Below are 72089 nucleotides of genomic sequence, written 5' to 3'. Positions count from 1 at the left end.
CATTGCTTGCGAAAGCCAGTAGGTGCGTCCTCTCTTTGAGATTCACCACATATGAAATCATCCAATCGATCCCATGGAATGTAGGCAATGTTTTGGACAACAAACTTTGATGATGGTTTGGTACGTGCCTCCCATTGAAGATTCGAGGCATCAAATGGACCAGATGAGGGTTTTTCAACATTAATTTTTTGATTTGCGATAGTAGGGGTGGCATGTTTGACAATGATAGGAATCATGAAGAATTGTGTAAACACATGCAAAAATAACTTTAGGTGTGAAGGCAAACTTTGCTAAGACTTTCAAAAAAGGTAACTTGAAGAAAAGACTGCTTAATTAATGGTAGAAGCGATAGCTTTGCAATGTTAAATGGGGAGGGGAAGAGCTTGTTGTTGAATGGAGAAGGGGAGGAGCTTGGAAAAGGAAACTTGAAAAAATGATTGCATAAAGAATGGAGAGGAATGGAGAAGGAAGGAGTGTTGTTGAATGGAGGAGGGGAAGAGCTTGAAGAATGAATCTTCTTCATTAGAACCATGAGGAATTTAAGCATTTCAGTTTTGGGTTGGTAGACTTTGAAAACACTTGGTTTTAATTATTTAATATTTAGGCTCATTAAAAGGCATAACATCTTGGATTTCAGCCGGAACTCTATCAACATAGACCCCACCAGGCTGAAGCTTGCGATTGTGATTGCAGATCTATGATCCACATCATCCCATCATGAATGGTGAGTGCTCCCTTCGTTTTACCCTGTGGGTCTTGCCTCTGCTACCTTCTCTCACTGAGCTATATGTGGGACAAAAAACCCCACTTAAAATCTATCATGAGCCTTGTCTCATATGTGTGCTACATATGCATGTGCCAGCTTCTGAACCTTCTCAGGTAGCCCTTAATCCTTCACATAAATATATATTAGAGATTAGAGATTAAAGATACTAAGCAATATTTGGCCTCTAGTATATATGTACATGCCTTGCAAATCTCAAAACCTCTTTCAGAAAGTGTGAGATCTCGATATTTCAAGTTACTATTATCAAGTACTATTTTTTCGTGCCTATAGTTTAGTATCACAATTTAAAACCCTCAATGGCTCAAATTTTCTATGTAAAAATCCAAAGGTAGTCAACTTTCAATTAAAAAGCATGAGAATTTCTCCTCGAGATAAGCTTTAGTTGTCCCACTAAAAAGGATAATAAATAGGTATTATTCATGTTAGAGTTGTCGCATTCTTAGTTTCCCTATTATTATACAAGAAATATGTATATTGTGGGGTCCTTAAGAAAAATTATTATTATGATGAAGGATATTATACTTGGGTTCAAAAGCCTTCGATGAGTTATATGGGTTAAAGCCTACTGTATTGCATGTGGTTAAAAAAGTGTGCAATAAATTTAATATTTACCTTCTTTTCTATAAAATTTAAGACTTTGACATTGATAGCAAGTTCTGTGGGGGCTTTTTTCTATCCACCCCTCCAAGACATGTTTGAGCTATGTATTTTTTGGGGGTGATTAATAGGTGAGCTCGATGGTTTGAAGAATTGTCTCTTTGTGTGAAGAAAAGATGACTAAAGCACATCTTCAAGTTCAACTCTATTCAAGATCCTTGTCATTTCCTTGTGCCTTACTAGTTTGGTCAATTTTCATCAATAGTTTTCTTAGATAGTTGTATTTGTCTTGTCAAACAATCAAAGTATTTTGGGTAGTCCTATATCGTCTAATCAATTATACACTTTGAAAATTTTGTTGAGGAGTTGGGTGTTAGAAATGTAATATACAATACCTAAGAGTAATGGGTTGCAACCCCCTAAAGTGACAAGGATACAATGGCGTAAAGGTACCCTTAAGCTCAAGGTCTACCTTCTCTCTCTCCTCCTACTAACCCAATCCATGAACTTCGAAAAATGGTAGCCTATTGAATATAACACTTATAGGACTTCAAAAGAATGAAGGAAGTTGCCAAGGGCATAAGGAGTTTAAGTGATGACCAACAATTGGTAATAGGAAGAAGGGATCAAGGTGGGACCTTAAAAAATGGAGAAGTATTATTAAAAGAATTTAAGGTCATGATGGCTCTTATAATTAACTCTTTAGTCATTTTTTCCCATTTGAGACAAGTCCACAATATTTAGAATGAATACTTGATACACTTGTAGCATAGTAATTGTAAAATTCGAGCATTGGGCTCACTTCCATGTAAATTGTAAAGAAACTACAAGTAAAAGTTCAATGTCCATATGCATCCGTGCAAAATATTCCATATGCTAAATGAAGGGGATGCAATGGTAGTGGAGAAGAAGAAGAGGAAGATGCGGGAGAGAAGAGCACACACAATGTAGGTGCTGTCCAACTGAACTGAAAGCCTTATTGCACTATCATATTATATATGAATAAAGAATGGGTGGTCATAGTATACACGGGTAGGCCTAGAGGCCTTTTATCCCAACAACCTCCTGTTGAGATATCGAGCTCCACTCGTGATACGCCAGGGTGACCGTTGTGTATTTATGTCACCGACTTGTCAGTTGCAGACGCGGTTGGTACACTGCCCATGAATAATAGCTACATGATAGCTATCCTTATCTACTCTAGTTCGTGGTTCAGTTAGTATGCCACCTTAGTTAGTTGAGTTTGGTTTTGAGACCCATATAGAGGGTTCTTCTATTTCTTTGTACTTGAGTTCTTTTGGCTTCCACAACTAAGAAAAGGAAAACTGTTTTCAGCCTCCACCCTTGTGTGTCTTCCCCCATTGTGCAAGCAAGAAAGCTTCAAGCGAGACTCATTCCTTCTCTCCCACAATCTTGACATGGTATCAGAGCCTTGTTCGTGGTAAGGAGCTCAAGAAAGCAAGCCAAGCTCGCGGTGTTCTGGTAAGAGGAGCAGTGTTGCTTTCATTTTCTGTTTTGGGAGCAGATCTCTGCAGGTAGCACAACCGAAAATTGCAAGAGTGCATTGTCTCAGGTTGAGACGCCCTTTGCGGTGAAGCAAGAGGGCAGTATATGCTGCGGGCGATAGCTTTAGCTCTCGGCGACCCTGTTTTTTTGATTTGAGGCCATTTTGGGGCCTGTTTTGGAGGCGGAAGTTTTCTGCACGCACTCAGGAAAAAGCCCTGTTTTATGCTGTGCAACCACTGTTCTACAGGTCAGTGAAAAGTTACTGTAGAAATCGCATCGTATGCTTGTGCGCAGAGACATTGGGAGTTACAGAATCATCCCTGTTGCCTGTTGATGCAAAATCGTCACTAGGAAGTGACTGTGTGGTCAAATACCACTTTCGCCAGTTTTGCAGATTTGCCCTTGTGAGGGTGAAGCTGAGTTTTTGCAGTGACAGAATTTTTCGCAGTGTTCTGTAATGGCGTCTGATTCTCTCTCACAGATTGTCACTGAAAAGCTTGACAAGAATAACTTCCAAGCATGGAAGTTTAGAATGACGAATTTCCTTATGGGAAAAGGATATTGGAAATTTGTTGCAGGAAATGAAGAAGAACCAGTTCTTCTTGATGTTCCCAATCAACAGCAAATGTAGGCATTCAAAGCATGGCATGAGAGAGCCAGGAAAGTTATGTACTGGCTGTCTATCAGCATTTCAGACTCTATGATTGTGCATATTCAGGATGCAAGTACGCCAAAGGAGGCATGGGATACTCTGTCAAAGATGTATAGCACAAATACGCAAGCCAGGAAAATGCAGCTCAAGCAAGAGTTGCACAATGTGCAAAGAGAAAATATGAGCATCAATGACTACCACATGAAGGTGAAGAAGATTGCAGATGCACTTGCTTCCATTGGGTCGCCGGTGGAAGATGATGATTTAGTTTCTGTGACCTTGAATGGTCTAGGAAAGGATTATGCACAGTTTCGGACATCCATTTCAGTTCATGAAAGATTTCTTGATTTTGAGGAGTTGATTGCTCTTCTAATTTCTGAGGAGCAAAGAAATGGTGGTGCATCTTCTTCAGGAGGAACTTCAAAAGAAGCTGTCTTCTACTCAAATGCTAGAAGAGGTAGAGGCAGAGGTAGAGGAGGCCGATTTGGAGGCCGTGGTAGAAATCAGAATATGTAGCAAACTCAAGAAAACCAGTCCTATGGAGGAGGACGTAGTAACTCTAGAGGCAGGGGGAGCCAAAGAGGTCGTGGTGGATGGCAAAGAGGCCAAAATGCAAACAGTAATGTTGAATGCTATTACTGTGGTAAAATGGGTCATATGGCTAAAGACTGCTATAAAAAGCAGAATGACATCATGAATGGAAAACTGCAACAAGGAAATTATGCATCTTCTAGCAGACAGGGTGATGACAGAAGTGAGCATTTGTTCATGGTGCAGCACATGAACAATTCTGTGACAAGTGCAGAAGAAAGCAATGATGTATGGTATGTTGACTCAGGTGCATCAAACCACATGATAGGTCATGCAGAATGGATGGAGGATGCAAGAAAAATGGAAAAACCAGGATTTGTGGAGACTGGTGATGATACTGCACATCCTATTGTGCAGATTGGAAAAATTTCCTTGTCTATGCAGGATGGGAAAAAGAAATACCTGTCCGATGTATTTCATGTCCCGAATATCACCAATAATCTGGTTTCTGTCGGTAAAATGGTTGAGCAGGGCTTGCAGGTGAGATTTAATCCTCATGGATGCTTTGTTGAGGATATGAAAAATAAAGGTCGCTTGATAGCAAAAGGAAAGAAGAAGGGAAGAATGTTTACGTTGGATGCAGACATGTCTGAATTGAGTGCAGCAATGTTTGCACATGGGACCGGTGTAGTTGCAGATATTGATATTTGGCATAAACGCATTGGTCATGTTAATGTACAGCGACTTAAATCAATGCAGGCCCAAAATATTGTTGCAGGATTGCCAAAATTCAAGCTTGCAGAAATGCATAAGGTATGTGAAGCCTGTCAGTTTGGAAAACAGGCAAGAAAACCATTTCCTAGACATGTTCAAGAGAGTGAGAAGCCATTGGAATTAATCCACTCTGATGTGTGGACTACTAAAGCTGCATCTCTTGGAGGCTGTCATTATTTTGTCACTTTTATTGATGACTATAGCAGAAAAGTTTGGGTGTATTTTATGAAAAAGAAAAGTGAAGTTTTTGGGCATTTCAAAACCCTTAAAGCTATGGCTGAAAAAGAAACAGGTCTGTAAATAAAATGCCTAAGGTCAGATGGAGGGGGAGAGTACCTCTCAAATGAGTTTGCAAAGTTCTTGTAGGAGCATGGCATAAAGCAGCAATATTCATGCAGTTATACCCCACAACAAAATGGAATTGCAGAAAGGAAAAACAGGCATATTGGAGAGGTATCTCGTGCCATGCTGAATGAAAAAGACTTACCTGATTTTTATTGGGCTGAAGCAGTTGCTACAGCAGTCTACATAATGAACAGGACTCCCACTGCAGCAATACATGGGATGACTCCAGAGGAGAGGTATACTAGTAGGAAACCAGATATTTCTCATTTGAAAATTTTTGGTTGCATTGCCTATGTACATGTGCCAGATGAGTTGAGATCCAAGTTGGATCCAAAAGCTGAGAAGTGCATCTTTATTGGTTACTCTCTGCAGCAAAAAGGGTATAGATGCTATAACCCTTCTACTCGTAAGTTTACAGTGAGCAGAGATGTTGTTTTTGATGAGATGAGTAGCTGGTATAAACCAGTAAATGTGATTGATGATGTAGATGCACAAAATGGTAATGCTGTACAAAATTCACAGTAGCAGTCACAAAATATTAGTGGACCTGGAGCGTCCTCTAGTAGTGGTTCACATTCTTCGCTATGGACAGGCAGATTGAGATCAGGAGAATCTTCTCAAAGTAATGCAGATAGTGGTATGCAGGTATCACGAAAAGGAAAAGAGAAGGTTGATCAGCCCATGTTTGATGTGAATGCAGGTTACTCTTATGTGGATGGTGAATCTAGTGGCTCAGAACAGAGCATTAATGATGAGTTGGGTATTCCTTCTATTGTTACACCTGGAGTAAGGAAGACCAGGGATGTTTTGAGAGCACCTGGGAGTGAACCTGCTTTGCGCAGGTCTACGAGAGCTAGGTATCTTGTGGATAGGCTGAAATATGATGGATTTACAGCCATTCACTATGCATATATGGTTAAAGTGATATAGGAACCAGAACCCACTTCTTTTGAGGAAGCCATGGGAAAAGAAAAATGGGAGAAAGCCATGGATGAAGAAATGGATGCCTTGGAAGCAAATGCTACATGGGAATTGGTACCTTTGCCTAAAAGTAAAAATGCAATTGGTTGTAAGTGGGTTTATAAGGTGAAGCACAATGCAGATGGTTCTGTGAATAGATATAAGGCAAGATTAGTAGTCAAGGGGTATGCACAAACATATGGCATTGACTATGAAGAAACATTCAGTCCGGTTGCAAGGATGGCAACCGTAAGAGCAGTCATTGCTATGGCTGCATCAAAGGGATGGTCTTTACATCAGATGGATGTAAAGAATGCCTTCTTGCATGGTGATTTGCAAGAAGAGGTCTATATGGAGCATCCACCAGGTTATGTGCATGCTGTTCATCCTGAGTTTGTTTGTAGGTTGAAGAAAGCCTTGTATGGCTTGAAGCAAGCACCTAGAGCATGGTCTGACAAGATAGGACAGTATCTTGTCACTATTGGCTTTCAGATTTCCAAGGCAGATTTCTCACTTTATGTGAGAAAAACAGAGAAAGGTATTATGCTACTTGTCATTTATGTTGATGATTTGATTATGACAGGTGACAGTGATGAAGATATCCTTCATGTGAAAATGCTATTGAAGCAGAAGTTTGAGATGAAGGATTTGGGAGAGCTGCGTTATTTCTTGGGCATTGAGGTGATTAGATCACCAAGTGGGATACAGCTCTTGCAGAGGCAGTATGGATTGGACATGCTGTCCAAATATGGGATGACAGGCTGTAAGCCTATTTCAGTTCCTTTGGAGCAAAATGTGAAGCTGAGCACAGATGCAGGTGAGCTTCTAGAAGACCCTACTATGTACAGACGCATAGTAGGAAGTTTCATTTATATGACTATTACTAGGCCAGATTTGAGCTATGCTGTTGGATTGGTAAGTCAGTTTATGCAGGCTCCAAGGAAACCACATTTGGATGCGGCTAGACGCATACTCAGGTATGTGAAGTCCACATTGCAGTATGGACTATTTTATGAGACTGGGGTTCAGATACAGTTGCATGGATACACTGATGCTGATTGGGCTGGTAGTATTTCTGATAGACGATCTACTAGTGGATATGTGTTCTCTTTTGGGAGTGCTGCAGTCACTTGGAGCAGCAAGAAACAGCCTACAGTTGCCTTGTCGAGCACAAAGGCTGAGTACAGGGGTGCATCAATGGCTGCATGTGAAGTAGCTTGGTTGCATAAGCTACTTTATGATATGCATCAGTCTACAAATGGACCAGTTGTCATTTATTGTGACAACATGAGTAGTATACACTTGGCAAATAACCCAGTCTATCATGCTAGAACAAAGCACATTGAGGTGCATTATCACTATGTGCGAGAGAGGGTTTTACTAGGTCTTATTGATCTAGTTTATGTTAGCACAGAGGATCAGGTAGCTGACATATTCACGAAGGCATTGGGCGCAGAGAAGCTGCGCAAGTTCAGAGACCTGCTTGGTGTGCAGGAATTGGGATTGAGCTCAAGGGGGAGTGTTGAGATATTGAGCTCCACTCGTGATACGCCAGGGTGACCGTTGTGTATTTATGTCACCGACTTGTCAGTTGCAGACGCGGTTGGTACACCACCCATGAATAATAGCTACATGATAGCTATCCTTATCTACTCTAGTTCGTGGCTCAGTTAGTATGCCACCTTAGTTAGTTGAGTTTGGTTTTGAGACCCATATAGAGGGTTCTTCTATTTCTTTGTACTTGAGTTCTTTTGGCTTCCACAACTAAGAAGAGGAAAATTGTTTTCAGCCTCCACCCTTGTGTGTCTTCCCCCATTGTGCAAGCAAGAAAGCTTCAAGCGAGACTCCTTCCTTCTCTCCCACAATCTTGACACCTCCCACTAAAAGGCCAACGTGGCTAGGGAGTGAAAACAAAGAAAATAAAGAAAGAAAAAAGACAAGGTGAGGAATCATAACATCTCACCCAACGCCCAATCGGAAAGCGAGTTGTGCAAGAAGTGTCGGGAACCTCTGCAGAAGAAGAGTCAAGCATCCCCCAGTCCATGACATCCAGGAGATAAGCGATCCTGCAGCTCCATAGAACGGAGCAATCCAAGAATGCTTCTCATGAAGCAAGCACAACTCATCAATGCATGGCTGTAAAGCATAAAAGTCACGCATAGCATCAACGTGGCGCATATAAGACAGCGGAGAGCAGTCAAACTCTCCAGAGTCAATCACTGAAAGAGGGCCAACATCCCGGACACTCGTCCAACGGGGTCTCAAGACTACATATGGCCTCAGCGAAGCGGAAGACTGACGTATGGCTGAATGTCTAACCTACAAAACTACAAGAAAATGGCTCTCGTGAGCCTGCAAGGGGTCTGGCAACTGACCATCAACATCCTGACCCTGACTGCTATGCATAACTACGTCATCTGGGCCAATAAGTGCCTCATTTTCAGCATAAACAACTTGCTGTAATGGCACTCAAGCTGCTGTAAAATCAGCCATAAAGCGTACTGAACGCTCATCAAGAGGGCTAAGAGGTGTCTGCATCTCATAGAAGATAGCATGACAGCTGCGTATGACCTGCTGGGCATCCAAATCCCATAATCTGTAGGCCTTAAAGTCACCATCTCCATAACCAAGGAGGATACATCTATGTGACATAGGCTCATGTGGCATATGTACAGATGCTTGGCAGCCAAATATCCTCAAGTAATCTTAGGAGGGTTGCATGCCACTCCATACCTCATGGGGTGTAATACCATCCAATATCAAGCACGGCGTCCTATTAACCAAATAGACTGTTGTCATAAGGGCATCAGCCCAAAAGCCATAAGACAACCCAACTGTGGTAAGCACAGAAGCAACCTTTGCCTGTAAGGTCAGACACATGCCATGAGCAATCCCATAATACCGTGGGCACAAGAAAGCAATGCCATACTATTGACAAGAGGTCCGAAAGTTGGGAGAGAGAGCATGACTCTCATAATCCATCTACAAGCACCTAGGCCTGCTACCAGTAGAATCCATAAGCTTGTCAAGCATAACTACAGCATCCTCAATCTGCACCAAGGGAAAAGCCCAAACATGATGGGTAGCATGATCAACAAAGGTCACAAAGTACGACGCTCCACCAAGTGACTGGAAGGCATAGGTCCATATACTGCACAATCGACAAGATCTAGAGGAGCATACCTCATACGATCGCCATAAGCCAAGGGGGCTCTGCAAGGACCAAGAGTACAATCAGGGCAAGCATCAAGATCTATAAAGTGACATAGGAGGCAGCAATGAGTGTGAAGAACGAGACAAGATCTCCATCTCTCAGTGGTGCATATGGCCTAGGCGATAATGCCATAACAATGCATGTAGTATCCGGATAACTGCAACCATAGAATCTCCCACATGAGAGACATGCACTGGGTAATGAGAACCAACTCGAGAACCTCTGGCCAAAACCAAGCAACCATGATAGATCTTCCACGACCTATCCTGAAGAGAAACAGAGTAACCTGCATCATGCAACTGACTGACAGAAATCAGGCTCTTACTGAGCATGGGAACATGTAGAACATCCCTGAGCATAAGAGAAGTCCCATTAGGCAAAGCTAGGTGTATGTTCCCTGTACCAACAATAGCATAAGTTTGCTCAAGGCCCATTAGGCAAAGCTAGGTGTATGTTCCCTGTACCAACAATAGCATAAGTTTGCTCAAGGACCAGATCAATACATCCATCAGCCTCCCTATAAGAAGAGAACCATGCTCTATGAGGGGTAACATGACAAGATGCCATAGAGTCGAAAAACCAATCAAAGGCATGGGCCTGATCATTGAGCAAGTAAGGACATGCTCAACTGCATCATCATGGGTAACTGCATGTACCTCACCACTAGAAAGAGTGGTAATACCTGCTGCATCGCTGACTCTTTGCTCATGTCGAGTCCGTCTCTGTCTCCACTGCTCTCTAATCCGTCTAAAGCATTTTCTTTGAACATGCCCAAGCTTCCCACAATGGAAGCAAACAACATCTGAAGTAGAAGAACCTATAGAAGATGACAAGGAATCCAAGTCATCATGAATAGGGCTATCCATAACATCCACGGAGCTCAAGCAGTGGAGGGCTATCCTAACATAGGAAACCTGCTCATAAAGACAATCATCTGCTAGTACATCAGTGGTAGAAACATGCTGCAAATGCTCATGAAACCTCAATGGATGGGAGGACATAAAGGCATCAATCAAGGATGCAAAAGCTCCCACATGAAGTAGAGTCGTAGCCAACTGCATGACATAACCAACCAAAGTACAATAAAGCATAAGACATCTGTCAGCATATGATATTCAGCCATGAAATCAGCCCATAACAATATGGATATGCATAGCTCTGCAGTACATCATGCCACTAAGGAACATCCAAGTCAAGTAAAGACCGACAAGTGGCAAAGCGTCCTGCAAGAGTCAAGCTCCAGGTGAAGCCCAAACATCTATACAACAACATCCAAATAAGTGGCTCTGTAAGGTATACAACAGTAGACCATGTGCATAGATGGGTAAGCATACATAGCATATACTCTCTAACATGGACGGGCAACATGAGCCCAACTAGCATAGAAGCTAGACAACAGAGGAGCAAGAAAGCCACAACTGTAAATCCCAAGCACTATCCAAGTCCACTGATCAGTAAGTATCCCACATATCAAATGTAAACGAGCAATCATAGCTCAATAGGCAACTGCCAAAACGAGGGAGCAGTTCACTGCTCAATACCTGTAAGTGCATCTAAGTAATAGCCAAGATCCATAATCGGAGCATCAAATCCCATATAGCATCCAAGGTCGTAACGGAAAAAGCCAAGTCGTAACGGAAAAATCCAAGTCAATGTCCAACTGCTCAAGGGAATGCTCAAATGAATGTCGAGACGAGCTCAAACAACTGCCATCCACAACCAATGCATAAAGCATTCACCAAGACATCATAACCCGTACTGGGTAGCCTAGGTATAAACCATGTCATAGATGAAATGCCAGCTGCAAAGAGGCGACAATCAAACCCAAATCGAGCTCTAATCTCAGCTCAAAAGCATTCCGGAGCATAAACAAGACATGTGGCATAGTCCAAATACATCATGACATCATATCGAGTAGTCGGGAGCACCCCGTGACCAATAGGCATAACCCAATTGTAGCATAAATAGCTTCAGCCCTGAAGTTTTCAGTAGCATATAACCTCTGTAAACTGAGCAAATTAGTGCTCAATCCAAGCTCAAATCCATAGGCAAACCATAGGCATACATTCCCGTATGTATAGGCACCACCGGGCATAATCGAGCATCAAATGCCAGGACCTGTAAGCATAAAATTAAAGTAACAGGTGGCTGCCCTGTTTTGGACAGATCTAGGATTGTTTAAAACAGTCAATGACTGAGCTAAATCAGCTCCAAATGTGTCTCACATAAGAGGCATAACATCCACAAGTGATCCGGTATCAATAGACATCAGTAGAAGCATCACATAAGCCATAGGCATACAAATACATGTTGTCTCAGACCTGAAATCTATTGCAGAGTATTTTGTCATCAGAATTTGGCAAATCTGACATCACCATCACGTCCGGAGCGTGCCAAAACCCCAACTTAGACTCTTACCTTGCCTGAATCGGGTTCTGAATGCTTGAGATATGACAAAAAGAGTGATTTTTGGGCCAGATTTTGAAACAGGCACAAAAAAAAAGTGAGTTGGTTGGGGGGGTCTGCTGTCCCACGTGTCAACAATGGGGCCCAAAGGGGGCACAAATGGGGGCCAAAGAAGGCCTACACCAAGCCTCAGCAAGCCTTGATAGGCTGGAAGCAAGATCCAGGTGAAGGAAGCTCCAAGAGGTGTGAGCTATGGCTGCCCACAACCTGTGAAAACCCTGTTGAGTTGAAAACTAAGTGAGAATGAAGATCTCATACCTCATGTGGAAGGCCGGGATGAGCTCTTGAAGACCCGCTCTGATACCAGTTGAAGGGGATGCAATGGCAGTGGAGAAGGAGAAGAGGAAGATGCGGGAGAGAAGAGCACACACAATGTAGGTGCTGTCCAACTGAACTGACAGCCTTATTGCACTATCATATTATATATGAATAAAGAATGGACGGTCACAGTATACACGGGTAGGCCCAGAGGCCTTTTACCCCAACACTAAATAGGAAAACTTTATGCATGCATTTTCATATCTTGTGGGTAAGCCACGAAGGCCTAGTCTAAGGGCCGAGGGGACAAGAGAAGGCCCAAAGTGTTGAAGGTGTACATCCAAAGGACATTTTATGTATATAGTGTGCATTGTGCAAACTATTGAGAACCTCTTCTTCTCTATCTTTTAAATTTTCATGCTTGCTTGGTCGTAGCCTGAGAGTGAGGGACCTAAGTAAGAGAAGCTACTCATCATTCATTCTCTTCTTCCTCCTCCTCCTCTTCTTCTACTTCTTCTTCTCTCCATCTTGCTATACAAACAGTGATAAGGTGAGAGCATGAGAGTGAGGGATTGAGGAAGAATGCAAGAGATTGAGTGTAGGGGATTGATTGTATGCAGCTCCATTCTCCAATCTCTGTTTCTTCTTCTTCTCTATTCTTATCTTGGCGTTGGAGTGGCAGTGATAGATGGATCAAAAGAGGTAGTGGCGATAGATTTAGGGAAGCCACACTTAAATCATAGGGTCTATTGGAAAAGCACATTGTAGACTGGACTACATCGAGCACAATGCTCACTACATCATGTTTGAATCATTCAGCTTCTCTCTTTGAGATTGGACAACATTGAGTACAATGCTCACTATATTTGTCCTTGAATAATTTGGCTTCTCTTTTTCCATGGGTTTGTGAGGAGAGAACTAGCTGGTTTGGACCTAGAGAGAGAGAGAGAGAGAGAGAGAGAGAGAGAGAGAGAGAGAGAGAGAGAGAGAGAGAGAGAGAGAGAGAGAGAGAGAGAGAGAGAGAGAGAGAGAGAGAGAGAGAGAGAGAGAGAGAGAGAGAGAGAGAGAGAGAGAGAGAGAGAGAGAGAGAGAGAGATCACATGAGGTAATCTATTTGCCCAAGTCTACTATTGACATCCTCATAGAAAAGCCAATATTTTGGTTCTATTAGCAAGACATAGATGAGATAAACTCTGTTTAGTTTTTCTTGAATTCATTGTCATGTGTTGAATAGATTGTTTTCACCGAAAAGTTGTGGAGTAGTTGAATAAAGGATCTTATTGAAAAAGCACATACAACTTGAATAAGATAATAAATGCTAGTTCAAGATGGCATGATGAATGAAAATGATTAGAATTTAGAGTAGATGAGATCTTCACCTTGTTATTAAATTAGAAGAGATTCATTTGCAACCTTCTATAAGCACAATTATAAATTCATTTCCTTGTTTGCTTTCATGGATTGATTGAACACATTGCATATTTGCTCGAGCATCAACGAATGGATTGATTTCTTGCATCTGTGTGGTGTGAAAATTGCTTAGTGAGGATCATGGCAATGGAAAGGACATTGATCAAATTTTTGATTACATTGGGTTCTTTCATGGGCGAAGGCAATATAGTATATCGATAGAAGGAAATGTGTTGCTTTGTGCATAAATCTCTTTTTCAAGGTCTTTGTCCACCTCTTTCTCCTATCCTCCACCACACTTCTATTCTTCCTATTATCTCATCACACTCCTACATCCCTTCAACTAATTTCCACAACCCTCCTCCTTTGTGCTATCTTTCACTCACCTCCACAACCCTCCTTGTCCATGTCATCTCCAAATCCCATCATCATCCACCTCACAACCACTATCCACCTTTAGGCCTTCCATTCCCATGAATCCTCATCATGGTGACAACACCATGGCATCCTTAATGATAATTGTTATTTCCATCTGACATGAAAATTTTGCAGCTTCACTTGGTGGAGCCCCAAGAGGAACACCAAGGAAAAGGGAATTCTGTTGCAAGAAAATCTATCTTGTAACATCAACAAGCTTGTTTATCATGTTTCATATGATCACAATGAAGAAAAGAATACCAGGCACAACAAATCTTCATACAACATCATGTAGATCTCCCACGGATTTGATAGAATCAACCATATTCTTTAATATCTTCACAAAATCCATCAATAGAACAAAGAAAGCAAAGGAATACACCATCTTTGAATGGAAATACATCACATAGTATTCATCTTTAATGTCTTCATAGTCTTCTCTCAATCTCTCATATACAATCACTCTGTTTCAGTAGAATTGGCTATCTCTGACTTTCTCTCTCTCACTCCCTCAATAATACATTATATCCTCACTACAATCTCTCAAAATCACTCTCAATAATCCCTCTTAGGTCGTGGATACCCCTCCCAAGAGGTATGTCTGATATGAAGAGTCACCAGAGCCACTACAGTGTCCTTTCATAGCTCACTACTATCACTTCACTCTAGTCTTCACTTGAGTCTTCAGCAGCTACTTCTTCCACTTTTTCCAGCTCTTTTGCACTTGTATTCACCTCTTTCCAAGGCTAGAAAACTTTCCCAAGCTACACTCTCATCCATCAATACATATACAGAAGCATACAGAACAGTCACAGAACAGTACCAGAACAACTACAGTACAGAACAGAACAGAACAGAAGCAGAAGCTCTACAGAAGACCTACAGAAGGTTACAGAAGGTCATCAAAACCACATAACTTACTCTCAAACCATTCCAAACTCTCACAAACCATTCAATAAACTTTCACAATATCTCAATCTTCATCAATCAATACTCCATCCCTCCTTACAGAAGACAATCAGAACAAAACAGAGCAAAACAGAAGGTATACAGAACCAATCAGAACATCACATAACCACTAACAAACATCATGAACTTCCAAAACACCATCATTATCATCCAAAACACTCTCAAACCTCTTCCAAATCAATCAATCATCTCATAAAATCAACCATTCAGCTCTCAAAAACAACAGAAATCAGCCAAAAAACAAGTCATTTCAACACTCAACATATCCCCACACTTAATAAGGAAGCGTCCTCGCGACCTAGGAAAAAGGGAATACAAGTGCATTTAAAATCGCAATTTTGATCTTCAATATCTTCTAAAAAAGAATCCATCCACCACGACCCCAACTTATAACCTCTATCTGATATAAAAATACAAAGAAAGGAAAACCCTTTATTCATTAAAACCGCTTAGCAAACTAAAAATCACAACAAATTTATAAAGGATATAAGAGTTTTCTTCTTCTTTATCAGCATCAACTTCAACTCTCCAACCACGACCCCATCACCACAATTCTCGAAAATGTAGCTCGCACACGAAATCCAATCCAATAGGAAACCACCACGTTCGGTTTACATAAATGAACTCACAACACAAACACTAATACACAACATAACCATCTGAATGACTCCTCCAAAAAGAGAGATTTTCATTAAAAAGCATCCACCATACATTGGAAAGGTATCAATGAAGATGATCCCTCTTAAAAGATTGATGTTGTCGGAAACGATCCAGAGACAAGGATTCATCTACAAAGTTTTTGGGAGGATTTTGAAAAAATTGGAGACAGCACATCCTTTCCAACAGGACCAAGTATCTGCTAGGCAAACAAAGGGCATGAAAATACAATATATTCAGCTGCTGGGAATCAATACTCACATTGACATTCATGCACAACTTTGGAATAGGCTTGGAATCATTATGAGAGTGCCTATGCATATACGCCAGGTACCAAGCAAAGTGAGCAGTTAATCTCACTGAGGGATCTGCAGATTGTGAATACTGCTGAGCAAAATGAACATAGTTCTGATAAGCTTGACTGGAAGCTGTCCATTCTCCTGGAATTACTGGCCAATTAATCTGAGGTCCTGTAAGGCAATCATCTGAACTCCATCCCCTTCTTTTGGAAATCTGATTATCAAACCCGTCACAGTCACTAACCAACTGAGGTGGTTGAGATATAGAAGTGTTAGGAGAGGGTAGTGGAATAAGGAAGAGTGGATGAAGGGAAGGATAGGAAAAATCATAAAAGGAAGAAAATGTTAAAGAAGGAGTGGCAGAAATTTGTAGGGAATCACTAAGGAAGGGTGTTAACTGATAAATAGGAAATGTGGAAGGGACATTAATGGATGGAGAAGAACGGGGTGGAGAAGGGGAAAATACCCTATCCTCAATAAAGGAGCAGTATGTAAAAATGGGAATTTGAGGGAAAGATGAAGGTTGGAAAAGAAGGGGTAAAATAGTGGTGGAATTAGATTGACAAAGGGAAAGATATATAGCATAGCGGTGAGCCATTTGTTGGTAATAGAGGAGGGTAGGAACAGAAGGTCCTAAGAGAGATCGTCGATGATAGGCATCAAAGAAGGTAGCATCAAATGGATTATGTTTTGAAAGATAGGCTAAGAGATCCATCCTCAGTTGATTAGTACTCTCGGCAGAGGTAGGAGCTGTGTTTTGTCTTTGATTTAGGACCACAGAATCAATCATGGGATGCCACGAATTATCATGACAATCAGCCACTTTGGAGGAATAACTCTGGAACATGTCAGCTATGCGCAACTCCAAATGATTGACATACAAAACAGCCTGTAAGACCACATCCCCCACATACCATGCCATATTCACCTCATCTGGAATTAACAAGTCTCCTCGTAAATACATGTATGCCATCAACATGGTATCTGGCGTGAGAGAATCTTCAAACACCATTCTTACTACCGCTGTCAACAACTCAGCAGACCAAGCCCCACTCCAGCCATCCTCTGGAAGAGGTAAATCCATCGTGGAAAGCTTCATATAGAAGACCAACTTCTGTAAGTGGTAGTGGACAAAGAAAGAATGGTCTGGTAGAATATGTTCCTGAAATTGCTCAAAGGTAGACCATAACAAGTCCATTCTGGACTGCAATCTTTCCACTTTATCTTGGAATAGAGGGCACAAAGTAGCCTGTCTCTGAAGAGCAGCCAAGTCCTGCTGTGAAAGAGAAGGAATCAATGGAACATTAGGGCTTGGAGGAACAGAGCGAGACTTTGCCAGTTGATCATGCAATTGCTGGATTTGGGAGGCTTGGTTTGCCATTGTGTCATTAGCAATCTGTAAAGCTGAAAGTTTGTCATCTAAGATAGCTTGGAACGCCTGCGCTTCTATGGACATCCTCTCCTTCTCCTCTGAAAGGCTAGTAACCTGGGATTGAGCCTCTAGTAACTGGGTCTTCAAAGAAGAAATCTCATCGCTTTGGGTGGCAACTAGTTGGGTTTGCTGTTCCATTTGCTGAAATAAATCTGCTAGGGTATTCTTAGCAGAAGCTAACTCAGATGTCGCCTTATGCAACTGGTCCTTAGACTGCATGAGTTCTTCATAAAAAGACGCGTACAGCTGTTGAACACAGGCTGTCACGGACAACTCAATGGAGCTCTGAATATCTTTACAGAGAAAAGGAATTGCATCTCCTGAAACTAGACTATTCAGGGAGGGAACTGATATCTCCAATGATCCTTCTCGATGTGCTCTGAACAGGTTATTACAAGTGAGATACCCAGGGAGGGCACTGCCAGAGGTAGCAGGGATGGACACTGAAGGAAGTACTGAAGGAGCTTTATCCGCTACCCTCTTCAAGCGTTTGCGTTGTATGACCAAGGGAGGCAGAGAATCATCATCCTCTATGTCAATAGGTTCTAACTCATCTGAAAATGGAGGAGGAGGTACTGGATCTGATGGAGGAGGTGGAGGCACAGTCTTCGGTAAACCTGAATAGGTCAAGAAGGCAGACAAATATGATCCATATGTGACATTGGTAACACTACCCCTGGTGACTTTAACGAAATGCTGATCCATTTTAGTGAGGAGGTAAGTGCTCCAATCAATAGCAACTCCTTTTAACACCATCCTGGAAGCTGCAAAAAGCTCTTTGGACAAATACTGTGATGGCGTTTTGGCAGGCATAAACCTGTCCTGGAGAAACTGACACATCGTCTTCCATACGGGATCAGTGATCATAGAGAAGGAAACTCCTGAAGAGTTAATCACCTTCTTAACATCAAGGATTTCCCTTGTCTGCTTTTGCAACAACTTCAGAATCTCTTCATTAGAGAAAAGCTGACGAGTGGTCATAAAAGGTTCACCTTTGGAGGGTAGAGACAGAGCCTTCCCTAAGCCTCGAGGTGTCAAAGTCAGAGAAATTCCCTGGACTAGTCCTGTCTTCTTGCTGTAAGAGGCCAGAAACTCATCACATAACGACGGATCCTCTGGAAGCAATGGAAAGGAAGTAGCCACAAAAGCAGCGAGTTCCGCCTTCGTGAGAGGCTCAAAAGTAAGTAGGGAAGAGTAATCCCTACTAACTAATGGGACGTACTGGATAGGGGGAGGAGCATGAGAAGGCGCCATTCAGATGGGTACACTCACACCACAAATACAAACAATCAAGGAGAATGCCTGCAAAGCAACATACAAAAATCCAAGGATAAGAGAACAACCAAAACAATAAAACGTGACTTGACCAACGAACCCCAAGCAAACCACATCCTAGAAAAAATTCGACATGACCTTAAGACATATGCGACCGAAAGCTTCATGCGATGCATCAGACAAACATCCAGAACCTCGTATCAGGCAAGAAAAGAAAAAAAAAACTGCAGACCGTACCCTTAACCGTAACAAAGACAGTAAACCAAAACAATACCACATCTGACACATAGCAAGACTACATCGTTGATAAAACTGTAAGGACTGCGCATACCCATCCCACGAAACGGTTCATTAAAAAGGGGAATTAAGTGCAGTGAGGGGGGAATTAATTTAATGAAGGGTTCATGTTAATAACTTATTAAGAATGGGTGAATTTTTATTAGGTGATAAACCTTAGCAAGAAAACGGCGGTTCCTTATTATAAATTAAAGTACCAAATATTAGGTGAAGCAGTGCATTAATTCGATTCCCGGACTTCGATACCCGACGGGGTCTCTAAATGCAAGTTCATTGATTACAAATTAAGGTGATGTGGAGCGCTTTTTTGCCAGCGCGTGCTCATGTGACGGCTGGTTGATTTTAATTAAAAATTAAAGTGCCTCTTTAGCGCACGTAGCGTGTGCTAAGTGAATGGCTGGTTGATTTTAATTAAAAAGGATGTGTATGTTGAGCGCGAATGCGCGTGGAACTGTGGGTGAATAAAGAGTTCATTTTAACAATTAATATGTGATTAAGGGGAAAATGAAAATAAATAAAGCACATAAAATAAATACCTGGAAGGGGTGTGTATGTAATGCAGAAATGCGCACGAAAGAGTCTCCCAAAAGAAGTGAATCCAGTAAAGGAAAAGTAAAGACCACTGACGAACAACAAACACAACACCTTAGTGGATGTGTTGAGTTAGGTTGTGTTGGTTTTTTTTTTTTGAATAATTTTTTGTAAGTTGTGATTAGTTATGGTTGGTTTGTGTGTGTGAGGTTATTAGGTGTTGTGGATGTGTTTTGTTGTTTTTTGTTTGTGTAGTTGGTGTGTTTTTTTTTTGTTTAAATAAATAAGAATAAAAATAATAATAGAAAAATCAATATATACAACACATAAATATGGAGGAAATATCCACAATGGAGTGTATGCAAATAAAATAGAGAGTGTTAAGGGAAATTTCCGTTTGTTGGTTTGTTAGTTTGTTTTTGTTTTTGTTTTTGTTTAAAAAAAAAAACAATAGGAGTACCATGTATGATAATATTTTAAAGTGAAAAATAAATAAAAAATGGTCAAGGGGGTGAGGGGAATTTTTTAGAATGTTTCAGAATTTGTTTTAGAATTTTTTACTAGTTTTAAATGAATTTTCTACATTTGTTGGTAATTTGGGGGATAAATTAGGAAATATTTAATTTTCAGAAATTGTGGGGGTGGTAATTTCCAGCGGACAAATTCCCAAAAATTGGCAAAAAGCGAAGGAAATTTTTAGAATTTTTTTTGAATTTTTAGGAGATGGAAATTAATTTATAAATTAATTAAATCATGTAAATCATGTTAATCTGATAAGTAAGTTAAAAGTAAGTCTGTTAAGTCTGGTTAGTCTGTGTAAGTCATGGTAGTCTGCCCAAGTCAAGTCAGGTTAGGCAGAGGGAATTAGGTTAGTCTAGGTGAAGTTAGATAAGTCAGTTAGGGGAACTAGGTCAATGGAGACTAACCTAAAGGGGGTTAGTTAACCTAAGTTGGGTTAGGGTTAGGGTTAGGTTAGTGGTAACTAAGGTTAGTAACAACTAACTAGGGTTAGGGTTAATGAGCTTAACTAGGGTTAGTGAGGGTTAGGGTTAGGGTTAGGTTAGTGGTAACTAACTAGGGTTAAGTACTATAACTAATGTTAGGTTAGTTACAATGGTTAGGTTAGACAAACTAACCTGAGGTTAGTGAGGGAGGAGGTGGTGGAAGAGGAGGAGGAGCAGGAGGCGAAAGAGGAGAAGGCGGCGGCGGCGGCGTCAGCGAGGAGGAGGCGGGCGAGGAGCGACGGCACGCGGCACGGTGGGACGTCGTCGACTGGGACCCGGGGGGCGAGGCGTCGTCGGACGAAGGGGCAGATGGCGGCGGCTGTGGCGTCAACGAGGAGGAGGCGGGCGCGTTTCAGGCGGCGACGGAGGGTTTCCAGGTGGCGACTGTGGCGTCAACGAGGAGGAGGCGGGTGCGTTTCAGGCGGCGACGGGGCGTTTCCAGGTGGCGACGGGGCGCGTCTCCAGGCGGCGACTGGGCGCTTCCAGGTGACGACGGGGCGTGGAGCGGGCATGAGACGGGGGAGGGAGGAGAGGTTGGGGAAGGAAGGAGTAAGGAGGAAGGTGGGGCAGGAGGGGAGGGGAGAAGGAGGAGGGAGGGAGAGAGGAGGAAGGAAAGAAGGAGGGGTGGAGGTACGCAGGAAGAGGGGGAGACGGTTAGGGAAGGGAGGGGTGGCGGTAGGTTAGGGGTGGGCAGGGGGGTGGAAAGGGGGGAAGGGCCATGGGAGGGGGTGGTGACCGGGGTATGGGCAGGGGGAAAGGGTGGGGTAGGGGAGGGGCAATGGGCGGGATAGGGGGGCATGGGGTGGGGAGGGGTAGGGGTTATGGGAATGGGCAGGGGGAAAGGGTGGGGTAGGGGAGGGGCAATGGGCGGGATAGGGGGGCATGGGGTGGGGAGGGGTAGGGGTTATGGGAATGGGCGGGGGGAAAGGGTGGGGTAGGGGTGCGCAAGGGGAAGAGGGAAAGGTTAATGGGCAGGGGCCCATGCAAGGGGCGTACCCCCTCGTCCCGCGCACGCGTGCGGGGCGAGGGGAAAAAAAATTTGTCGTGACGGGATTGAATGGGAGCCGGAACGGCGTGACGGGGAATGTGGAGGCGATCATGGTGCGTGAAGACATGTAAAATCGAAAAAGGGCGCGTTCATGCGCAAAACGGGCGCGCGAATACACGTAAAAATAAAGAAAAATTAATAACTCCCAATCCGGACGTCAAAACGAAATTGCGTAAAAACAAAAAGTGGGCAGGACGATAGGAGGAAAACAAGGAAAATATGCGATGGAGGTTCCGGGAGGAGTAAAGGGCGGTCACGTGCAAAAAACAGAAAAAACGGACCACAAAACGCAATTAAAAATTAATATCGAAAGATCCGTGCATCGGAACGAGGTGCAAGAAAAAGGAAAACAGTGCAAAAAGACGGGCTCAACAATCCTATCACATCAAAACATAATTCCGACTGAGATAAGATGCGTTCACATGGGAAAAACCCAAAAAACAAACCCGAAAATGGGATCAGAAATTAATATCGGACGAACCTTTCGCCGGAATGTCAGGCAATAAGAAGGAAAAATGTTTGTAGGAAGGGGTTGCACCGGGTTGGCATGCTAAACCGCAGTTTCGGTGGAAGTAGAAGGGGTGCACATGCAAAAAACTCCAAAAATACTCCCGAAAACTGATTTAAAAATGAATACATAAAAATCCGAAAGTCAAAAAAAGGTGGAGGAAAAAGGAAAAAGGTGGGGGAAGGCACAGGGGATACGGCTGTCAAATCAAATCAGAATTTCGACGCAAACAGGGCAGGTTCACACGGAAAAATGTCAAAAATACGCACGAAAAAGGTCGTAAAAACCCGGAAAATTAATAATGGACAAACCGTGTATCGGAATAACACGGAATAAAAAGGAAAAATGTCAGGGAAAAAGTGGTTGTCAGGGCTAGGACGTCAGAGCATGGTTCCGAAGCAAGAAAAGCGCGTTCATATGGAAAACCGGTGAATTTGCGCAAAATGTGTCAAAAATTAATAACGCAAAAACCGTGCATCAGAATAGGGGTAAGAAGGAAAAATGGGCCGTTCAAAGGAAGGAACATGGCTATAAGGTTGGATTTGGACTTCAGTGAACGTAGGATGCATTCATAGGACAGGACCGCAAAATCAGGGAATGAAGGAAAACTGTAAGGGAACAGCCCCAAGGGTGGGTGGAACATATCCGGGTGGGTGGGAAGGGATCCCATGAGGGTAAAAGCAAGTCATGGCATACATGCATGAACAGGTTAAGGCATATGCAGAGGGGTATATAAAGTAGACGCGCAGGGACGCATCCCCACACTTAAGACCGCAACGGATAGGGTTAACCGAGCAACAGGGACCTAGGACCACGCCACAGACCATCCACTAACGTCCCCACACTTAAAACATGACCGTCACTGAGAAACCAAAGTGGGAGGGTTAGAAAAACTTGGCCCATTTTGTCAAGAAGCAAGGCTGAGTGTCGATGGCACGTCTAGTGTTGTTGTCGACTGCAGGAGGTACCAAGGCATCTTTACAGCACACGTTCATCATGGCAGGGACCACGCGGCAGCACCCAGGAAGGTAGCTGATGGAAGGAATCACAGGAAATGCGTTGTCGATGATGAGGGATATTGCACTCAACTCACAGCCACTCAAATGGAATGAAAGAATAGTCATTCGCCCCATGACTAATATCACTCGAGGAAGAATGATTGAAACCCATATCGCATACCCGGTTTAGAAATCGACAAGGGGGAATGGTGCAGAAGGAGTATGCCAGGGTGCACATTTGATGGTGCATTAGTGCGTCCAACCCGTCTGGCATAAGTGCAAGGAGGAAGGCAAGGGAGCCTTACAGTGCAGTGTACAGAACAGGGTGACGTGTCTTGTGATGAGGGCAAAGACCCATCCCGTGGGTGCACAGGGAAACTGGAACATACCTGACTCCAAGTGTCGTAACGTCCCTTAATCTCACCTCTCGGTAATTGATTGAAGAAACTCCAGTCACACTCATCCCACCCTCTGTCGCACGCTCTGTTGATAGATACAAGAGGGCAACCATGTCCTGAAACCCATTGATGTAATCCTCACAATCGCTTGTGCAAAGATTGTATGCCTTGTGCACATTTGATGGTGCAACTGTGCATCCCGCCTTGTACCGGCATACGGTGCTAGAAGGAAGGCCAGGGAGCCTTATAGTGCAGTGCACAGAACAAATTGTGCTTTGTGCATTGAGAGGCCCATCCCGTGGGTGCAACACTTCATTCACACTTCTCACCTCTCATTTGATTTGAAGGGAAAAGACTGGTCTCTCGCCCCACCCTCTATCTCACACTCTATCGATAATTATAGAGGGCAACCATACTCACTTCCCCATGCGGTTAGGATGAAAGCTCACGTCACTTGATTGTTTGTCGATGAAGATTGCGTCATCAGTTGCTGAAGAGGCATACCCAGGGAGGTAGCCATCAAATCGAACGTTGTATTGGACAGGAACATGTCGTCTGCTAGAGGACAGGTAGTCACTTTGCAGAGAGACCCAGGACACAGCCTACCAAGGGAGGCAGCTTCGGAATTGGATCCTGGGAATATCAATTAATGAATCCACTTTCTGGACTACTGGGTGTTACCACCTTTTCCACAGCTAGCTTCCCGTCCAAGGGTGTTTACCACCTTTTCTTGGAACGAGGCCTGCTATGACAGGGAATTGCTTCCTTTTCTCTCATAACAGATTTGTCTTTTTTTTTCTCTCTCTTTTTCTTTTTCTTGTTTTCCCCTATTCCCGAGGGTGTTTCCACCTTTTCTCGAAGAATAGGTCGGCATGACAGGGACCTAAGTCCTTTTCTCCCATGACCAATATGTATATTTTTCTTCTTTTTTTTTTCTTTTTTTTTTTTTGAATTGAGCAAGGGAATAGTAGAAAGACCATTTGTCAAGACCAACCTCGCCACTGTCGCTGGCGGAGAATAGAGGATAAGAGATCAAGGCTGGAAGGGGGTTTTGAGGGGACAAAGGGTTGCGTCCATTTCAACAGGACTGACTGAAGAACGGCTATCAGAAGTAGCATCATAAGAAGTACAGTGCCGCGCCAACGAGGGAAAGGATCAAGTGTCCGTAATTGTCAAGATCCCCAAGGAGGAAAATACTTCTTTAGACGATATCCATTAATCAGAAAGGGATCATCAGAGGCATCCAGGGTCTGTACTTGGACAGAGCCATTAGGGTTGACGGCAAGTACCTTATAGGGGCCCATCCACCGCTGTTGGAGCTTGCCAGGAAACTTGCCAAATCGTGAATCATAGGCTAAGACCAAATCACCTTCTTTGAACGCCTTGTGCTTGATGAAGCTGTCATGGTAAGCCTTGCGTCGAGCTTGCGTGGCTTCCATGCACTGGAGAGCCATCCTACGAATTTCATCCAAACATTCCAAGTGCAGGAGACGGCGTTGCAGTGAATCATCATCCCCCAAACGCTCTTTGATAGCCACTCTCAAAGAGGGTAGTTCCAATTCAACAAGAAAAACAGCTTCAGTACCATATACCAGCTGGAAAGGTGTCTGCCTTGTTGCTGCTTTATGGGAGGTTCTATATGCCCAGAGGGCCTCTGTAAGTTGATCGTCCCAATCACGACGATGTGCGGCAATTGTTCTTGTCAGAATCGAGCAGAGGATGCGATTGGTGACTTCGACTTGGCTGTTGGCTCTGGGGTAATAAGGAATAGACTTGCGATGGCGGATCTTATACAACTCTGTCAACTCTTCCATGACTTTGTTAAGGAAATGAGTGCCTCTATCACTTACCAGCTCTAAGGGACTGCCAAAACGGGTAATGATATTCTCGTACATGAACAGGGCCACGCTGTTACCATCGTCCCGCTTTAGGGCTTTAGCTTCACACCACTTTGTAACATAATCCGTACATACGAGGATGTATCGGTTCTGTTTCCGTCTGGTGGGAGGATCGATTGGACCTACGAAGTCGATGCCCCACTTCTCAAACGGCTTCAGGGGAAGGATAGGTTGCAGTGGCATGGCACTTATCTTGGTGGGTTTCCCCATTCTTTGACAAGCATCACATCTTTTACAGTAATCATAGGCATCTTTGTGAATTGTAGGCCACCAATATCCTGTTAGCAGAGCCTTCCTGGCTGTAGCTTCTCCTGCAAAATGACCTCCACATGGCTCGTCATGGCAAGCCTTCAGAACAATCCCAATCTCATTTCCTGCAATACATCTTCTGAGCACTTCATCTTTGCCTTTCTTGTACAGTGCACCGCCTAGCAGGGTGTAGGGGGCTGATTCTAGCATAAGCTTCTTCCTCTCCCGACTAGAAATGCCAGGAGGATACTGTTGGGTTGCCAACAGATTGGCAATGTCTGCATACCAGGGAGTTATAGTTTCCACCAAGAATAGGGAAGCATTAGGGAGATCTGGATCATCCTGCTCCTCGTCTGCAGTTTGTGGGATACGCGACAGATGATCAGCCAGAACATGGGAACGACCAGGCTTAGTAATCACCTCAAAGTCGAACTCCTGGAATAAAAGGAGCCGTCTCATCAATCGTCCTTTCACATCTGCTTTGTTCATCAAGAAGGATAGGGCCTCATGATCCACATAAAATTTAAAGTGAGTGGACAGGAGGTAATGGCGAAACTTTTCCAGGGCAAACACCATTGCCAAGCACTCCAGCTCTGTCACTGTATAGTTCCGTTCCCTATCAGTGACTTTTCGACTTGTGTTAAAGATCGGTTGATCCAGCTTCGAGGAGCCCTTCTGGCAGAGGACATCACCTAAGCCTTCAATTGATGCATCAGTGTGTACATGGAACTCTTTCGTCCAATCAGGAGGTTGCAGAATGGGTGCCTCTATCAGACACTGCTTCAGAGTGTGAAAGGCTTTGTCACATTTTTCCGTCCAAGTAAACTCTGCATCTTTTCTCAGGAGCTTGTGTAAGGAGGTTGCCTTTGTTGCAAAATGGGCTATGAACCTTCTGTAGTAACCCACATGGCCTAAGAATCCCCTCGACTGTTTGAGGTTGATGGGTGCTATCAGAGCTGCGATCTTTTCAATCTTTGCAGGGTCTGTTGATATCCCTTGTGCAGAGACAATGTGGCCCAACAGAACTCCAGAAGAGACCCCAAAGATGCATTTGTCGGGATTGAGGGAAATCCCATACTCCCGGCATTGGTCAAAGCATTATTCCAAGTGCTTCCAGTGTTCACGGATCAAACTATAGACACAGAAGTCATCCAAATATACTTCAATGAAGTCGTGCAGATGATTTTGAAATGCGGCCATCATGACTCGTTGGAAAGTGGCAGGGGCATTGCAGAGCCCAAATGGCATCACGCGGTAAGCGTAGGTCCCCCATTCTGTGGTGAAGGTTGTTTTGGATTGGTCTTCTTCCACGATTTGGACTTGGTTATATCCGCTGAATCCATCCAAAAGGGAATAAAGCTCATGTCCTGCCACTGTGTCCAACAGTTGGTCTGTGAAAGGGATAGGAAAGTGATCCTTCTTTGTCTTGGAATTAAGCTTTCGGAAATCTACACATATTCGCAATTTGCCATTCTTCTTGGGTACAACCACGATGGGTGAAACCCATTCACTATTTGCTACTGGATAGATGAACTCGGCTTCCAAAAGCTTCAGCAGCTCCGCTTTCACCAATGTGGAATAATTCGGGTTCATTCGCCTCTGTCGTTGCTATACTGGCTTAGCATCAGGCTCCAAGTCAATATGATGTTGACATATTGTGGGATCAATCCCCTTTAGGTCTTTGTAGGACCATGCAAACACGTCCAAATTCTCTTTCAACAAGTTGTACAAGGTTGACAATTCCTCTTCTGGGAGACTGCTACCCACCTTTAAGTGGCGTTTAATGCCTTCTGCATTCACAAAGGTTAACTGCCTTTCACCTTCTACTTCACGGATGAAGGTCCCACGGACTGCTTCTGGATACAGATCCGACTCCTTCAAGGGAGTGGTATCCTCTTCTGATGTCCCACTAGAACCAACTTCTTCTTTTGGTGGAGACTTAGGTTGCTCCTTGAGATGTTGAAATGGGATTAGAGCTGTTTCGGGTTTGGTTTCAAAACTAATTACCTCTTGGCTTGAAGACTCCTCTTCTGAAGATGACACATCCAAGAACATCACATAACAGGGACCCTCTGATTTCTGTTGGGTTTGTGGGACTGGTGCTTGTTGGCACGGTGCATCATCATCATCTTTCTTCGGCAAGGATGGGTTAGGACGACATGAGCCACTGTTGAAAGACGGCTTGTTCTTCTTAATTCACATCTTATAAAGGTTTTGTATATGAGAAGATCCATTTACCAAACCAAATGGTACCATTGCCATTCTGTCCCATAGCATAAGCTCGTCTGCTTCTGAAGCTTCTGAAACTTCTTCTTCATATATATCCTCTTCGGGTGGAATAGACTCTTCTGGTTCACTTTCATAACCTTCTTCGTCCATATCATATCCATCCTCTTCTACTTCTGTCTCTGTCTCTGCTTCTGCTTCTGTCTCTGTCTCTGTCTCTGTCTTTGCTTCTGCTTCTGTCTCTGTAAGAGCTCTGTAAGAGAAGAACAGGTTTTCTATTTCATCTTCAGCCTCTGTCTCGGCTTCTGCTATGGCCATGTAACAAGGAGAGCAGTACATCCATGCTTCTATCTCACTATCCGAAGTGATTTCAGAAGTCATTCCTGGTTCAGGCAGGAAGTATTCACCCATTGCATCTTTTGGAAGTCGGCTTACAGTATCCACTGTTAAGGAATGTGCCACTGTTTTCTTGGGAAGGATCTGTTTGATAGCATCTTCATCTGCTGATGTTCCATCTGTAGCCTCATTAGGGGAGTCAGAAGATAATTCCAAGGAGGTGGATCCATGTCCTTTTTGAGAACCATACAGTTTCAGCACCACTTTGTTGAGTCCTCTACCCAAGGTCAAGGTTCCTTTGAACCAATCTGTCCTTGCTCGGGCTTCAAAAAACCAAGGTCTGCCTAGTAACAGAGGATAGGATGTACCATAAGAGTTTGGCTTCACCACCAGATAGGTTAGCCAATAATATTTTCCAGCCACTGTAGTCTTCACATATGGGAGAATGCCCAAAGGCTTGATTCTACTCTGATCCGCCAATCTGATGAGCCATTGGGTTGGTTGCACACCTTGTAAGCCTAGATCCTTCATTGTAACATCCGTCATAATGTTCACTGATGAATCTCCATCAATCAGTGCATTTGCAATAAAGCAGCCTTCTATCCACACGCCAGTCTCTGGAGTACTCGGATCTAGGAAAGCATTAGTCACATCCACTTCTTTTACAGGCTCTGGAGCCTTGTTGGACTTTGTTGCTGTTGAGGGAGCAATCCTTAAACCACGTCTTCTTGTCAGTATACTTTTGAACCTTTTCCGGCAACTGGGAGACAACATCAATAATTGTCAGAATGTAAGATTTGGTCTAAAGGTATCTAGATCTATGACCAGATCATATTCCTTAATAGGATCCACTGGCTTCTCTAATCGGTTAGGGAATGGGGCAACACCCATTTTCATTTTCCCTCTTTCTTCCAACAGAGGCATCATGGGGACTTCTTCTGCCACCTGTGGCACTTCCTTCTCTTCTGTCTCCTGGACTTCTGGTCCTGTCTCTGTAACTCTCTGTGGCACTGTAGTGCTCTGTACGGCACTGTTAGGCTCTGTTCTGTTCTGTTCTTCTGGTGGAAGATTGAACTTCACTATTCTGGCTGGAGGGTTATTTTCTTTCTGGACAGGTGGTTCCTTCTGCTTTGCACGCGTGATGGCAGCAACTTCCAATTCCACCAAATTGGAGGTAGGCTCTTGGGCCTTGGTCGGACTATCAGTAGCACTGTTTTTCACTGGGGCTGGGCTTGGACAGTCTTTTGCAGTGTGGCCTTCTCCTTTGCATCGACTACATAAGGGCTTGTAATCCACTGACCTTCGAGGATTTGGACAATTTGGTGAAATGTGTCCCTTTTCTCCGCATCTGTAACATTCCACTTCTGATCTCTGACCACCGCCAGACTGTCTTCCTCTGTAACTTTGAGAGGGAAATCTTCTCGGTTCGAAATTAGGACCAAACTCTCTAGGCTTGGGTCCAATATCTTGTGTTGTCATTTTGGATTCCAACAAATTGAATCTTGCGTCTTCTTCCTTCCTTCTCCTATCATGCATCTCCTTCAGAGAGCAAATGTCCTCTGTATGGTTCTTCCGCAAACAGTAGGAACAGAAGGCCCCAGGAATGGTTGGTTTTCGTGTACATTCAGTGGCTAAATGGCCTGCTTGATGACACTTACCACACCAAGTATTTGACCGCATCACATCTCTTCCTGCTCCTGCAACGTTGGATATGCTGGCAGTATTCACTTTCAACGTCTGTAGCTGCTCTGTAATCACATCCATCAACTCCTTTTTGATGTTGGCAACTGAGTTGGATAAGTAGTCCTTCAAGCTTTCTCCTCCGGAGGTACTGGCAGCAGGGTTTTGAGGAGTCTCTGTAATCACTGCATAAACAGGTTGGGCTGGTACAGAGGGGTCTCTGTTCTGGTTCTGATTCAGAGCTCCTGCTTGAACTGTTGGCTGTTGGCTCCAGTTGGTAGGGTTCCACTATTGCTGCTGATTTGGCATGGAGGAAATTGGTTGGGACCATTGTTGTTGTGGCTGAACCATCATTTGAGGCATGGATTGTGGCCACTGTGGATTTGGTGCACTGTATTGTGATACTGGGGGCATCTGTTGGTAAGGGTAGGGGACAGTCCTAGGAACTGCATTGGGTGGATACATCATTCCTGGCATCAGAGGAGGTAGGTCTCCTCTTCCTGTATTCATCGCTAATCTAGCTTCCACTTCATCGTACAGTCTTGCTCCTTCTGTTGCAGCTTGTAGGGTGGCTGGTCTTTGTAGCTCCACAAACTTACGGACTTCTGGTTGTAATCCTCTGAGAAACACCCCCTTCTGAATGCCGTCATCTAAATTATGGTTAGTCCATCTCTTCAGGATGGATTCCATTCGTGAGACATAGGCTTCTACTCTTTCTCCAAAGGACTGACTTAGGTTCATGAATTCCTCTCTCATCCGCTCTTCAAACCCTTCACGCCTGAATTTAGTGAGGAAGGCCAACTTCAGGTCGTCCCATGTGCCAAAAGTTCCTGCTGCTTGTCTCTCATACCACTGAAACGCCGCCCCCTTGAAAGTGGCGGGGAATATTGCTAACCAATGCTCAGGGGTCCTGGCATTGTTAGCCACACATGCTACCATAAACTCTGCTACATGAAGATCGGGGTCTTCATTGTACTCTCCCTTAAAAACTGGCAATGGGACTACATTCGCTGGCCTGTCATCAATATTTCCAGGACGAATCTGGCTTGGAAGTGGACCTCCAGCAGGAGGAAGGGCTTGATGTACCATTGGGACTTCTGTAAAGAGTTCCACAAGGGCGTCAAAGGCGGCTTCTGCTGCGAGCTCGCTCTCGGCTCTGATTTTTGCTTTCTCTCTTCTCACGTACCTCTGAACTCATTCTAATGCTTGCCTCTTTATTGCGTCATTCATTGGGGGTTGGCTCCACTATGTTGTTAGTGCTCCATAGAGAGTTAATAGAAGGCTTCAGTCTCTGGAGGACTCTCTTGCCAACATTTCTTCTACTTCTTTCTTTTCAATGTCCCTGAATTCTGCTTTCATGCCACTGCACAGAGGAAGATATTCGGTTCTGAAGGTGTCAAAATGCATACGTCTGAGCATTGTGGTGGTGCCATCATCATAGTAATGCCAGCTTCTGATGGTTTCAACAGTGTATGTTGTGAAAAACACTCTGTCTACCAACTTCCAGTGGGTTACTAATTGAACAAACAGAAGATTATCAGTACACCAAGCATCCCATGTATCTTGCTGTTGAGCATCCACGAACAAATTCCAACTCTTTTCCTTCTTGTCCCTGTGAACCTCTACAGACCAAGACTCCTGAAGCTTCTTCACAATCTTCCACTTGATGTTGTCTGGAAACTTCTCAATGAATGCCAAATCTTCCATGGATGGTCATTCTCTCTGTTTCTACTCTTCAGTTTATTCCCAAACAGTTTGCCACCAAGATGCAAGTTTCTGCTGCTTCAACAGGAAAAGGAAACTGTCCACCACATAGAGCATGCATCATGATGGTGATGTGTTTCCGCCATTGTGGGATGAACTTCTTGTGGAAAGTGGCTTTGATTATGAGAAATTCTAACTCTTCAGTGGAAGAAGGAACTTTACAAACATCCATTGAATTCTTCTCTTCTTGGCAATGCCATTTCCTTCATTTTCAGCCTCTTCTGGTGCTTGTTGATGGCAAGGCTCCCCGGCTGCGCACCAAAAACATGGAGCCCCAAGAGGAACACCAATGAAAAGGGAATTCTCTTGCAAGAAAATCTATCTTGTAACATCAACAAGCTTGTTTATCATGTTTCATATATCACAATGAAGAAAAGAACACCAGGCACAACAAATCTTCATACAGCATCATGTAGATCTCCCACGGATTTGATAGAATCAACCATATTCTTCAATATCTTCACAAAATCCATCAATAGAACAAAGAAAGTAAAGAAATACACCATCTTTGAATGGAAATACATCACATAGTATTCATCTTTAATGTCTTCATAGTCTTCTCTCTCAATCTCTCATATACAATCACTCTGTTTCAGTAGAATTGGCTATCTCTGACTCTCTCTCTCTCACTCCCTCAATAATACATTATATCCTCACTACAATCTCTCAAAATCACTCTCAATAATCCCTCTTAGGTCGTGGATACCCCTCCCAAGAGGTATGTCTGATATGAAGAGTCACCAGAGCCACTACAGTGTCCTTTCATAGCTCACTACTGTCACTTCACTCTAGTCTTCACTTGAGTCTTCAGCAGCTACTTCTTCCACTTCTTCCAGCTCTTTTGCACTTGTATTCACCTCTTTCCAAGGCTAGAAAACTTTCCCAAGCTACACTCTCATCCATCAGAACACATACAGAAGCATACAGAACAGTCACAGAACAGCTACAGTACAGAACAGAACAGAACAGAACAGAAGCAGAAGCTCTACAGAAGACCTACAGAAGGTTACAGAAGGTCATCAAAACCACATAACTTACTCTCAAACCATTCCAAACTCTCACAAACCATTCAATAAACTTTCACAATATCTCAATCTTCATCAATCAATACTCCATCCCTCCTTACAGAAGACAATAAGAACAAAACAGAGCAAAACAGAAGGTATACAGAACCAATCAGAACCTATCAGAACATCACATAACCACTAACAAACATCATGAACTTCCAAAACACCATCATTATCATCCAAAACACTCTCAAACCTCTTCCAAATCAATCAATCATCTCATAAAATCAACCATTCAGCTCTCAAAAACAACAAAAATCAGCTAAAAAACAAGTCATTTCAACACTCAACACTTGGCTATAATTTTGCCACCCAAACTTAGAATAGGGTCATCCTTATACCTAAAAAGGTTAGAATGATGCTAATAAGCAAGATAATGCAAGTGGAGTTGTAAAATTTCACTATCAAACGTTTTTATGGGATTCGAGAAGCATCGTAAGGAGTCTTCACAACTTCTCTCCACCATGACCTCCAACTCCGACCCTCCATCCTCACCACAACCCTCTATTCTTACCATGATTCACCTCTCCACTACGAGTATGATTTCACCATGCCTTCACCACCCTTAATTACCATGATCACAAGCTGGCATGACCACAACTAGTCGTAAGTCGATATAACCCCGATTGATAACAAGTCCAAAAGACCATGAATACCATCTCTTACCATAATTACCATCATCATGACTACAAGTAGCATGATTTCAAGGAAAGTTTATGTAGCTTTGTCTAGTCGTGAATATCATTTGTGAACTTTAAATAGGGTTATTCTTGTACTCAACTAGTGAATCGACACCAATAAGTAAGGTTGCATGGGTAGAATCACAACTCTCTTCATTATGAAGTTTTCCTTGAACCTCATGTAGAGTAAGTAGTTGCTAAAGCACTCAATTCACTTATGAATAGTGTTGATCACACTAATCTATAGAGCCACCAAAGCAACAACTTCAAAATAGATCCTAAAATTGTAAAAGGAGTGGAATACAAAGGCCTATTGAGCCAAGAAGGGCTCAGAAGGTGTACATAATTTCACCCAAAGCAATCTTTACATTGATTATCTGAAGACATGAGCCATAAGAATGTCTTCTCAAGGGTACTTCTTCCTTGGAGTAACCCCTATCTTTGATAAATTAAATAAACAATCATATAGACTAGGAAGGATCTTGTATGCTAGTAGACCTTAGAGATGAGCTAACTAAGGATCTCAAGGAGAAATTAAATGAGTGGCTCAATGCTACCAATGTTGTTATGTTTAGAGAAAGAACAACACCCAATGTGATACTTGAGATCCAAGCACTGTAGAATGAATATCAAACAACAAAAGGTCAATAAGACCTAGAGAACAAGATAAAAAATGTCAAGAACATGATGACCATCACTGGAGTAATTAGCACATTTATGGATATAACTAATGATCTCTAATTAGTTTAGACATAGCAGATGAATCCCTAGGGGCATCCCCTACAATTTTCAATGCATTTTTAGGGGGGTTACGCTACTGCTCCTACCTATGGTATTTGCTTTGATCATCTTCTCGTGTGGTTTGCCTAGCTATTAGGGGTTCCTTCCAACATATTGGGCTCCATCTCAAGCATCATTTTCGGAAGCAATCATCATCCATTGATTAATACTTGTGGACATACCTATTGTTCACAGTTTGGGATAGCAAACATTTGAATGTGTATGCTTCTTTGATACTTATTTACTGAAGATTTGATGATGGGATAATGTATCGATGCCTAGAGATGCTCTATGGATCGATTAGAGCTCACTTTTCTTGGCCATTGGAACATTTATTGTTGTCATAAATAGTGGCATCAAGCATATGCCTTGAATATTAGTGAAATCCATGCTTTTATGCCATTTGAGAATGCTCTTGGATCCTATGCATGCTTACTAGTGTTGCTTATGTTGGATATGCTCTTCTTTGAGCTTTGAGCTTTGATTCTAAGCTCCTTTACATTCATACTTATCAGAGATTGCATTCTTCATCAGTGATCTACTATTCACAGGCCTAGATGCTTCCGTCACTTATATGCTTCTGGTGTATTACTTGGTATCATTGAGCTTTTGGATGTTATGCATTGAGATTGCTTGCTCTTGTATACTCCAGTTTGCTTCTAGTGGGAGTACTTTCAATATTTTTTGTAGAGCTTGGCTTTTAGAGACGGTGGGATCTCTCTATATGCTCATTGGTTCATGAAGAGACTGTCCTTGAAGTTATTGATCATAGTGGGCTAATCTCTATTTAATTTTTGGGGACTTGATACTTCCTCTTATCAAATGGGTTGTCAATCATGGATAATGGATACATGATTTGTTATGTATTGATCCTTATTGTTGATGAGCAGTGAGTTGCTTGTTGCAGCTTGGTAGATCTCATCATTGCTTGGAGAACTCTTATGCATAGTTAGCTTATGTACTTGGTTACCCCTTTGTTTGGGATACATCTATGTATCTGACACTTTTGGATCTTTGACAATATTTGGTACTCGGTCTTGTTTGTTCTTTATTGGTTATTGCTAGCTGCATTGTAAGTTCATTTGCTATCTTAACTTCCCTAACAATGGGAGCGTTTTATTTTGGACATTTGCCTATAGTTGACTTATCATTTATTGTAGTTTAATGAGCAACACAATTGTAATTCAGCTTTGAGCTATTTTATTGAGAATAAATACTTGTTTCAGACACTTTAGTGCTTCTAGTTTGTGGATAGCAACATATTAATTTGTACTTTTCCTATTGCATATACTTTTGGCTTAGTCTTGGGGATGCTTTATTGAAATTACAGTAGCCCATTCTCTCTTTTTTGTAGTTATAATGGCAAGTGCTTCTAGTACTTGTTGGGATAGTGCTATCTCTAACATTAACAAGTTGGATGGAAGTAACTTTAACTATTAGAAGACCTAGATTTGGCAAGTTTTGGTGTAAAAAGGTATGTTAAGCCATTGAAATGCAAAGACATAAGCCAAAAGATATGGATATTGATTTTTGGGAAGAGATTGGTGAGCTATGCAAGTCTACTATCATTTTGTCTTTGTCTAAGCAAGTATATTTCAATGTCATCGAGACTGGTGGTGTGTGGCAGTTATGGGAGAAAATATGTGATCTGTATGATAAGCAAAGCCTAGCTTCACAACCGTACTAGCTCAAGAAGCTTGTGGATCTTTGTATAAAGGAAGGCACTCCTATGTCTACTCATTTGAATGAGTTTTACTCTATTTGTAGCTAGCTTACATCGCAGAAGGTCATCTTTGGTGATAATATGAAGTCTATGTTTTTTTTGTCACTCTTTTTGAGTCATGGGATACCGTTCGTATTGCCCGTTACCACTAATGCTCTTGAGGATGGTTTTAAATACTCATATGTAGAGGGAGCTTTACTTACTGAGGATTATTTTACATATGTAGATGTGGAAGGAGATTTACTCATTGAGGAAGTTAATAGGAAGTATATTGATGCGACCCGCACCTCTCATGCTCTCACAATTAGAGGCAAGAATGATACTAGAGGTAGTTATGTATAGGTCTAACTCTAGTTCTCCTGGATAGGGTTCCTACTGTCTTAAGTCTTCTTTTACATGTCATTGTGGGAAACATGGACATAAATAGCTACAATGCCATAAGATGCACCATGATAGGCATGATAGAGGAAAAAGGGAAAGTACATGATAATGCTAAGTGATCGGATGATCAATTTATCACTAAATCTGCTATCAAGATTGAATAGGTTAATGCATTGGAGTACAGTTCAGATCATTACATCTTCATTGCTTCTTCACTCGATGCCACATAGTTGATTGATGGCCAATTTTCATTCTCTTGGTGCTCGTTACTTGATTCGGGGGCTTACTTTCATGTGACATGTTCGTTTGTAGTTTTCCACTAGTACTTTTGTTCTACGTGATGTACATCATGTCTCAACTTTGACCAAAAGCCTTATCTTTGCTGGATAGGATGATGTTGGTGTTTCTTTGGTGTGTAGGGTGATCTTTGAGGAAGAAACCTCCTATTACTATCCATCAAGCCCCAATTAGAGAGTGTGTAGTTGTTGTTGATGCTTTAGTGGCCCAAGACCCCAATTTTTGTGGAGGATCATATTGATGATGGACAAAGACCTAAATGTATCAGCTCCATAACTAGTTTTGTGATACTCTACTAGAGCCTTAGGTCCTCCTAATCATTATAAGCCCTCTACACATTATATCATGGTGACTAATTTGGACGAGCCCTTTACTTATGAGGAGGCTATGTGTAGAGGTGACAGTTCATCTTAGAAGAGAGCTATGTAGTTTGAGTTTGACTCGTTGCATTAGAACCATACTTGGGATTTGGTTTCCTTGCCTCATGGAAAACATGCATTGCCATGAAAGTGGACACTGAAGAGTACCCTTGGTCACCCTACGGTAGCATATAAGGCCCATTTGGTTGCAAAGGCTTTTAAACAAAAAAGGGGAGTTAAACTTTGATGAGATATTCTCTCCTATGGTTAGGATGACTTGCTTGGTTTTCACCTTGGTTGCACAATTAGATTTGGACTTATATGGAATGCATGTTAAGATGACTTTTCTACATGGGGATGTGTATGAGGACATTTATAATCAATAGCCTAAGGGCTTTGTGGAAAAGGGAAAGGAACACCTAGCATGCAAGTTGAGGAAGAGTTGTTACGGATGTAAGCAAGCACATAAGAAATGGTATCATAAGTTTGATGCCTTCATGCATTTAGAGTCCTATACCCGTAATATTATGAATCCATGTCTCTATAAGAAGAAGGGCCCATGATGGTAGGCTGATCATTTTGGTCTTTTATGTTGATGATATACAGATTCCTAGGAGTGTTGATGATGACCTGGATTCTTTAAAGACACATCTCAAGAAGAGCTTTGAGATGAAGGACATGGAGCATGCTTCTCATATACTTGGCATGTGCATTACACACAATTGCTTGAAAGGAGTTCTCTACTTGTTGTAAAAGGAGTACATCCATACGGTACTTGAGCGGTTTCATATGCAAGTTGGTAAGCCCATTAGGACCCCTTTACTTTCTCATGTGAACATTAGTTGAGTAGATTGTCCCTAGTCAGCTCTATTGATGAGAAGTCCGATATGGCCAAGTTTTCGTACACATTTGTAGTGGGCAGCTTGATGTATGCCATGATAGCCACTCGACCTGACATAGCATTTGCAATGTAAGTTGTGGCTTGTTATATGGCGACACTTGGCTGGCGATATTGGGATGCCATGAAGGGCATCATTAGATACCTTAAAAGAAACATAGACTTGTGCCTTTGCTATGGCAACTAGGATATTAGAGTCATGGGCTATACTAACTCAGATTATGTAGGACATGTATTCATCTTCGATATTGGTGCTACTTCTTAGATGTCTAGGGTGCAGAAATGCACTACCTTTTCTACTATCAAGGCTGAGTACATGGCAACCACTAAGTCTTACAAGGAGGACTTATGGTGAGGCTGTTTCATTGCAGACCTTGGTTTTACTTCTATGACTCCTTTTATGTATCATTCAAATTCTATGAATGCCATATAGTTGGCATGTAATATGACCTTTCATGTGAAGAACAAGCACATTGAGGTGCATTATCACTTCATCAGAGAGGTGATTGAGGATAAGTAGATAGAGCTTCTCAAGATCTCTACAAAGATGAGAATATTCTTGATATGCTCACTAAAAATCTGCTAGTGCAACATCATGCCTTCCTTAGGAAGAAGATGGGCATAGGATGAGATGATGTATTTTATCATTTAGTTGTAATCATATATTCATATTGTACTTCTCATCACTCATGACACATCCACCTTAAAGTGGGAGGTTGTTGGGGATCAAAGGCTGCTTATACCTAGCCACCTATATTTACCTTGTACTAAGTGCTCGCACACTTGTACAGTGCAGGTGGCAATGACCCATCATTGTTATCTTTATTCTTCATTGTTTACTATGATAGAATAATAAAGGGAAGGTAGGTCACACATTGTGACAAAGAGTACATTACTCATCTTTTCGTGGATTGTTCTAACTGGAAGGCACCATGGCAAGGCAATCATGCCTTCAGTCTCCTCGAGTCTTTTTATAGTCGAGCACTATATGGATACAACTCTTCTTTCAATCCTAGTTGAAGTCATGACAAGAGCTCAAACAAAGTAGGGATTAGCCTTATGGGATTGTTTACAATGGATGGATCTTAGATATGAAAGAGAAACACTAAAAGGAAGGCTAAATCGAAATCCAGCAAAGTGAGCATCAAAAGAGTGACCTTAATCACTTTGTTTTCACGAAGGGCTATCATAGATGTAGAGGTGCCAAATTCAACCCTAGTCTTCACAAACTTGAGAGTGCAAAGATAGGTATCTATTATCCCCAAGGAAAAATTGAGGCAAGGATTATCCTTCCAAGATTGTTTACAATGGATGGATTTTAGATAGGAAAGAGAGATGCTAAAAGGAAGGCTAAAAGAAAATCAGCCAAAGTGAACCTCAAAAGTGAAAGCTATACCACTTTTTTCTCAAGAAGAGCTATCATAGATGTAGATGTGCAGACTTTAACCCTAAACTTTACGAACTTGAGAGTGCAAAGGTAGATGACCGCTTTCATGGCCCTAAGTAAAGGCTAAGGTTGATCAAGAAAGGGAAAAACTAGGTGAAGGATGCTTGATAGGATTTGAAGGCCACCATGGGAGTTAGACCCAAGTGGTCAATGACTATAGTGCATAATTATACGATTGACCCAAATAGGTCCAAACACCATTGGGAGGCCTACATTTAACCTATAGGTTGTTGAAGAAGAAGATATCAAATCCATGTCAAGGATAGAGTTACAAACCATAGAGAGCCAAAGTGAAGAAGTGCAAGCATATAAGTCCAAGAATGATAGCAAAAATATTCTTCACTAGTGTTACCACCCTTAAGATTAATGCTTAAAAAAACCCACTTTTGAAAATATATTTCAAGGCTTCAATGGAGGGACAAGAAGAACAAACAATTGAGGAGCAAAAAGAAGATTAGGAACCTAGCACTGCAATGCCAAGCCACCACCTAGCCACATCCTCAGAGCCTTATAAATCAACCTTTTAGGAAGGAGCTCATAGATACACTATGTTACCAATGATCACCCAAGATGACACCACAAGAAGAGGGATCATTGACACAAGAGAAGGTGTTAGTATTTAATCTCATAGTATTGGAAACTTGAGAAAAATGACCAAGAGTGGTTGCACATTTCAATTAGACTATAGTTGAAGGCATGAAAGTTAAAGCTTGAGAAAACCGGCCCCATCAACAATGTTTGAACACTTCAATTTGATTGTAGTTGAAGGCATAAAAGTTTAACCCTTGGGAGTTTAAAAGATTGGCCAATTAAGGTTGATGGGGTAAGATTCTCAATCACTTTTATTGTCATGAAAGGCATTGACTATAATCTTTTGCTTGGAAACCTATGGATGCTTAAGGTAGTACTGATTGGATATTATGTTAATGGTCTAGTTGTTTTTTTTAGCAATAGTATGAAGGGAGTATACAAAGAAATGGGGACTTGGAAGACCTCCCCCATGTTGTCCTAGATGCCCAATCAAAGATGCTTTGAAGACTTGACTGTGAGAGCAACCCAAAGTGAGCTACTTGAATAAGTACATTCTCAAGCTAGATGATGAAAAAGATTGGATGCATAGCTTGGCTACTCTAGATTCGCCATTCAAGGAGGAAGACAAAACAAGATAAAAAAATCATAGGTTGAGTAGAGGAAAATCCTTAGCATGAGTGTCTAACCATCGAATTTTGCAATAGACTCAAGTCTAGAATTCAAAAGTTGTTTTGTGATGTTGCTAATCCTTTCATTCAAGCATTTGCCTAGTACTTGGGAGGAATATGAGCATATTGTTAGTGGCCATCAAACAAAAGTAGATGAACTTAAAGACACTCTACTAGAGGATGTGGCTCAAGCTACAAAGGCTTCGCATCTTCTTCAAAATCAACATCAATTCAACTAGTGTGGAAGAGATTTAGGAGTTAGATCAAAAGGTCTAAAAAACTCCACATCCTTGTTCTCAAGACCATGGTATGAGCTTTGAGCTTTTTTTGAGTGGAAAGGACTTCAAATCATGATCATGCTGAAGAGTGATGGGCCATAAAAGACATTCAAGTAGGATTCAAAATGCGTAGCTCCCACTTCACTTAGAGTGATGGTTGCTATCGGGAAGTATGAACTATCTTGCAATGTTAAAGAACTATCATCTATTAACAAGATTTTTGACATAGTAAAGATGCATTTACCTAGTAGGTTAGGCACATATCACATTGTCTTCCACATTGTATGCTATATCACTCATCTAGCTATTTGACCCCATGACCTAGACATATACACTCCTCATTAGTACAATCCAATTTTCTACTTCTTCATTAAGTCACATCCATTTTTATATATATTAACAATCATGGCAAATGACAAGAAATAGAAAGGGAAACACAATAAAATTATTTACTTTGATCAATTATATGTTTCTTTTATGGTTCCGTCAAATGATAATAAATGAAAAGCTTGTAGAAGGTTAGAAAGCCTAACTTGAAGAGGAGACAAGGAGAAGAATAACATGAGAAGATAATCTTGATTACTTTGAAGCATAGACAAGCCTAGGAGGGGGAACGATTAACTCTACTTCCTCAATAGCTTAAAAAGTGACTCAAGAGCCATCAAGTAATCATTACCCTATCCCCTTCAAGCAGCAAATGAACCTTAACTTATACCTCACCAACAATGACCTTTCACATAAGAAGTTGCAACCTAATTTCACAATAACTCAAGTTCTATATCAACTCACCTGCATGGAGCCTAGTTCCTCTTCAACACCAACCTCATCAACATTAAGGAATTCTACTTCAATCATCTTTGGTCCTCAACTTTTTTTGTACATGTAACCAATCTAAAGTGCTTAGTCTACTATATCTAATGAGGCTTTCTACTCCAATCCATATGTATGTAAGGCTAAAAGCCTTATATATGATGATTGTATGATGCCACCAAAAGAAGAAAGAAAAAAGAAAAAAGAGAAAAAGGAAAAAAAAGCATCCACAAGCACTACATAGTACCTAGGGTTGTTCAGTTAGAGATGTCCTATGCTGTTAGTTGGTTGATTCTATCTCTAACCCCTTAGCCCCTTAGCCCCTTCTCCCAACCCCAAACACATAATATTAGGGCACATTAAGAGCAAGAGGCATCCCTAGGGAGTTTGACTCGCATGTGGTTAGACATATCTCTAGAGTTACTTCTACCATCCCTTCTCCCTCTAATAGGTTTTCAACACCCCAATATCAAAGTGTCAAACACATGAGTAGCAGGGTAACCAACCACAAAGATCTATTCCTCCATGTGCCATGTATTGCTCATTGTAAAGATCTAAGGCAAGAGTGTATTATACTAGATATCAAATACATATCCTCAATTATATTGGGAAAGATTCATGATTCCTTGCCAACAAAATTCTTTCTATCACTTACCTAAGGAGATATTCTTACTTTATCTACAACAACAACAACCACCAACATGAAGAACCATTAGAACAGTCTGATAACTAATTACTACTTATGTAAGCACATGCACTCACATAGTATTTGCACCATATAGGGATACTTGAGTGTCAAGCAACACTCTTGGCATGCCTATTGACCCATCTAATGCAACAAAAATATGTCTTGTGTATAGAAAGAAGAATAGCACTCTTGCAAGGAAACAAACACACATTAATTGCAAGTATTTAAGTTTGTGGAGCACAGTAGTGCATCACATTGACTTCTACTTGAATCTCCATCCTTCAAGACCTTGCAATCTATCCTCTTCAACCATTGAAGCTGCATCCAACAAAGAGGACCATTGAGTCAAGTTTTCCTAGCAATTACAAAAGGTCTCCAAACGCCTTGTTAATCTATGAGCCCTTGAGAATCCATCCAATAATAAGGTTAACCCCATTCCTCCTTGTTGCCATGATAAGGGCTATCACCCACCATTAGTAACACCTTTGCTCCTCCAACAAGTTCATAAATCAAGTCCCAATGCTGTAGGTGTAGGTTTGATACCTTTGATGTAGAGCAATGATACTCACCTAGGAGAGGAAAAATATTAGCTTGATTCAAGAACTACCAAAAACAACAACCATTGCAAAAAATACTTGCAAGAGTCTATAAGTATGAAGGAAATTGCCAAGGTCATTAGGAGTTCCTAAAAGCGTATAATGTATAAGCTACCAAAAATAGCAATTGACATAAATATTAACTGCTAAAAAATAGCAAGCAGCGATCAATAATTGGAAATAGTAAGGGGAGATCAAGGCGGGGCCTAAAACAATAACCAAGTAATGTTTAGAGATATTTAAAGCTTTGGCACTAGGTAAAGAATGGTCGTTGTAAAATCCAAGCACTAGGCTTACTCTCATGCAAATTATAAGAACCTGTGGGTAAAATTAAAATGTCTACAAGACCGGATGTGCCCAAATTTTCCTAGAATCTAAATAGAAGAACTCTACGTATGCATTTCAATATACCATAGGTAAGTTGCAAAGGCCTAGTCTTAAGATTATGCATTGTAAATGAACAAGAGAGGTATCAAAAGGTTGAGGTTGAGGTTGCTCACCCAAAAGGGAAATATCAAAAGGTTGAGGTTGCCCACCCAAAAGGAAGCCCTATGTATATAATATGCCAAAATGAATAGAGAGCTCATTTTTGTGTGTGCAAACTACGGAGAATATCTTCTTCTCTTTTTTCACTATCTTCTCTATCTTCTTGCTTACTTCATCATAGCGTGAGATTGAAGAAGAGAGAACAAGGGACTCAAGAAAGAGAAGATACTCACCATTCTTCTTCTTTTTCTTTGAAGTAGGGATGCTAGACAAATAAAAGGAGGGAGCCATTGAGCACATGAGAAGATTAATCTCCATGATTCTTGCATTTCTTTAAAAACCTTCAATCAAGTCATAGAATACAACTTTTGACAAGGGGGTTAGTTTTGTACCTGCAAATCAACCATAACCATGAGTTAATGAGAACTAACACACAAACATGTGATATATTTGTAATTGCCCATCTTGATCATTAATCTTATAGGTAACCCTAAACCTAACTAGAGGAAGGAGAAATGCTAGTTTGTTTGGTGAAGTGATAGCCATAACAACAATTCAAACTAAATAGTGTGGGTGAGACAGAAAGAAGTGTAAGGGACTATTTATATTTCAATTCCATCACAAACCTGCGTAATAGTTTGTCCCCTAAAGCTCCAAATTATGTAGAAAGAGGGCCCTCAACACTACATATGCTCGACGGTGAATTAGAGTTATGCTTGAATTTTTAGAATAAGCTAATAAAAATCATGCTATCATGCATCCACACATTGTAGCATACATATTTAAGGGTGCAATATTACAATGGATGAGAGGCATGGTTTGATTTTTAGCATACACTGGGAAGCCTATTCGAATGCTTCAATAATACATAGAGTATCAAAGGCAAGGAGGCTCTTTGAATTGCAATAACGTGGCCACAAATACAATTTTGATCGGGAAAAGGCCATGACATTGTAGTACAAAGAAGATCTTCATTTGAAGAAAACATATTATGCATTTAGAAGTTGGTTGAATATTGAAAAAGAAAGTTTCTATTGACAAGATTCAAGTCCTACAAATCTAGACTGATAAGAGTTAACCCCTTCTCTAGATTGAACTTCATCCTTTGGAAGGTGCCATTAAATAAGTTTTCTTGCAAACAGAGAATTAGAATGAAGATGACAATCTCACCCTTTTTCTTATGTTATGGTGGGGAGTAAGAATTACTCTCTCTTTTGGCTTACAGCAATGCTAAAGAATTGTGGAAATAGGCATGTAAGTGGGTTGAAGAAGATGGAGTCTCAAATATAAGGGGTGTTGTTTTTTGAGACTTTGGATCATTAAATGAAAAAATCACTTACCACATGGGATGTAATATGAGCGGTATTCATTAGACATTTATGGAAGTTTGGGAATGCTAGAATGCTTAAGAGGATGCATGCTCACAAATGCTTGATGGATGGAACTAGAATTCTCAAGAGAGAGATATTAACAACTTTTGGAGGGGTGAAGTTTGAACTTTGTGTTCTAAGGCATAGCTTGATCTCTCCTCTTTGAGATGATGTAACTACTACAATTGAGTGCACAAATGTTGTAGCGAGAGCTAATGAGCCGATTGAATCATTTGTATTGCATTGAATAGAGAGCCACCAAGTATGCCAACTACAACCAACATGTGAGAAGGATGAAGAAGAATGTCTTGACTCTTTAACTGCTATTAAGGGCATGTTGATGTTGTGGGAACCACTCATTAGCATGAGTTAAGATTTTTTTGTAATGCAATTGGTTTATTAAGGTGCAAGTGCCAAGATCTGCCATATGGGCGAGACAAATTAAGATCGAACCATAGTTATCTAGCATGAGTTATTCAAAAATAATATGGTAACTTTATATTTCAAAAGTAAAGAGAGAGATTTGAGGTGCAACACGACTAAGCCAAAGTTAACGATTTCGTCCAAAAGACCTTGGAGACCTAATAATGGGAATTTAGGCAGGCCAGTATGGTTACAAGGTCATATTTCGAAGAAATGCTAAGCTGAAAGCTACAAGGGGTTGGAGATCTTTTGAACACTATATCATTCCTGTGGCCACATTAGCTTTAAGGGTCACCCCACTAGCCAAGCTGATCAGTTTCCAGCTAGCATAGTCAGGAGTCCCCTTGTGTACAAAGAAAGCAAGTGTGAATCCAAAGGGGGACTTGGCTCCATCTAGCCATTTCTTGAGCGTTCTCTGGAGAGGGGCGACGTGCAGTGCAATCCCAAAATAAATGCTTGTTTAGTTTCTTCGCTTCTATCAATCTCGCATGAGTTAACACACATCATCGCAAGCATGACACGAGTTGGGGAAAATACACAGTTTAAAGTGGGCGAGAGATCAGTTAATCGAGAAATCCTGTCTCATCTTCTCCATCTTCTGCTCTGTGCCGCCTTGCAATACCAATGGGTGCTGTTTAGATCCATCAATGATGGGCAAGGGCAATTATTTGCAGCCATTTGGGAGGTTACTTCGCTTTCCATCGTCATTGCACATGCATTGCCCGACATCACTTCGGGCCTTCACAGGGCTCTGTCACTTGTTGCATGTTGCCTTGGAGGAAAGGAGGGAATGCATTTTGAGCTGGAAAAACACAGAACTCAGAACCGGTGCTGTCCTGAATGCTTGAGGCAGGCACGAGTTGCTCCGATAGTTTTGTGGTCACGTAGCATGATCTGGAAAAGCACAGATATCTCAATGGGCTCTGGGGGAAGTGTAACGAGGGATGCTTTCTGAGCTACATTGGATCAGCATTTTGCAGAAGTGTAGACAGGAGAAGAAATAGAGCTATGCGAAGCGCTTGCATGACCATATGCTACAACAAGGGCTGGGTTCACATCCAGTTACTTGGTAACTACCTTGTTCCAATGCTGGTGTAATGTGGAAGCTTGCAAGGTGTTGAACAGGCTTTGGACTAGGTTGGCTTTTCATGATTGGAACCATTTCTCCTTGAATACTCTGATTTCAGGTTACATTTGACATGGAGAGCCACTGCATCCCCTCCACCTGTACCACAAGCTACAAGATGGAGGAAAAGCATGCATACATGCAGTCCGTCACAACTATCTATCTATCTATCTATCCCTTCTTAGTGCATGTGGTAGGTTGAGAGAGACAGAAACAGGCCAAAACTTACATGTTGAATTATTCCAATGAAGATTGGAAAATGTGCTGATGAACATGTATTGACAATGTGCCTTGCTTGTAGCGGCATAGTGAGCGTTTGTGGGGTACCCATTCGAGATGCTGTGTTGTGGAATGCTCTGATTGCAGGATACACAGCATATGGACTCAGTGTGGAAGCTGGAAACTGTTTGCAACAAATGCAGTTGGAAGCAATTGCTCCTGCTCTTGTCACATTTATTTGCACCTTCAAAGCTTGTGCCACTGTGCAAGCGTTTGAAATGGGCCAAGAAATTCATGCTCAAACCACCAAAAAAAGGTTGGAAACAGAGGTCCATGTAGGAAACACACTTGTTGGCATGTGGCTTGGTTGTATTTGGTTCCATGGAACACATAATCACAGGATATGTTGAACGTGGGTTTGATGCACAAGGTGCATATTGTTTTGGCACATACTGCTTGAGGGAACTCGTCCTGATTGTGTCACCTTCCTCTGGAAACTTGTGGCTCTATCAAAGCTATAGAAACGGACATGTTGGAATAGCCAAAAGGCGATTAGATAGAGAGTATCCCATGGGCAACATGTTGGTGGATATGTGCAGAAAGTGTGGTTCACTTGCTGAAGCATAGCATAGTCAGTGTCTGAAGGGTTGCTGTTTCAAGATGAAATGTCTCAGGCTCCATCGAGTGTTGCATATACTGAGCTTGGGTGTGATGAGGAGGCAGCAAGCTTTTTCCAACAAATGCAATAGAAGGGGTTGTCTCCTAATTCTGTCACTTTTGTTTGTAGCTTGAAGGCTCGTGTTAGTGTGGGAGCTGTAGAAACGAGCCGAGTTATACATTCTGAGGTGACAAAATGTGGATCAGAAATGGAAGTTTGTTTCGGGAACACTTCAGTGGATGTGTACAGTAAACTTGGCCTGCTTGTTGAAGCACGTCGAGCATTCGACAAGCTACATACTCAGTAATGTAATATCTTGGACAGCTGTGTCAAAGCAGATGAGAACTGTAAGGGGAGTCTGGCGGTAGAGTGCTTCCAGGACATGTAAAATCAGGATGTGAAGCCAAGTCTGAACATATTAGTTTATCTACTTGTGATCTTTTGGCAAGGTCAGGACATCTATGAGGCAGAAAAGTTTCTTGCAGCAATGAAATTTCCTCCATCCAGTGTTGTTCTATACTATTTGCTCAGTGCCTGTAAGATTTACAGGGAGGGAAGAGCCGACAAATCAAGAAAATTCATCTGGCATGCTGATGGCAGACATTTATGCAAGTGTTTGGAAGTGGAGTTGTGCTACCAGCTTAGAGAAGATGAGAAACCATGCAAGGGCGAAGAAAATGCCTGGGCTTACAAATTAAGGCTGGTAATCAATATGTCCCAGACCTGGACATGATCTTGGGGATATTCATGTGGTGAGCAACAGAGCAGCAACTTGCAACTTGCAAATCTGTAGATAGATATTAGCAGCAACTTATGAGTCTGTAGAAGAGTCAATAGAAATTTGTTAGCATAGCAGTGGGAGCTGTGCATGAGCACACTTCAACCAGAAAATTCGGTCTGCAGATAGACCGTACATATAGACCTTATAACACGGCAGCAGGTAGGAGCTGTAAAATGAGGCATGAAAATTCACCTTTTTCCCTGAGATTACAACCATGAACTCGGTTTACATGTTTCAAGATTTGTTAGGAGTGGTTGCCTTACCCAGCACTAGTTTATACATGACTATTAGACTTTGTAGGGTAGTTGCTAGTCTCATGCTTTAAACATGGTAGTGTTTGAAGAAGCCAGCAGGTAAACTTAGTTGCCTAGCCTGTTGAAATAGTACCAGAATGCTAGAGTGCTAACTTTAGGGCAGCTTTTCTTTTGTATCCCTGCAAATGAATAAGATTGGTAAACATGTGCTATTCGATCCTTTAAATTCATTAGGCATGCATGACCCCACCTATGGAGATCTAACAGATATACAAGTGACTCTGCAGCCATTTGTGGAGTTATCGTTTCAATCTTGTGATCTTGGAATCCAATCAAAAGAACATCTTACGTATCACACCAGATGTATTGGAACAATACTAAGTTCTCAAAACCAACAGTAACATGAACATTCACTATAGAAACCGATGCTTTGAACATGCATGCGGTTGTTCAAAACAGGCAGCTTTGATCTTTACACAACTTTGAAGTAATCTGTAATAATTTTACAAACATCAGATCATGGTGTTTATCATGTACATTTTTCTTCATCGTGGGGCCTTCTCAAGGAGGGTTCTGCCTAAAGAAACATGAAGAAACATGCATATGTGGATATGGAGTGAGCATTACCAAAATAATGAATCATAGGTATAATTCATACTGAACAATTTTTAATGAAGATGTGATGTGTATGCCTTTGAACAGTATATGTCTCAGTTGTAAGGCTAAAGAATCAGGTGTTTAGAGATGTCTGCCCGTGGTGTCATGGTTGCGTTGCAGGTCTGATGGCTATAACTCATGTAATGAGGCCACATGATGTGAGAGGGCAGGTCTGACACCTTGTGTACAACTAGGCGAGGTTTGAAGGATTAGCAATGGCCTCCAAACATGGTCTATCAACCAGAACAACAAGAGAGATTGAAATACACTGTAATCAATCCACTACACATGGAAATAATACTTATACTTTCCTTTCTCCAATCACCTCTGCAACCAAAATGCTTGTAAGTATGTCATATAAGCTAAACCCATCACAAGTGGTCCATAAATTTGCTTCCAAGGGACTGTCTGCAAGTCGGACTGTACACCACCACCACAAAAGTTCCTGATATGTGGACATGGGATCATCCATATATGTTCCCCTTTAAACTGATTTCACCTGCTTACTGGGGTATGGCATTTGCAAAAGCTGCAACATTGAAAAAAAATTGCAACTCTTCAGAGCAGCCCATCTGCTCCATTTGAAATCTATTATACTGTGGGAAAAGATCAGCAGAGATTATGAGCAGATTGGACATTTTATTAATCCATTTTCATTACAGTCTGGACACCGCATAACCTCGTTACTTTCATTCACCATCTTGCAGCTTCCACAACACTCCAGACAAGGAACAAATCTGACACCTCCACAACCATCACAGTTGCCTCCATTCAACTGCTTAGGGAGCCCTTCAACAAGCTTATAAAGTTCAACATCATCATTTAGCTTGGTCACCTCTTCTACTCCTCCAATGTATCTGCCCTTAATAAAAAGCCTTGGAACAGGCATTGCCCTGCCTACTAATTCCCCCAACTCATTTCGAAAATCAAGGTGCATGGACACATCCCTCTCATCAATGCTGAGACCAAAGCTTTGAAGAATTTCCCTTACTCTGTTACAGTCTTCAAAGGTCTTCCTAATGCCCCGCAAGGACGTGGTGTAAAGAACAACTAATTTCTCACCTCCAGGGGGACATCTTTCTTCAAAGCCCTCCAAAGGATCAGAAAAGATTGACTTGGAGGCTTCACAACGCACAGTCCCATCACCTGATTCTTGTGGAAGTGGAGGTATAGGCCCAATGGTCGTGTTTGTATTAGGAAGCTCATCAGGATATTCCACATAATTCCATTCTTCTTTGCGAAGGTTCTCTAGATCTTTTTCATATGATGCAAGAAGCTCAGGATCAAAGAAGGGACTGCCAGGGTCTGACAGTGTGTCTGAATGGTCTAAGAGTGCTCTCTTTGATGATGATCCTGATGGAGTTGATGAGTCCTCCATGGCAAGTATGCTTGCGAGAAAATTATTCTCATACTCGACATTCAAGGTGATTTTAACTTTTCCATTGAAGGTTGAGAACCTTTTAAATGGACTGGATGCTGCTTCTAGATTAGGCCTAATAGATGAATGCTCGAACACAGACCTGTCCTCAACCATGACCTTTCTTCTTGCAATGCTTTCTTCATTCAGTAACTTTGATGCTGAAGCCAACTGGGTATAGGAGATCTCACTGCATGAAACAGCTTTCGGGTGCTCAGACTGGTTTCCCAAAAGCATACTTGGTGCACACTCATCCTTAAATCCTGGTGGTTCTGCGTTCTCATAAACAAAATTGCCTGGCTTAAGTAATCCACAATGTAAATTGGTGCTAGTGCTTTTGGTGTCGGTTCTCACAGGATCTTTTGAAACTTTCCAGCCATGCTCAGCTTCCTGGTGATGGAGTGCAGCATCAAGTTCTTTGATGGTGTGGAAAGACACTGCCTTGTCAAATACTTTGTGCTGATTTGGAACTGCCATTTTTGATGAACCAGGTGAAACTAGAACTGATTCAGCAGCTTCAGCAGGCATGTCATCTTCCAGTCCCTTCATCATGTCTGCAACATTGATAATTTCGAGCTTCTCTTGACGGTGGGGTGGACATGACTTGCTTCTCTGAACACTGGATCTCAAGTTATCAAGAATACTGCTCACTTCAGTCTGTGGGGGTCGAACCGATTCTGTTGACTCCAGACCCCTAAGCTTTTTAGATGCCTTATACGATGACTCATTCTCCTTCTTCACTTGCTCGATGGACTTTGTTATGTCAACTTTCAAGAGGCCATAGGAGCTCGAAGTGAGATCCACAATGTGGGCATGGTGGTGGGTCAGTGAGGCATTTGAATCTCCCTTGAAACTCTTTTTTGCAGGTGGAGCATATGCCCATTCTCCATTGACTCGTGCATGCTTCTTCAAATGCTTGGAATGAACACAGCCCATTCTCTCCTTGTGCACGTACCGTTGGAAAACGCAAGACCTGCAGTGTGGATGTTGATTCTTAGTGTGTCGAGGGAAATTGACAATGTTAGGAATTCAACATACAAAATGCAAATGGGATAGATCAATACTTGAAACCTGCAGAGGTGAGCTGATCATACCTGTTCAATGATCGCTTGATGTTGCAATAAGCGGTGTTCAATGTATGCTTGATGTCGCAGTAAGCAAAAGCAAGCGTTCTCGACGTTGCAGCAGTATTCCTTGAGGAGAATTTGTCACCAACAGACGAATTATTTGTAGATAATGAAGCCTATGCATTTAATCGATGCAGAAAACCAAGAACAAGCCAGATTTCCTTCAAAAGGAGGCCTGGCTCTTTGATTTGAAGCATCCAAAGCAATGCCCAGCATGCTAAAAGCATAATTTAAGATGGATCTCTATTAGACACGACTTAGTTGCAGCAAGGATTGGCCTCTGGGGGTGTCATCATGCCTGTTTTTCAAGCTTGATTGTCCATGTGGGATTTTCCGAGATCTGTGTATTGTTTTCCACAAAACCCCAAAGGAAACCCACAGGAATGAATAATCAAAGGAAGGGGGGGCATCTGAGAGGTCAGGCTCAGCCTTGAAATAAAGCAAGGCTTTTGAGCTTGGGTAGATGAGAAGCTTTTTTGAAAGAGAGTGTGAGAGAGAGATCCCTTGTCTCTCTGCTACAAACAACAAAAGACAGGAAGGATCCTCCTTTCTCTTCTGAGGGTGGTGATGATGATGATGATGAAGAACGCACTACAGACTGCAAAAGCGATCATGTATGGTATCCCCTCTCATGCTCCCAAAGGGCTTTTCCCCCCTTTCTAGAGTTTATGAAATCATGCCCATTGTGCATTCTGTCTTGCCGATGCTCATCCGTCTAATCGACTTAGCCCCAGTCCATGGTCATCCTTCCATGGCCAGAATTAGCGAGAGCTCGTCAAGAAGACGACAATCTCTGCAGAGGAAAAAATATAAAAGTCTCACCTTCTGCAGACGGTTTTGTTCTCTCTCTCTCTCTCTCTCTCTCTCTCTCTTTCTTTCTTTCTTCCTGAGACCTGCAGTGGAAGACCCCACCCTCTCCCACCACATGCATGAGCATTTTTTCCTAGATCAGTCTCACCACCCTCTCTATTAGTGTCTGAAGTAAACCTTAACTCATGAGGACTACCTCTACTAAAAAATATTAATTATCTAAGTAAATGAATAGGCATAAGTGTATAAACATACACGTAAATCTTAAGTCATCAGCACTACTTTTGCTAAAGCCCATGTAACACAAAAATGAATAAATACACTAAGAATTGCCCTCAAGCAACATGAGAGAGAGAGAGAGAGAGAGAGAGAGAGAGAGAGAGAGCATAGCTTAGTTGGTTAAGTTGAATGTGCAATGATAAGAAGGTCTTGGGTTCTACTCCTATATTTAAGGGAGTTGTGAACCCGGTTAATGGGTTTATAAAACAAATGGCATACCACTAGGTAGCCACTTGAGAGAGAGAGAGAGAGAGAGAAGAATAGGTTTTGACATGGTAGGAATAATCCCACATTATCTTAAACACATATCCTATAAATCCAATAGTTAAGCCTTGGGTGGATTCCAAGTTTAAAATTTAGAAACTCTTCCACATGCCATTCTACCCCTATAAAGGTGTTAAAATGGTTAGTGGAAAGTAGGCGTGCATGCACACACATATAGTTGCTCGAAAAAAACTTGCTATGCTAATGGTTGAGGTGCACCCCCTGTTAGAGCAATTTAGTTATTCCAAGTTAACTTGAGTCCACTAAGTCCACAAAGCACATGTCAACCTGAGTCCTTTCCTCTTTTTATACTCTTATTCCACACATTGGTGCTCTCTGTCTCTCTCTCTGTCTGTCTGTCTGTCTCTCTCTCTCTTGTGGGCCATGCTCCATGGCTTTATGCATTTTGCTAAAATTGTGATAAATATTGCATAAGTGAAAGCTTAAGCTTTAAATTCATGGCTCTTGAACGCGTGTTTAACTAGGAAGCGTGGTCATTTACTTTAAGCTTTAGTCTTAGGAATATTTGCAAAACTATGTCAAATCTAGATGGACTAAATCATAACATTAAATGTTTTCCTTTCAAACTAACCATGAATAAGTCAAAACCCAACCCATGAGTAAGTTATAGTGTACTTGACTTGCTCATAATGAGTTCTTTTGCTCAACCAACCTTGCTTCCCACTATTCTCCATCATTGAGTGGGCATAACACCATGTTCTATTGAATCTCATGCAAACAATTTACTAAAATGGATAGTGAGCATATTAAGGGCAATGTGAACAATGAATGTCATAATGAACTAAGCAATCTAAATGTTTCCATAATCAATAGTAGAGTTAATCAACCTACCCCTCATTGTAGAGAATGGCTATCCGTGTCTTCAAATCTTCTATTCAATGAAAATATTGCCTTAAAGCCAATAGTTATGAGGGTTGGATAGCAATAGTTGTATGATGGCACTCTCTTGAATGTGAATACATATGCATACACTTATGCCAACCTTGAGATTATTAAAGATGTGCTATTTGATTAAGAGAAAAAACTAACATATTGCAAGGTGCTTTTCTTGATTCCAAGAAAATTCTTTGTTTACATCAATCACTGTGATTATTTGTATACCTACACATATTTCAACAGAATCTTTGTTTTACACATGGCTTGACATTTATGACCACATCTATAGTGAGCCCCTCCTCACTAAAAGCCTATTCAACCATTCTCCTAAGGAAATACTTTGATTCTTTGGGGCATCTAGCAACTTTAAAGAAATGCTTTAGCAAACAATTTGTTCTTAAAATTTGATGTCATTGTGCATTTTATGTCTTATAGATGATTGTTCGACAATGTACTATCTTGAATTTGTGAAGCGACAATAAACAATTTCATTATCGTTAGGTGTTTCATCTTATATTGGCTTATGGACAATGTGTGGCCATATTCAAGAAAACGTGAATAACTTTTGGTTACAAATCTTAGAGCCCTTTTAGAGAATAACTTTTCTTGAAGAGAGTACTTCATAAGAAGTGATCCTTGATTACTTAAAATTGAATTATTAATCAAATCTATCAATATATTATGGTTGCAATGTATAGGACGCAAGTGATATGGTTGGACACCATCATGTGCAAACAACCTTCTAACATCCTTAAGGTTTTAAGAATCTTGTACATATATTTTTGCTTATGGTCTTATCACAACACAAATATCAAGTGAGGTGCTCTCAATCTTGTACATTGAAAAATAAAAATCATGGTTAAAGATGTCGTTATGCCCATTTTTAAATAATATACAACTACTTGAAAGAGAAACATTTTCTAAATTGTTTTGGACAACTGTGTTGAGAAAAAGGTAAGTATGTACTTGAAATATTACTTCCAAATAATGTCACATTTTATGGAAATTATGAACAGTTCTTGTTTTGGTGACTAAATCTTTTGTGTAAAACTATTGCTTTCTAAGGATACACTAAAAAAGTGCATTGACTACAACAATTAACACCATCAGTTACGCAATGGTGATTACTTGCCTAAAACCACATGATTTCAAACTAGAATAAGTTTTGTGCTTTGAAGACACCAATGAGGGAATCATTGAACAAGTGTTAAAACATACAGTCAACTACTAGCGAGTTACCAATTTATTAACACATATGCACAACACAAATACTATATGAAGAGTGATGCATAACCAAACCTATTACCAACACATACTAGGGTACTTGATTATTGTCACTATGGGTAACATCCTATAATGGATAAACTCAAGGACTCTCTCTAACCCTTATATAACCTTAACAATTTCTTTACACCCTATGACAAGGTGACCTTATGACAAGGGAACCCTAATGTTGAACATATATCATTGCCTCATATTACTTGTTTATGATAGTGTTAACCCTCACCTCACAATGGAGCAAGCATGCCAAGAAGTGAGTGTTTACAAATGATGTGTAACGATTTGTTTTTGATTATGTGCCATATAGCAATTCTCTTGTTGAGTATGCTTGTCAATGGAAAATGAGGGTTGGGCTCACTACTGTGCAAAATCTAGTTATTATTTTGAGAAAGTAAGTGAGCTTCATGAGAACACCTAAGTGCATGCAATTGTGGGTGGTCAAGAAGGTACAAGTGTGTGGGCTAGATGCCCAAAAGGGTAGGAAACCTTAAAATTTTATATAAAAGAGGTAAGAGTTAATAGAAAAGGCTATTCATGTGTATGCAAACTTGTGGTCTTCATTCATGCTTATGCTATCTTTTCTTGGAGAAAGTGAAGGTGAGAGTGAGAGTAAGTGCGAGAGTGAGGGACATTTGGTGAGAAGCTTTTGCACCTTTATCTTCTTCTTAATCTATTCTCTTCTCTTGGAGCAACTCAAGTGATAGTGAGAGTATGAGAGGTAGAAGGTGTGAGGAAGGAAGGGACGCGGCAAGTGAAGTTTTCTTCATCTCTTCTAATCTCCTTGAGCTATCCTTGGTGCTTCATGAAAGCATGGCAATGATGCAAGCTAGAAGATGAGCAAGTGGATATATGTGTGGATCATGGAGTGATGCTTGTCAATGTGTTGTGACTATAATGTGGTAAGTTGGTAAGCACGCTCACTACAACCACCTCGATTCAATCTATTGTTAGTAGATTGGTTTGCTATGTACCATGTGCATATGAATAAGCTAGGTGAGAGATAATCGTGACTTTGTGAGTTGAGCCCTTGAAATAATAAAGGTGTGTCCATGGTCTTGTCATTAGTGTGTGAACGCTATGTGTTTGGTTCTGTTGCTACTGGGATAGGAACATGTCAACCACAGAGTTGCTTATAGAAGTTGTGACATGGAATAGGAGAGCACAGAAGTGCAACCTAGAAATGCATGTGAATCGCTAGGATGTGTTTTGTGTAAAAAGAATTATTTTTATGAGATCACCAATGAGATTCATAAAAATAGTAGGAGTCATTAATCTTTTTTTGTGAATGTTTAGAAAGAAGTTATTATAAAATAAAAAAAATCATCAAGTATATTAAATTCAGTAGAAGATTTACAATGCACTTGGTGCATCCACGATCGGGTGATAACACTCTTGTCAAACTAAAACTACCAATATGAACTGGTCAACATGCTCTTGCAAATGTGAACTTGCAAATATAAACATGTAAATGTGCCCTTGTTGATAGGAACTTGTTAATGGGATCCCATCAAGGGCACATTCAAAGGCATTTTCAAACTTCACAATTTAAAAACTCTTCCACTAAAATAGATAGTGAGCACAAGGTCAATATTGACAATGAATGTCGTAATAGACTAAGCAAGCTAAGTGTTTCCAACATTGATAGTTAATCCACCAACCCCTCATTGTAGAGAATCACTATCCGTGTCTCTAAATCTTCTATTCAATGAAAATATTTTCTTAAAGCGAAGGGTTATGAGGGTTGGATAGTAGTAGTTGTATGATAGCACACTCTTGAATGTGAAGAGATATGCATACACTTGCACCAACCTTGAGATTATTCAAACGTGCTATTTGACTAAGAGGAAAAACTAACATATTGCAAGGTACTTTTCTCGGTTCGAAGAAAATTCTTTGTTTACATTAGTCACTTTGATTATTAGCATATCTACACAAATTTCTATAAAGTAGAATGTCTGCTTTACACATGGCTTGACATTTATGACCATGTGTGTAGTTAGCTTCTCCTCTTACGAAAAGCCTATTCAACCATTTTCTTAAGGAAATACTTTGATTGTTTGGAGAATCTAGCATTTGTAAAGAAATGCTTCATCAAAACATCTTAAAATTTGATGTCATTGTGCATTTTATGTCTAATAGACGATTGTTTGACAATGTACTATCTTGAATTTGTGAAGGGACAACAAAATATTTCATTATCCTTAGGTGCTTCATCTTATATTGGCTTTTGGGGAATGTGTGGTCATATTTAAGAAAAGTTGAATAACTTTTGGTTATGAACCTTAGAGCCCTTTTAGAGAATAATTTTTCTTGAAGAGAGTACTTCATGAGAAGTGATCCTTGGTTACTTGAGATTGAACTATTAATCAAATCTATGAATATATTATGGTTGCAATGTAAGGATACGACCTACTTGGTTGGACACCATCATGTGCAAACAATATTACTAGCATCCTTAAGGTTCTAAGAATATTATTTTAGTAATAATTGAGACATTAAAACCTATATTTTTGCTTATGGTCTTATCACAACACAAATATCAAGTGAGGCGCTCTCAATATTGTACATTGAAAAATAAAAATCATAGTTAACTATTTATTATCATTATTCCCACCTTTGAATTATATAAAACTACTTGAAAGAGAAACATTTTGCAAATTGTTTTGGACAACCCTATTGAGGTAAAAGTAAGTGTTATGAACATTTTATTGCTTCCAAATAATATCATATTTTATTGAAATGATGAACAATTCTTGTTTTGGTGACTTTATCTTCAAGGCAAAACTATTGCTAAGAACACATCGAAAATGTATAATGGCTACAACAATTAACACACACACACACACACACACACACACACACACTCTCTCTCTCTCTCTCTCTCTCTCTCTCTCTCTCTCTCTCTCTCTCTCTCTCTCTCTCTCTCTCTCTCTCTCTCTCTCTCTCTCTCTCTCTCTACAAAAATATTATATGAAGGGTGATGCATAGCCAAAAACCTATTACCAACACATACTAAGGTACTTGTTTAATGCTACTATGGGCAACATCCTATAATGGATAAACTTGAGGAGTATCTTTAACCCTTATACAACCTTAAGGGTTTCTTTACACCCTATGACAAGGGAACCCTAATGTTGAACATAAATTACTGCCTCATATCACTTGTTTATGATGGCCTTTCGAAGCTCCTCACATTGTCTTATCTTACTGTCCCCATGGAAATGGCTAAATTATGGTGGAGGCTATTTCTATAATAGCAACGTCACAATATGATTTCATGCCATCCCTCAATATGGAGGTACTATATATCACAAAGTATACTTGCTTGCTCTTAAGCTTGTGCTAATGTAAGGGGGGTCATTACTTAGTTTATCATACCTACACATTGCAATCTCCCTCTCTACATCTTGCAATTGATTTGCATGCTTTCAAACTTTTGTAGTTGCATTAGTGGTCATTGCTCAAGCTAGCATACTTGGAACATAATCTGCACATCATGTTCTGTAAGAGATATATGCCCTCCTAAATAGATATTATGCTAAGGGTTGTATCACTTGAATGCACTATGTGTTGATGTGATGGTGCTTTCTCTCAAGTCATTACATCTTGAGCTCATAATCTCTAGCAAGGCTATGTAAGGTTGGTATTACTTCTTGAGATAACCATTGAGCCACTATAACTTGAGTTACCCCCAAATTTGCTATTCAATAACATTTGCTATATAGTGGCATGCACCCTTTACCTTTCTCTTTGCTTGGAAAAATGGTCCAAGGGTGAGTTTGCTTCATACATTATCTTGTCCATGGGAACAATGTATACATTAGGATATAGTAACAAAGACGGCAACCAGGTCATGCCTTTGCCACTTGTTGCAAGACATGATAGCTTGCATTGATTCTTACTAATAATCTATCTAGTTGTTCTTTGTAGGTAACAAGCAAAACCTTTCTATACCTTCTTATGTATCAAGTTGTTTTGACAATTTATTATTACGAGCCTTTGTATCTATTCAGCCTTGTTATTGGCCCAATGGTATACCCATGTAATGGCATAAAGAAGAGGATACATGCAACCAAGTAAGATATTTTCTAACATCTCTTATTTCTCATTATTTCTATGTCTTAAACAATTTTACTTTGATTTATTAAAACTAATCATGGCTTTTTAAAATAGATATATCCATTCAAGCACCAACATAGAATATCCTCTCTCTCACTAGCACTACATATGTGCATTGTGCTTTTGATGCATACCATCATATGGTTGATTTTGCAAGTTACAATCTAATATAAATATTGCAAAGAAGAAATAACCAAGTACTGCAATCATATCTATGTTTGGGTTCTTCTTCTTTGCATCTCTAGGTTTTGGTTTAGTCTTCATTACATCTCAAATTGTTCAAAATGTTCCATATGAGAGTAGTAGGATCCTTACATTTTACACCGATAACTATGTCCTTTCCCTTTCTCTCTCATCAAATAGTTTCCATAAGCTCATCTTGAGATAGACTTTTAGACCTATATGAAGTAGGATTTCTTAGAGAAAGGTCCAAGTTCTTTTATATGAGAGATACTTTGTTTCTAGACTCCATTCTTTTGTGTCCACTACACTAAGCTTTTCCTACAATTTGAAGCCAATGGACTCATTTATTCAATCTTCTAGACTCATTACAAGATTTGATAAGACAATAGACGATAGATCTTGTGTGAGCAATGAGCAAGCTAAATAGCATATTTTGTCCACATTATTGGGGTGAAAAATAACCTGAAAAGCATAAAAAACATATTAGGAATGCATTAAAAAGGTCTCATGAAGAGTAAAGACTTGATTTGTACCAACATCCATGCTTGCAATACTCAAGATCCACAAAAGTGCCCCATAGGATTTCCCATGGCTTCTTGGAGTCAACCTTTATGAATCCCAATGTGTTCCTTTGAATGGTCACATCAAGGGCCTCTATGATGACCTTGAACTATTTCATGTCAAGTATGTATATGTTAGCCACAATTTTAATCTATAGCCCTCCTATGACTTTGTTGTTCAAATTTGGTCATCACTCTCCTATACTCAAAGGTTATACATTGGCAATTTAATTTCTCTATGTGAAAATGCTGACCACAGTTGTAGAAGGCTCTGAATGTATTGTACTACAACACACATATAGAAAGCAAGAGTGACATAGTAGATGAAAGTGCTATGTGTGTACAATATAGTAAACGAAAGTATTACAAAACTTTGAATTAAACCCCCTTGAAAAATACCATTTCCCTTTAATTATAATTCTTCCCACTTGCCTTTGTCAAGATTGTGGGAGAGAAGGAAGGAGTCTCACTTGTAGCTTTCTTGCTTGCACAATGGGGGAATACACACAAGGGTGGAGGCTGAAAACCAGTTTTCCTCTTCTTAGTTGTGTAAGCCAAAAGAACTCTTGTACAAAGAAATAGAAGAACCCTATATATGGGTCTCAAACCAAACTCAACTAACTAAGGTGGCATACTAACTGAGCCACAAACTAGAGTAGATAAGGATAGCTATCATGTAGCTATTATTCATGGGCGGTGTACCAACCGTGTCTGCAACTCACACGTCGGTGACATAAATACACAACGGTCACCCTGGCATATCACGAGTGGAGCTCGATATCTCAACACTCCCCCTCGAGCTCAATCCCAATTCCTGCACACCAAGTAGGTCTCTGAACTTGCGCAGCTTCTCTGCGCCCAATGCCTTCGTGAATATGTCAGCTACCTGATCCTTTGTGCTGACATAAACTAGATCAATAAGACCTAGTAAAACCCTCTCTCGCACATAGTGATAATGCACCTCAATGTGCTTTGTTCTAGCATGATAGACTGGGTTATTTGCCAAGTGTATACTACTCATGTTGTCACAATAAATGACAACTGGCCCATCTGTAGACTGATGCATATCATAAAGTAGCTTATGCAACCAAGCTACCTCACATGCAGCCATTGCTGCACCCCTGTACTCAGCCTCTGTGCTCGACAAGGCAACTGTAGGCTGTTTCTTGCTGCTCCAAGTGACTGCAGCACTCCCAAAAGAGAACACATATCCACTGGTAGATCGTCTATCAGAAATACTACCAGCCCAATCAGCATCAGTGTATCCATGCAACTGTATATGAACCCCAGTCTCATAAAATAGTCCATACTGCAATGTGGACGTCACATACCTGAGTATGCATCTAGCCGCATCTAAATGGGGTTTCCTTGGAGCCTGCATAAACTGACTTACCAATCCAACAGCATAGCTCAAATCTGGCCTGGTAATAGTCATATAAATCAAACTTCCTACTATGCGTCTGTACATAGTAGGGTCTTCTAGAAGCTCACCTGCATCTGTGCTCAGCTTCACATTCTGCTCCAAAGGAACTGAAATAGGCTTACAGCCTGTCATCCCATATTTGGACAGCATGTCCAATCCATACTGCCTCTGCAAGAGCTGTATCCCACTTGGTGATCTAATCACCTCAATGCCCAAGAAATAACGCAGCTCTCCCAAATCCTTCATCTCAAACTTTTGCTTCAATAGCATTTTCACATGAAGGATATCTTCATCACTGTCACCTGTCATAATCAAATCATCAACATAAATGACAAGTAGCATAATACCTTTCTCTGTTTTTCTCACATAAAGTGAGAAATCTGCCTTGGAAATTTGAAAGCCAATAGTGACAAGATACTGTCCTATCTTGTCAAACCATGCTCTAGGTGCTTGCTTCAAGCCATACAAGGCTTTCTTCAACCTGCAAACAAACTCAGGATGAACAACATCCACATAACCTGGTGGCTGCTCCATATAGACCTCTTCTTGCAAATCACCATGCAAGAAGGCATTCTTTACATCCATATGATGTAAAGACCATCCCTTTGATGCAGCCATAGCAATGACTGCTCTTACGGTTGCCATCCTTGCAACCGGACTGAATGTTTCTTCATAGTCAATGCCATATGTTTGTGCATATCCCTTGACTACTAATCTTGCCTTGTATCTGTTCACAGAACCATCTGCATTGTGCTTCACCTTATAAACCCACTTACAGCCAATTGCATTTTTACCTTTAGGCAAAGGTACCAATTCCCATGTAGCATTTGCTTCCAAGGCATCCATTTCTTCATCCATGGCTTTCGCCCATTTTTCTTTTCCCATGGCTTCCTCAAAAGAAGTGGGTTCTGGTTCCTGTATCACTTTAACCATATATGCATAGTGAATGGCTGTAAATCCATCATATTTCAACCTATCCACAGGATACCTAGCTCTCATAGACCTGCACAAAGTAAGCTCACTCTCAGGTGCTCTCAAAACATCCCTGGTCTTCCTTACTCCAGGTGTAACAATAGAAGGAATACCCAACTCATCATCAATGCTCTGTTCTGAGCCACTGGATTCACCATCCACATAAGAGTGACCTGCATTCACATCAAACATGGGTTGATCAACCTTCTCTTTTCCTTTTCGTGATACCTACATACCACTATCTGCATTACTTTGAGAAGATTCTCCTGATCTCAATCTGCCTGTCCATGGCGAAGAATGTAAACCACTACTAGAGGATGCTCCAGGTCCACTAATATTTTGTGACTGCTGCTGTGAATTTTGTGCAGCATTACCATTTTGTGCATGTACATCATCAATCACATTTACTGGTTTATACCAGCTACTCATCTCATCAAAAACAACATCTCTGCTCACTGTAAACTTACGAGTAGAAGGGTTATATCATCTATACCCTTTTTGCTGCAGAGAGTAACCAATAAAGATGCACTTCTCAGCTTTTGGATCCAACTTGGATCTCAACTCATCTGGCACATGTACATAGGCAATGCAACCAAAAATTTTCAAATGAGAAATATCTGGTTTCCTACCAGTATACCTCTCCTCTGGAGTCATTCCATGTATTGCTGCAGTGGGAGTCCTATTCATTATGTAGACTGCTGTAGCAACTGCTTCAGCCCAATAAAAATCTGGCAAGTCTTTTTCATTGAGCATGGCACGAGATACCTCTCCAATATGCCTGTTTTTCCTTTCTGCAACTCCATTTTGTTGTGGGGTATGACTGCATGAATATTGTTGCTTTATGCCATGCTCTTGCAGGAACCTTGCAAACTCATTTGAGAGGTACTCTCCCCCTCCATCTGACCTTAGGCATTTTATCAGCAAGCCTGTTTCTTTTTCAACCATAGCTTTAAGAGTTTTGAAATGCCCAAAAACTTCACTTTTCTTTTTCATAAAATACACCCAAACTTTTCTGCTATAGTCATCAATAAAACTGACAAAATAATGACAGCCTCCAAGAGATGCAGCTTTAGTTGTCCACACATCAGAGTGGATTAATTCCAATGGCTTCTTACTCTCTTGAACATGTCTAGGAAATGGTTTCCTTGCCTATTTTTCAAACTGACAGGCTTCACATACCTTATGCATTTCTGCAACCTTGAATTTCGGCAAACTTGCAACAATATTTTGGGCCTACATTGATTTAAGTCGCTGTACATTAACATGACCAATGCATTTATGCCAGATATCAATATCTGCAACTACACTGGTCCCATGTGCAAACATTGCTGCACTCAATTCAGACATGCCTGCATCCAACGTAAACATTCTGCCCTTCTTCTTTTCTTTTGCTATCAAGCGACCTTTATTTTTCATATCCTCAACAAAGCATCCATGAGGATTAAATCTGACCCCCAAGCCATGCTCAACCATTTGACCAACTGAAACCAGATTCTTGGTGATATTCGGGACATGAAATACATCGGATAGGTATTTCTTTTTCCCATCCTGCATAGACAAAGGAATTTTTCCAATCTGCACAATAGGATGTGCAGTATCATCACCAGTCTCCACAAATCCTAGTTTTTCCATTTTCCTTGCATCCTCCATCCATTCTGCATGACCTGTCATATGGTTTGATGCACCTGAGTCAACATACCATACATCGTTGCTTTCTTCTGCACTTGTCACAGAATTGTTCATGTGCTGCACCATAAACAGATGCTCATTTCTGTCACCACCCTGTCTACTAGAGGATGCATAATTTCCTTGTTGTAGTTTTCCATTCATGATGTCATTCTGCTTTTTATAGCAGTCTTTAGCCATATGACCCATTTTACCACAATAGTAGCATTCAACATTACTGTTTGCATTTTGGCCTCTTTGCCATCCACCACGACCTCTTTGGCTCCCCCTGCCTCTAGAGTTACCACGTCCTCCTTCATAGGACTGGTTTTCTTGAGTTTGCTGCATATTCTGATTTCTACCACGGCCTCCATATCGGCCTCCTCTACCTCTGCCTCTACCTCTTCCAGTATTTGAGTAGAAGACAGCTTCTTTTGAAGTTCCTCCTGAAGAATGTTGAGATATCGAGCTCCACTCGTGATACGCCAGGGTGACCGTTGTATATTTATGTCACCGACTTGTCAGTTGCAGACGCGGTTGGTACACCGCCCATGAATAATAGCTACATGATAGCTATCCTTATCTACTCTAGTTCGTGGCTCAGTTAGTATGCCACCTTAGTTAGTTGAGTTTGGTTTGAGACCCATATATAGGGTTCTTCTATTTCTTTGTACGAGAGTTCTTTTGGCTTACACAACTAAGAAGAGGAAAACTGTTTTCAGCCTCCACCCTTGTGTGTCTTCCCCCATTGTGCAAGCAAGAAAGCTTCAAGCGAGTCTCCTTCCTTCTCTCCCACAATCTTGACATGGTATCAGAGCCTTGTTCGTGGTAAGGAGCTCAAGAAAGCAAGCCAAGCTCGCGGTGTTCTGGTAAGAGGAGCAGTGTTGCTTTCATTTTCTGTTTTGGGAGCAGATCTCTGCAGGTAGCACAGCCGGAAATTGCAGGAGTGCATTGTCTCAGGTTGAGACGCCCTTCGCGGTGAATCAAGAGGGCAGTATATGCTGCGGGAGTGGGCTTTAGCCCTCGGCGACCTTGTTTTTTTGATTTGAGGCCATTTCGGGGCCTGTTTTGCAGACGGAAGTTTTCTGCACGCACTCAGGAAAAGGCTCAGTTTTATGCTGTGCGACCACTGTTCTACAGGTCGGTGAAAAGTTACTGTAGAAATTGTATCGTATGCTTGTGCGCAGAGACATTGGGAGTTTCAGAATCATCCTTGGTTCGTGTTTATGCAAAATCGTCACTAGGAAGTGACTGTGTGGTCAAATACCACTTTCGCCAGTTTTGCAGATTTGCCCTTGTGAGGGTGAAGCTGTGTTTTTTGCAGTGACAGAATTTCTTGCAGTATTCTGTAATGGCGTCTGATTCTCTTTCACAGATTGTCACTGAAAAGCTTGACAAGAACAACTTCCAGGCATGGAAGTTTAGAATGACGAATTTCCTTATGGGAAAAGGATATTGGGAATTTGTTGCAGGAAATGAAGAAGAACCAGTTCTTCCTGATGTTCCCAATCAACAACAAATGCAGGCATTTAAAACATGGCATGAGAGAGCCAGGAAAGTTATGTATTGGCTGTCTATCAGTATTTCAGACTCTATGATTGTGCATATTCAGGATGCAAGTACGCCAAAGGAGGCATGGGATACTTTGTCAAAAATGTATAGCACAAATACGCAAGCCAGGAAAATGCAGCTCAAGCAAGAGTTGCATAATGTGCAAAGAGAAAGTATGAGCATCAACGACTACCACATGAAGGTGAAGAAGATTGCAGATGCACTTGCTTCCATTGGGTCGCCAGTGGAAGATGATGATTTAGTTTCTGTGACCTTGAATGGTCTAGGAAAGGATTATGCACAGTTTCGGACATCCATTTCAGTTCGTGAAAGATTTCCTGATTTTGAGGAGTTGATTGCTCTTCTAATTTCTGAGGAGCAGAGAAATGGTGGTGCATCTTCTTCAGGAGGAACTTCAAAAGAAGCTGTCTTCTACTCAAATGCTGGAAGAGGTAGAGGCAGAGGTAGAGGAGGCCGATTTGGAGGCCGTGGTAGAAATCAAAATATGCAGCAAACTCAAGAAAACCAGTCCTATGGAGGAGGACGTGGTAACTCTAGAGGCAGGGGGAGCCAAAGAGGTCGTGGTGGATGGCAAAGAGGCCAAAATGCAAACAGTAATGTTGAATGCTACTATTGTGGTAAAATGGGTCATATGGCTAAAGACTGCTATAAAAAGCAGAATGACATCATGAATGGAAAACTGCAACAAGGGAATTATGCATCTTCTAGTAGACAGGGTGATGACAGAAATGAGCATTTGTTCATGGTGCAGCACATGAACAATTCTATGACAAGTGCAGAAGAAAGCAATGATGTATGGTATGTTGACTCAGGTGCATCAAACCACATGACAGGTCATGCAGAATGGATGGAGGATGCAAGGAAAATGGAAAAACCAGGATTTGTGGAGACTGGTGATGATACTGCACATCCTATTGTGCAGATTGGAAAAATTCCCTTGTCTATGCAGGGTGGGAAAAAGAAATACCTGTCCGATGTATTTCATGTCCCGAATATTACCAAGAATCTGGTTTCAGTTGGTCAAATGGTTGAACAGGGCTTGCAGGTCAGATTTAATCCTCATGGATGCTTTGTTGAGGATATGAAAAATAAAGGTCGCTTGATAGCAAAAGGAAAGAAGAAGGGCAGAATATTTACATTGGATGCAGACATGTCTGAATTGAGTGCAGCAATGTTTGCACATGGGACCGGTGTAGTTGCAGATATTGATATCTGGCATAAACGCATTGGTCATGTTAATGTACAGCGACTTAAATCAATGCAGGCCCAAAATATTGTTGCAGGATTGCCCAAATTCAAGGTTGCAGAAATGCATAAGGTATGTGAAGCCTGTCAGTTTGGAAAACAGGCAAGGAAACCATTTCCTAGACATGTTCAAGAGAGTGAGAAGCCATTGGAATTAATTCACTCTGATGTGTGGACAACTAAAGCTGCATCTCTTGGAGGCTGTCATTATTTTGTCAGTTTTATTGATGACTATAGCAGAAAAGTTTGGGTGTATTTTATGAAAAAGAAAAGTGAAGTTTTTGGGCATTTCAAAACTCTTAAAGCTATGGTTGAAAAAGAAACAGGCTTGCAGATAAAATGCCTAAGGTCAGATGGAGGGGGAGAGTACCTCTCAAATGAGTTTGCAAAGTTCTTGCAGGAGCATGGCATAAAGCAGCAATATTCATGCAGTTATACCCCACAACAAAATGGAATTGCAGAAAGGAAAAACAGGCATATTGGAGAGGTATCTCGTGCCATGCTCAATGAAAAAGACTTGCCAGATTTTTATTGGGCTGAAGCAGTTGCTACAGCAGTCTACATAATGAACAGGACTCCCACTGCAGCAATACATGGAATGACTCCAGAGGAGAGGTATACTGGTAGGAAACCAGATATTTCTCATTTGAAAATTTTTGGTTGCATTGCCTATGTACATGTGCCAGATGAGCTGAGATCCAAGTTGGATCCAAAAGCTGAGAAGTGCATCTTTATTGGTTACTCTCTGCAGCAAAAAGGGTATAGATGCTATAACCCTTCTACTCGTAAGTTTACAGTGAGCAGAGATGTTGTTTTTGATGAGATGAGTAGCTGGTATAGACCAGTAAATGTGATTGATGATGAAGATGCACAAAATGGTAATGCTACACAGAATTCACAGCAGCAGTCACAAAATATTAGTGGACCTGGAGCGTCCTCTAGCAGTGGTTCACATTCTTCGCCATGGACAGGCAGATTGAGATCAGGAGAATCTTCTCAAAGCAATGCAGATAGTGGTATGCAGGTATCACGAAAAGGAAAAGAGAAGGTAGATCAGCCCATGTTTGATGTGAATGCAGGTCACTCTTATGTGGATGGTGAATCCAGTGGCTCAGAACAGAGCATTGATGATGAGTTGGGTATTCCTTCTATTGTTACACCTGGAGTAAGGAAGACCAGGGATGTTTTGAGAGCACCTGGGAGTGAACCTACTTTGCGCAGGTCTACAAGAGCTAGGTATCCTGTGGATAGGCTGAAATATGATGGATTTACAGCCATTCACTATGCATATATGGTCAAAGTGATACAAGAACCAGAACCCACATCTTTTGAGCAAGCCATGGGAAAAGAAAAATGGGAGAAAGCCATGGATGAAGAAATGGATGCCTTGGAAGCAAATGCTACATGGGAGTTAGTACCTTTGCCTAAAGGTAAGAATGCAATTGGCTGTAAGTGGGTTTATAAGGTGAAGCACAATGCTGATGGTTCTGTGAACAGATACAAGGCAAGATTAGTAGTCAAGGGGTATGCACAAACATATGGCATTGACTATGAAGAAACATTTAGTCCGGTTGCAAGGATGGCAACCGTAAGAGCAGTCATTGCTATGGCTGCATCAAAGGGATGGTCTTTACATCAGATGGATGTAAAGAATGCCTTCTTGCATGGTGATTTGCAAGAAGAGGTCTATATGGAGCAGCCACCAGGTTATGTGCATGCTGTTCATCCTGAGTTTGTTTGCAGGTTGAAGAAAGCCTTGTATGGCTTGAAGCAAGGACCTAGAGCATGGTCTGACAAGATAGGACAGTATCTTGTCACTATTGGCTTTCAGATTTCCAAGGCAGATTTCTCACTTTATGTGAGAAAAACAGAGAAAGGTATTATGCTGCTTGTCATTTATGTTGATGATTTGATTATGACAGGTGACAGTGATGAAGATATCCTTCATGTGAAAATGCTATTGAAGCAGAAGTTTGAGATGAAGGATTTGGGAGAGCTGCGTTATTTCTTGGGCATTGAAGTGATTAGATCACCAAGTGGGATACAGCTCTTGCAGAGGCAGTATGGATTGGACATGCTGTCCAAATATGGGATGACAGGCTGTAAGCCTATTTCAGTTCCTTTGGAGCAAAATGTGAAGCTGAGCACAGATGCAGGTGAGCTTCTAGAAGACCCTACTATGTACAGACGCATAGTAGGAAGTTTGATTTATATGACTATTACCAGGCCAGATTTGAGCTATGCTGTTGGATTGGTAAGTCAGTTTATGCAGGCTCCAAGGAAACCACATTTGGATGCGGCTAGACGCATACTTAGGTATGTGAAGTCCACATTGCAGTATGGACTATTTTATGAGACTGGGGTTCAGATACAGTTGCATGGATACACTGATGCTGATTGGGCTGGTAGTATTTCTGATAGACGATCTACCAGTGGATATGTATTCTCTTTTGGGAGTGCTGCAGTCACTTGGAGCAGCAAGAAACAGCCTACAGTTGCCTTGTCGAGCACAGAGGCTGAGTACAGGGGTGCAGCAATGGCTGCATGTGAGGTAGCTTGGTTGCATAAGCTACTTTATGATATGCATCAGTCTACAGATGGGCCAGTTGTCATTTATTGTGACAACATGAGTAGTATACACTTGGCAAATAACCCAGTCTATCATGCTAGAAAAAAGCACATTGAGGTGCATTATCACTATGTGCGAGAGAGGGTTTTACTAGGCCTTATTGATCTAGTTTATGTCAGCACAGAGGATCAGGTAGCTGACATATTCACGAAGGCATTGGGCGCAGAGAAGCTGCGCAAGTTCAGAGACCTGCTTGGTGTGCAGGAATTGGGATTGAGCTCGAGGGGGAGTGTTGAGATATAGAGCTCCACTCGTGATACGCCAGGGTGACCGTTGTATATTTATGTCACCGACTTGTCAGTTGCAGACGCGGTTGGTACACCGCCCATGAATAATAGCTACATGATAGCTATCCTTATCTACTCTAGTTCGTGGCTCAGTTAGTATGCCACCTTAGTTAGTTGAGTTTGGTTTGAGACCCATATATAGGGTTCTTCTATTTCTTTGTACGAGAGTTCTTTTGGCTTACACAACTAAGAAGAGGAAAACTGTTTTCAGCCTCCACCCTTGTGTGTCTTCCCCCATTGTGCAAGCAAGAAAGCTTCAAGCGAGTCTCCTTCCTTCTCTCCCACAATCTTGACAAAGAAGATGCACCACCATTTCTTTGCTCCTCAGAAATTAGAAGAGCAATCAGCTCCTCAAAATCAGGAAATCTTTCACGAACTGAAATGGATGTCCGAAACTGTGCATAATCCTTTCCTAGACCATTCAAGGTCACAGAAACTAAATCATCATCTTCCACTGGTGACCCAATGGAAGCAAGTGCATCTGCAATCTTCTTCACCTTCATGTGGTAGTCGTTGATGCTCATATTTTCTCTTTGCACATTGTGCAACTCTTGCTTGAGCTGCATTTTCCTGGCTTGCGTATTTGTGCTATACATTTTTGACAAAGTATCCCATGCCTCCTTTGGCGTACTTGCATCCTGAATATGCACAATCATAGAGTCTGAAATACTGATAGACAGCCAATACATAACTTTCTTGGCTCTCTCATGCCATGCTTTAAATGCATGCATTTGCTGTTGATTGGGAACATCAGGAAGAACTGGTTCTTCTTCATTTCCTGCAACAAATTCCCAATATCCTTTTCCCATAAGGAAATTCGTCATTCTAAACTTCCATGCTTGGAAGTTGTTCTTGTCAAGCTTTTCAGTGACAATCTGTGAAAGAGAATCAGATGCCATTACAGAAGACTGCAAAAAATTCTGTCACTGCAAAAACCACAGCTTCACCCTCATAAGGGAAAATTTGCAAAACTGGCAAAAGTGGTATTTGACCACACAGTCACTTCCTAGTGACGATTTTGCATCAACAGGCAACATGGATGATTCTGTAACTCCCAATGTCTCTGCGCACAAGCATACAATGCAATTTTTACAGTAACTATTCACCGACCTGTAGAACAGTGGCTGCACAGCATAAAACTGGGCCTTTTCCTGAGTGCGTACAGAAAACTTCAGCCTCCAAAACAGGCCCCGAAATGGCCTCAAATAAAAAAAACAAGGTCGCCAAGGGCTCAAGCCCTGTCCCGCAGCATATACTACCCTCTTACTTCACCGCGAAGGGCGTCTCAACCTGAGACAATGCACTCCTGCACTTTAAGGCTGTGCTACCTGCAGAGATCTGCTCCCAAAACAGAAAATGAAAGCAACACTGCTCCTCTTACCAGAACACCGCGAGCTTGACTTGCTTTCTTGAGCTCCTTACCACGAACAAGGCTCTGATACCATGTCAAGATTGTGGGAGAGAAGGAAGGAGTCTCACTTGTAGCTTTCTTGCTTGCACAATGGGGGAATACACACAAGGGTGGAGGCTGAAAACCAGTTTTCCTCTTCTTAGTTGTGTAAGCCAAAAGAACTCTTGTACAAAGAAATAGAAGAACCCTATATATGGGTCTCAAACCAAACTCAACTAACTAAGGTGGCATACTAACTGAGCCACAAACTAGAGTAGATAAGGATAGCTATCATGTAGCTATTATTCATGGGCGGTGTACCAACCACGTCTGCAACTCACACGTCAGTGACATAAATACACAACGGTCACCCTAGCGTATCACGAGTGGAGCTCGATATCTCAACAGCCTTGTCCTCATCAATGCATCATGAAACCATCCAAGCATCATGAAGTTTGCAATGCTTATGGGTGCTCCTAAAAGCATGGTTAGTGATGCTTCTCTCCTCCTTTTTCTCCTTGCACAAACTTTGCTACCCCCTCATGATTAAGTTGTGTAGCATGAAAAATTGATTGATCTTTTGGCAAGGCCTTCAACCATTCTTTTCCCTCAACTATTAAGATTTTATATACCATTTGAACCTCTATAATCAATAGCTTGTCCAATGCAATTAGAAGAATGAAATACACTCAAATAAATGAATAGAGTGAGCCCCAAAGTGGAAGCATATGAGGGAAAGCAAGAGTTATGAGAGAGAGAGAGAGAGAGAGAGAGAGAGAGAGAGAGAGAGAGAGAGAGAGAGAGAGAGAGAGAGAGAGAGAGAGAGAGAGAGAGAGAGAGAGAGAGAGAGAGAGAGAGAGAGAGAGAGAGAGAGAGAGAGAGAGAGAGAGAGAGAGAGAGAGGATTTGGGAACTCTAACAGTCACAATGTGTGACAATACTTCCCTTTATTCAAATGTCACTGAGAGAATAAAGAATGAAGTGCCAATGATGGTGGGCACCCACCACTTGCAGTGTATAGGTGTGCAAGTACTGCCAGTGTAGTAATACAAGGTGGCTAGGCACATGTGCCTTGATTTCCAACAACCTCCCACTCAAAGGAAAACGTGTCCCTAGTGAGGAGAGAATAAGAAAAAATGATAAAATACAAATGCACATAAGTACAACAGGATGAGAAAAGACATCATCTCATCCAAAGCCATCAATTTCCTAAGGAAGGCAAAACATTCCATTGAGAAACTTCTCGTGAGAAGATTTGTAGGATTTTGGTTAGTTAAGATGTTGACAAGGTCAACATATCTACCCTC

The 72089-nt window shown here is 41.3% G+C and overlaps 1 protein-coding gene across 1 annotated transcript; it reads right to left on the bottom strand.

The window, feature by feature from the left end:
* Window positions 1-48415: 48415 nt before the first annotated feature.
* On the bottom strand, window positions 48416-51323 carry LOC148024291 (uncharacterized). The gene is made up of 2 exons (XM_087693914.1): window positions 51175-51323; window positions 48416-51053 (listed from the first exon to the last, which is right to left on the bottom strand). The coding sequence occupies exon 2, from the start codon at window positions 51014-51016 to the stop codon at window positions 49283-49285; it is 1734 nt and encodes a 577-aa protein (XP_087550040.1). The 5' UTR covers window positions 51017-51053; window positions 51175-51323; the 3' UTR covers window positions 48416-49282.
* Window positions 51324-72089: the final 20766 nt, after the last annotated feature.

Source organism: Lygodium microphyllum, chromosome 15, assembly GCF_053477565.2.
Source record: "Lygodium microphyllum isolate KBCC chromosome 15, Lygodium_microphyllum_v1.1.10, whole genome shotgun sequence".
Taxonomy (NCBI): Eukaryota; Viridiplantae; Streptophyta; class Polypodiopsida; order Schizaeales; family Lygodiaceae; genus Lygodium; species Lygodium microphyllum.
This window is presented reverse-complemented; position numbering and strand designations above follow the sequence as displayed.

Bases quoted from the DNA above. Each gene is read 5' to 3' on its own strand.
- LOC148024291 (XM_087693914.1), bottom strand. From the start codon at position 51,016: ATGGGCTGTGTTCATTCCAAGCATTTGAAGAAGCATGCACGAGTCAAT.